The 72089-nt window shown below is 35.6% G+C and overlaps 5 protein-coding genes and 1 long non-coding RNA gene across 7 annotated transcripts; 3 read left to right on the top strand and 3 right to left on the bottom strand.

Moving 5' to 3' along the window:
* Positions 1-183: 183 nt before the first annotated feature.
* Positions 184-3135, bottom strand: LOC119189594. The gene is made up of 2 exons (XR_005112501.1): positions 864-3135; positions 184-774 (listed from the first exon to the last, which is right to left on the bottom strand). It is a non-coding gene; the product is annotated as an uncharacterized LOC119189594 (long non-coding RNA).
* Positions 3136-13167: 10032 nt separating this feature from the next.
* LOC115448179 lies at positions 13168-17342 on the top strand. Of its 2 annotated transcripts, XM_030175524.2 has the most exons (4): positions 13168-14421; positions 14533-14798; positions 14879-14978; positions 15098-17342. In XM_030175524.2, exons 2-4 carry the CDS (start codon positions 14778-14780, stop codon positions 16972-16974), a joined length of 1998 nt encoding a protein of 665 aa, XP_030031384.1. In that variant the 5' UTR covers positions 13168-14421; positions 14533-14777; the 3' UTR covers positions 16975-17342. The 2 variants fall into 2 exon arrangements, with proteins under 2 accessions (XP_030031384.1, XP_030031386.1); XM_030175526.2 differs by having other exon boundaries at positions 13171-14798; positions 15617-17342.
* A 2800-nt stretch (positions 17343-20142) lies between these two features.
* Positions 20143-22226, top strand: LOC115448180. The gene is made up of 2 exons (XM_030175527.2): positions 20143-20355; positions 21658-22226. The coding sequence occupies exons 1-2, from the start codon at positions 20173-20175 to the stop codon at positions 21811-21813; spliced, it is 339 nt and encodes a 112-aa protein (XP_030031387.2). The 5' UTR covers positions 20143-20172; the 3' UTR covers positions 21814-22226.
* On the bottom strand, positions 22045-40903 carry LOC115448184 (nipped-B-like protein). The gene is given in 32 exon segments (XM_037439530.1): positions 22045-23135; positions 23218-23392; positions 23635-23840; positions 24670-24816; positions 24905-25028; positions 25151-25347; positions 25725-25915; positions 26069-26333; positions 26439-26593; positions 26707-26839; positions 26841-26942; positions 27073-27197; positions 27276-27414; positions 27523-27674; positions 27677-27845; positions 27928-28680; positions 28846-29028; positions 29334-29552; positions 29891-30130; positions 30552-30796; positions 31548-31785; positions 31868-32055; positions 32227-32388; positions 32645-32876; positions 36842-37044; positions 38146-38571; positions 38574-38645; positions 38648-38684; positions 38686-38746; positions 39410-39578; positions 40329-40438; positions 40796-40903. Coding segments are annotated over 31 exon segments (6096 nt in total). The 5' UTR covers positions 40396-40438; positions 40796-40903; the 3' UTR covers positions 22045-22814.
* Positions 40904-52776: 11873 nt separating this feature from the next.
* LOC119189565 (dehydrogenase/reductase SDR family protein 7-like) lies at positions 52777-56085 on the top strand. The gene is made up of 5 exons (XM_037439629.1): positions 52777-53328; positions 53446-53589; positions 54320-54539; positions 54738-54983; positions 55247-56085. The coding sequence occupies exons 1-5, from the start codon at positions 53197-53199 to the stop codon at positions 55432-55434; spliced, it is 930 nt and encodes a 309-aa protein (XP_037295526.1). The 5' UTR covers positions 52777-53196; the 3' UTR covers positions 55435-56085.
* A 1881-nt stretch (positions 56086-57966) lies between these two features.
* On the bottom strand, positions 57967-59803 carry LOC115448171 (transmembrane protein 11 homolog, mitochondrial). The gene is made up of 3 exons (XM_030175515.2): positions 59692-59803; positions 59328-59548; positions 57967-58947 (listed from the first exon to the last, which is right to left on the bottom strand). The coding sequence occupies exons 1-3, from the start codon at positions 59712-59714 to the stop codon at positions 58667-58669; spliced, it is 525 nt and encodes a 174-aa protein (XP_030031375.1). The 5' UTR covers positions 59715-59803; the 3' UTR covers positions 57967-58666.
* Positions 59804-72089: the final 12286 nt, after the last annotated feature.

Consider the following 72089-nt stretch of genomic DNA (forward strand, 5'->3'; position numbering starts at 1 on the left):
TATTATTCTTTCTATATGAACTCCTTTGTTTGCAAGCTCCCTATCTTTTATTACATTAAGACCAGGCAACTGAAATTTTTCTTTTTAAGAAACTGGGAATCCTAATGGTCACATTTTTGTCTGATGAAATATATATTGTATCATAAATCCTCTGTCAGTCAGTATACTACTACCACTTTCACATTTTGCTAAAAGGTCACTTTGTTCCACTGCCTACTGATCACTTATCAATCCTGCAAATGCTTGGGAACAATATAACAGCAAGCTACCAGGTATTGCACCAACTAATAAATTAGAATTAGAATCACTGCTAAGAATAATCACATTGCTGCCATAATATTTTATTTTGTGAACCACTGGACTAAGAGCTGAGTGACTAAATTAAATTTTTTATATGATTCAAAACCTGTGTAAAACTTAATAGTGGCATTATCATCTTTATATCTATTCATAAACCCATATTTGTGTTCTTGATCAACTTGAGTGCCCTTAGATATAAATTCATGCATAATATATGTACATCCTACTGCACTTTTTGTCTTCTGTTTTGACTGCTTCTTCATGATCAACTTCCAGTAAATTGTCTCTGTCACTTATTAGGTTAACTTTTGCTACTTGATGGTTGTGAATTATCTACATTTGTTACTCGACTGACTTCTTCGTTCAATACGTTGTTGATGTGCCACAGCAGCTGGATTTTCTGGTTTTATCTTCGTTAAGAAGAACACAGATAGCACAGCTGTCTTTTAAGAAATTTTGCAAGGAGCTCATAACCTGAAATCATAAAAACAAAAATAATTAGCACGAAGTAATTAAAATTAATGGAAATAGGTAAATCACATAGAAATTCTATAGTGACTCACCTGTATAATTGATTTTCCCGTAATAATCTTTTTCTGTAAAATGCGCAACACACAATCGTGCTGTGCTACTAGCTTCGAAGTTTTTTATACGTAACGCAGATTCCCATTGCTTTCTACGTTTACTTTCCTTTGGAAATAAATGTATTCCTCTGTTTTTACAATTTAACGCACTGCATTGAGGCATTTGGAACAAAAGTATATTATATTCATAAACACTCAGTGATACGTCATACGATTTGACGTTTGTTTTGTCAAGCCCAATGATAAAAGAAGTATAGAGGATGGGTAATATGGTCACGTGACATGCGGCACATTTCCTGAACAAAATGGCGCCGCCTCCGCCCCTTACAATAGTGATATGCTAGTAGCGAAAACTTTGCATCGACATCGATGAATTAAAGAGGGATAAATAAGCCAAAAAAGATTACATATGAATGTGCAGGCAAGTTTAAAAATTATCATTATATTCTTTTTTAATACTTTCTTTATTATACTGGGAAGTTTTGAAGTTGGGGCAGTAAAAGTACCTTATATCTTAAACGCTGTGACTATTAGATTTTTTTCTTAGGAGATTGACTATCATTTTTGAATATAGTCACAGATCAAATACAAAAACAACAGCTCTAAGAATAAAACAGGTAGATCGTTAAATATTTTTATTTTATATTGGAATGTATTTCATGGATAAACTTTATGATTGGATTGGGTTTGTGTCAAGTAATATACACGTAGATAAGACAAAATAAACGTTTATTTATAATTATTCATTTTTAAACAAAATCATCTTTGTCAAGTAATTTCTACATGACACTCTTTCTGTACTTTTCTTCCCGAAATATTTAAATCTTATATCAATATATTTATTTATTATTGCTTTAATTAAAAGCAGTTTGTGTGTACAATCGTGCTCTAAATCACTAGATACTAAAACATTCGCATATTCAAAATGATCTATTAAAAATTTAAAAATATATGTATAGTAATTTTCAACCTTAGCTCCAGCCTTTAATTGTGGCTTAATAATTTTTTCTGTGTCTCTTACAATTTTTAATACACAACGTGAGGGATATGTCAATCCACCCCTTGATTTTACTTTTATCAAACTATTCGAAAAATCATTCTCACAGCCCCGGATGAGTGACAAACACTCGTAACACTGCAGTTCTCGGCATAAGACTCTAGTAATAAAACCAGCTATATATACAATAACGTGCTCCGCATACTCGCTTGTAGTGTTATTTAAATAATTTAAGTAATTATCATAGAGAGTGCTGTCATCTTCGGGAATTTCGACAAAGCTACTCCTAGCAGTCAAATTATTTATATTTTTGTTGGAGATATTTTACTAGAACAATTTAATATATTAATTTGTTCAAGAGGTATACAATTACCTACGCCATTATCTCGGATTTCGGCTCTGATCAATATTTTTTTATAAGCCGCCTTAAATTGTACCGCATTTGGGTTATTGTTATAGCCACCTTTGGACCTAATGGCAGAAAAAAACATTTCCAGGTGATCTTGGGATATTTTATACAATGGCAAATATTTTAATATCTCCTCTTTTGTAACTAAAAATTTAAATAAATTTAGGGCACTGTTCATGTCTACCAAAAGACCTATAAATCCAGTTTTTCTACGTGATGTTATAACATATTGCCCAGAAGCTAGTTTTAAATTTCTTATATAATGTTCAGCCTCGCTAAATAAATTAGTTACTCTTTCGATATTCTGTGCACATATCGCCTTTTTCCAGCCAGGAGGCCGCATTGAATGACTATTTAACACGTCGAAGACGTCATTTATTATTTTAATGAAGTTAGCAGTAGAAGAACTATCTGAAAACTTTTCTATTTTTAAAATATTTTCACAAAAATGCAGAGCATCTGCAACCGAATTACTAAATAGTTGGGTAGCTAGTCGTACTTTCATTTTTTGTTTAAAAAAATATATATGCGATTTCGTTAATTTTGTGCCTAAATGTAAAGCTTCATTTTCTTGTAAATCAATTAAATATTGTATAAAATCAAATTTAATTTGCTTAGTTTCATATGTAAAAAAATTAAGTTCACCAAACGTGTTGCGGATTAGTTTTACCATATGGCACGGATCCAGAAATACATGAATTCTACTATTAAGATATTCAAACCACGTTTTTTTTTGGTTGTGCATAATGTCACACCCTAATTCTTTTAACATTGTGATGTTAGAAGATGGGCCATCACAAGTTAGTGCAACAACCTTAATACCGCTTTCATGAGCTAAGTTTAGGCACTTTTAACCAAATTACATTTTTGTTCACCAGTTAGGGACGCTACTAAAAATATCCCACAGGTATTTTCCAACTGCCATTAATGGCAGTTAGTACCATCACAAAACTTTCCTTTGCCTCTTCTAGCGAATCACAGTCTATATTTAGACCAGTGTCTATTCGAGTTTTAAGTTTTTATTTTTCAATGTTGTTAAAACTGATTGCAAATTAAAAATTTTATTTGATTGTCTTCTAACTTTTTCATATAGTCTCTTGATTTTTTATTGTTGAGTGTTGATTTAGTTTGTCATTTTTGAATGATAACTGTTGAGACCTGAAAGCAAAAGCTTGCGTCAACATTGTACATGATGACCATTATCTTTCTCCACCTATCCTTATTCTGTACATTAATGAATTTGTTTAGTTATGACCGCACGGCTGCGTAATTTAAAGCCATTGATAGGTATCCAATTTAGGACACATCTTATGTAACAGAATCGAATCAGATTCATTATCTTACGGGCCATTTTCCATATACGCCACTAGAAATGAATAAAGCCGGCATAATTGTGCCGACTGACGAGAGATAATAATTCCTCTTCAATGTACATATATAATCTGGACGCCACAATATTTACCATTAGATGCAATGGAGTCACTTTGCTGTGCCCGTATAAAAAAGAGTAACACCTGATAAATCCATTAATTGTAGCAACAATTAGATAATATTACAACATTTAATAATTAAGTCATTCAATCACTAAATCACCTGCTCTGTGCTCGATGACGCATATGTTTGATCCCATTGAATGGTATGTGTTGTTGAAGATAATTCTTTTCTTTGCTGAAAACCAAAACATAATATTATTATAAATATTGTACATTCGTTCCAAAAAATTAAATAAAAAATAATCATTGAATTTGTGTTATGAGGTGACACTCAACAAAATATTAGGATTTAATATGTAACAGAATAAAAAAAAAAAAATTTTAACAACAAGATTTATTTTAGGTCTATAAAAAAATCAATAGTTGTAACTATCAAAAAGCTTACCAATTGTAAAGAGTAGTCCTTAGATGTACTTGCTTGAGAATTTGATTCATCTGGTGCAATTACATGCTAGAAATAAAAATTAATTTTGTTTAGATTGTAATAATGTAAATATATATATTTATTATACTTACATTATAAAAATATAAAAATAATTTACATATTGCAATATTTTATTTAAGTGTAATATTTTCAGGAGTACATAATAAAAAACCACACAAATAATATAATGAATACAAAATATTATATATCTAACCATTAATATCATTGGAAGTGCAATCGACACTTAAAAAAATATTAATATTATAATGTAGATAAACAAGTTATACTAATAAAAATATACTAAAGCTTTTCAATTATCATTATTATTTTAAACACTAAAATAAAGTTAGGTTCTACCATAATACAAATATAAAAAAACTGATTTATAAGGAACAATTGATAAAGAAGGCAGTACCTGTTGTGATAAACATCCAGTTGTGTTTATTTCATTTTGTAAATTTATATGTCGCATTATTCCTTGCTAAAAATGTAAGTTACAGATTAGGATATTTAATACATGATAAATGGAATGAGATAGCGTAGCCAGAAATTATTTGGTTGGTATTATTATTTTATAATGTTACTAGATGACCCGGTGAACTTCGTATCACCTACATACATTTATTATTATTATTTATTGTGAAACACAATTTTGCCATACAATACGTATGTTATCATTATCTGTCTCTCGCTAGTCGAGAGTACGGTTTACGCGTGCGGTAGCTTGTCGCACATTTGATTAACTTCGACGATCTAAGTCATCTTCTCCGTGGCATTTTGCGACAATAACATTAAATAAAGTTTTCGCGCACTGACAAATTGATGATAGATTTTAATAATAGTCTTGAAATTTATTTATTTATTTTCTATTTTTGAGAACCTCAGACACTTTTACACTTTGTTTATTTCTGAAATGTTTTGTATTTGAACAAAATAAACCAAAGAAATCGGACCTCATAGTACAACTATGAAACAGACTTATTTCTGAATACATCTATATATATGTTACAGTTCTTTATTTCTAAAAAGAGAAAAGACATGAAATGTTTGACAGGTAGGAACATTTTGTATTGAAAACTTATATTGTCGTTTTTATGATTTTCCGTTATTTATTATTTATGTTCGTCACCGTTTAATCCATCCCTGGACTTCTAAAAATAATTCAAAACCAAAATTAGCCAAATCGGTTCAGCCGTTCTCGAGTTTTAGCGAGACTAACGAACAGCAATTGATTTTTATATATATAGATTATGCTCTTTGATCGAGATACATAACTATGTCTCAGGAAAACTAAAAATCAATGAGTGTGAAGATGGTGGTTAAGATAATGAATTATAATAATTATTGGCAATAACAACAATATAATTATGTATCTATTTCCGTGCATGCAAAGGTTGCTAGAAACATTAGACTGCCAATTGTAAAAATATATCTTACATTTCATCTTTGTTATTTCTTGTATGTTTTGTTGGTTATGCAATAACGATTCGATTATTATTTATAGCAATATATTATAGTAATACTACTATTAGGTGAAGTATAATAATCATTACTATTTTACTTACCGGGAATATTGTTGGAAAACAGTTATCTTTCACTCGCGGTACATTTAAAGTGCGATTTACGCAATTTTTTTCAAAATGTAAAGAACAAATATATGTATTTGGTGTAGGATTCCAATCACGTCGTCCAATATTTTCAATCCATTTTGCCCTGGTTTTTAAATTTTTTGGTAACCTAAAAAAATATTCGAATTTCACTTAGTTTGTCGTTCTGGATAATACGATATTGATGTGTGCTCTAACTTTCTTTCAAAGACAAAAACCGTAACTGATAAACTGATAAACTCTGTTAAAATATCGATACCAATAATTTCTAAACAAATCCACCCACCCATCCCTAAGCTTGTGTGTAAACAAACATAATGATTTTAATGTGTATAAATCACGCCTAAAAGGGTCCAAAGCTTAACAAACCAGATCCACATATCATTTTAATTGATAAAAACACATCCAAAAGTAAATATACAAAGATATTTGCTAATTTTCGGTAAAAACAGTTACTAACCTATGAAAAGATATTTCGGGGTCTTTCTTGCGTGAATTCGATTTACATCCTTTCACACAACACTGAATCATTTTCGAAACTTAACAAATACACTAATAAACACACTGAACAATTGAGAATATGATTATATTACTTTAAATTCAATATTTATGAAGATTTGTTTACATCGTCTGACACTACATGTACCTGCCGACTGCCCAGCATAAAATGGCGTTTCTGCCGCAAGGCGGTCCCAGTGTGTTGAAGTAAACGAAATAGTGCCATATGCGAAGAAAGCAATTTTTTTTTTTTTTTTTTGTTGCGTTCCAAATAAGCTTTGAGTAAAAGAGATAGACATATATATTGACAATTCTGCGTCGATTTCCCTAACATAAATATAACTTATTCATATAGCTAACTTTTGAGGCCTGTCCTCTTTATATTTAGTCATTGGCCGTCACTCACACTAACAATACGTACTTGTCAAATTTGATGAAATTTTAAAGGCCGAAATATCCATGATTATTAATTATTTTTACGTTTTTCTTTCAACTGCGAGAACTAATCACTAACTAGACGTGAATTTAAATTCTTTACTTGCCAATACTTGTTTAGTTACCCAGATTAAAGCCGAAACAAAATGTATGAAAATGGACCTTGAGGTATCGCCTTAACATTGAATTTCTTAACATTTTCGCTTATAACTTTTTTATTTATAGTTCTACGACAAAAAGTTACTGGACCAAAGTTGTAGAGAATTTAATTTGCAACAAAAAAAAATTATATTTTTTTTTTGACAGATAAATAGTTTAAGAGATACATCGTAAAAACCATTTCAATCCCTATTTTCAAGATGACGTCCGTGGGACAAGGGTGGCGACCCCACAAACTTGGTTTTAGCTTTAGACTGATCCCCCTACACTTCAAAAAAATAAAATTGCGTCCTCTAAAAAACGCAAGCTAAGGCCTAAAAAATGTAACATTTCAGTGGACTATTTATCATTGTGAGAAACGGACTTGTTATCACAGCAATGCTGCGTCCTTAGACAAATAACGTCTATGAATAAAGGGGTAAATGTATCACTACATATTATTACCCGACGTGTCTGTCTGAACGCGATAACTTAAAAAATACCTAGTCGATTTATCGATCATATGGTTTTAAGCAATGAACGTAGAAGTGTTCTGGCAGGAAGGTTTATGTGTAGATATAATTAATTCATTAACATTTATGGTGTAAATTGGTTGGCATATTACCTTTGAGGATGAGGATTGTTGGGGATGTCTGTAAAAATCAATCCGACTAGGCCGGCTACTCATTCAAAATCCTACCTAATCTTTTCAAGATATAACAAAACATATCTATATGGTGAAATTGTTCTTTTTTTAAAGCTTTACAGAATAGTCCGTGATTTGAGCCTTCCTTCGTGTTATTCTCTTAACCTCCGATACATTTTATCGTTTTATTTATCTTTTTTTCTAGTGATATTTCTAAATTTCTAAAATAATACTTAAATAAGTAGAAAAGTGAATCATATTCATGGAAAATATTTAATTCCTTCGACGTGCAGCAAGATGTGTTATCACGAGAAATAAACACGAGGTCTCTGAGTTACTTTATACTATAATAAGATAACGAAGTTCCAACCTAGCCTAAATGAATAGAGTATTACTGTCTATAACATTGGAAATTAAATGATGAGGTGACATTAGATGACCATGGGACTTTGGGTGACTAAATTTGATCACCCGTGAAAGCGAACAGACAGAAAAAATAATTCTAGAAATCGGTATTTACTGTTGTTTAAGAGCGTTTACGTGCCGCGCGTGAAGTCAACTATAGGTAATTCTTCGCAAAATTCACTCACACAGAACCGTTGCGTAGCTGTGTGCGTAGAGTTAGCGCGTCGGCTATCTTTATAGTCAGACCAACCAATTTTGATCTTTTCGCTTTAATTATCTAATTGGAATGTAACTTATGATTTATGAATTTATGATAAATGAAGAATTCTATTATTAAATATATAAGAATTCATCATGAAATAGTTTATATGTATCATTTTGTAATTATAAAAAATAAACATTTTTAACAAATTTTAACGGCAATTTTACAAATTGTTATTTTCACTTTTTAAATGCAAATGCTTAAAAAATTTAAGCATTTGCATTTAGAAAGTACCCTTTAGTAAAGTGGAGCTCATCATGAAGCCGAAAGATAGGCACCAGAACTCCGTAATCAGACAATAAATCAGGAAAATTACTGTGCTACGATGTTTATAATGGACCACATAATTACTCCATAGATCTGCAGTTTTTAATATTTAGCGCATTGAAAGTTTAAATTAAGTCATTAGAAATTACATATTGGAATTTATATTTTGAGTCAGAAGGTGTGTGTAATGAGATGTCATTTTTAGATGTATAACTAAAAAGTGAGAAATAAAAGACTTCTTTTTTCGGAAGTTGGTTATTGAAATTAAACTAATTTTCGGATTCTATCGCGGTGCTGGTATTTTATTTTCTCCCGACGTTTCGAAGACTTTGCAGCCTTCATGGTCACGGGGGGGACTGAGGTGTTGTTCATCCGTAAAGTCAAAGTTACAATATCTACCTACATTTTACAATTATACAACTTATTTAAATTTTATAAAATTTTAGCTCTTGGTGGTCCGATCTACGCAGAATGAGCTCACAGTGTCTTGAAGTTGGTTATATATATTTCGATAGATTTTATATCAGTGACATCGATCATCAATCGATCGATTGTACATCCATGTATAACAATTTACCAGTTTTGTATCCATAGTTTTGCATAATATTTGCGACACACGACGAAGCAAAATAGTTGGTTCTGTACTTTTTTTTGACCAACAGCAGTCAGCTTTGACTGTAAGTATGGGAATACCGTCTTTACATCGCTACAGGCAACATCTTTATCAGTTTCTTCTCTAGCGGCCTCTTGCATCCTGTCCTCTGCAGCTAATTTCAATCATTTAGCTAACTCGTCGTAACATTTAACGTCTTACAAAAATTTTGTAAAGCCATAATTTGTAGCAAATTGTTTTGCCTGCAAATATGTTTTTTTCTCCTTGATCCCCAAATGGTAACTCATACCTTTTCTACCTGCATAACATTCGATAAGTTAAATTTGGTGAGTTCTATGGCAAAGAAAAGAGTTAGGATTAATAAGTAAAGTTGTACGAATTTAACAAAAATTGTAATAATATATTTACAATAAAAAAAAAATCAAAAAAATAAGTTAAACATTTTGTTTCGACCGGATTCTCATCAGCATTGACGAACCCGGTAAACTTTGGAGCGCCGTAACAGCGTTTTAAATAAATGAAATAAAAGAAAATTATAGGGAACAATTTTCCTCAAAAGATCATTTACAAGTTAGTTTGAGGTAATTTTTTTGTAAAAGGTAAAAAAGTTATAGAGCAAAAAGAAAACTTTTAAACATTTTCTCACATTTTTGCTTATAACTTATTTAATTTTTAATTTAGGGCAAAAAGTTATATAAACATATTTGTAGGCAAAACAATTTGCTACAAATTATGACTTTACAAAATTTATGTAAGACGCATAGTTTCCGAGATATCGCGAAAAAGTGTTTGCACCCCTTTTTCCATGATGGCGGCCAGGGGACAAGGGGGCGACCTCACAAACTTGAGATTAAGCTTCTATTGACCCCCACACATGTTCTAAAAAATAAAATTGGGTCCTCTAAAAAATACAAAGCTCATGTAACATTTCAATGGGCTAATTGTTTTTAGCTTAAGGTTCCATTTTTTTCCTTCGAGTAACTGTTGCTCAAGTGTTTAATGAGTAAAAAAAGAAACAAAGTTTCAGCGTTGTTGCGTTTCCTTTTCTTGCCTAGAAATAGCTTTACTTCCCATTGTGTCTGAAACATAATAATATAATAATAATTTATAGTAACTACTAAAATTATTGTCACTCATTAAAGAAAAAAATATTTTACTTACTAAAGTACTAAGATGTGGCAATCACTGTATACACGTGACTATTTTTTCTACGCGTACGTATTTTTTCTTTCTTTTTCTCCCTTGCGTTTTGTTTACTTTAATTTATTGAAATACACACCGGTTTTTACTGTTTTATTAAAGAATTGTGTATAAATTATAAATGGTCATAACGTTTTGCCCGATATTCTATATATTATGGTAAAGAAAAACGTCGAATAATAAATAAAAAAAAAAAATAAAAAAAGGTACAGGAAAATTAAATTTATCCGTAAGATTTGTTACAAAAATATTAAATTCGACAGTTGAAATTCCACCACTGGCCGATCATTAGTATCCTATAAAAAAATTTACATTTAGGTATATTATTTTTCATGTAAGTGTCGTATAATTTCGATATATTTTTAAGGATCTCATGAAGAAAATACAATTTTAATTCAATATGTAATTTGGTAAATAAATATTCCATATCAAAAAATGCCTATAGCTCATTTATAAACAGCGGGTTAAAATTCAATCACCAAATCGGCAGTGAGTATCTTCATTCAACATTTTTACTTTACGTATGAAAACTTTATTTGAGAAGAACAGAACAATCTATCTATTGTGAAAAGGAAATAATTTTCATGAGTTGTTTATTTAAAGAGCATTTTATAAATAACTTTCACACGTATTATGGCTATCGTTACTTTTAGGACGCTAGTCGATACACAGTACATACTAAGGAGGGCGCACTGGACTAATATGCATAGGCCCAACTTTATTGGATTCACCCTGACTGGAAGGTAAATTTGTCATCAATGACCGCCATCGACATTAAATGCTTTGCCAACAAAAGTACTAGGAGTAAATACTGGTTCTAAAAGATTTGTCACGCAGGATGTCCAGATAAAGACCAACTTTTTGACAATATTACATATTTATTATATTACATGATTAAAGTACCTATTTACTCGTGAATTATTTGTCTTAGCTATTAAAAAAGGTACCGTATCTACAGCTTTAATGAACGATTGAATTTATTGGACTCACCAGCAGATAGGTACCTATTATTGGCGCAACATTATTGCCACAAAGCGGCTCAGTTTCTTACTATCCGCGTCTCACCGTATAACATCGTACGATTTTTCCGTGACGCTTTCGGTGACGGTCTGTATGATTCTTTAAACTGGTGATATCGGTAATTGACAATAGAGTCAATACTTAGCACCAATACTCTATTTATTAGTTTATTAATATGATATTTTAGAACCTGTGGCGTCAAATGTAAGAAATGCTGGAAATTAAAAAATCATTTCCTTTTTTTATTTGGCCTTCATATCAGTAGTAACTGAGCCCCATAGCAATTATATTAATTTTTATTTAGTTCCTCGAATAATGCGAATGGATGTGGAACTTCTCGTACAATCAGCGAGGTTATTTTAGGTTTTGACTCTAATCTATAATATTATATAAAGCTGAAGAGTTTGTTTGTTTGTTCGAACGCGCTAATCTCAGGAACTACCGGTCAGAACTGAAAAATTCTTTTTGCGTCGGATAGCCCTTTGTTCGTGGAGTGCTATAGGCTATATATCATCACGCTATACCCAATAGGAGCGGAGCAGTAATGGCTAATCTCAGAAACTACCGGTCCAAACTGAAAACTTATTTTTGCGTTGGATAGCCCTTTTTTCGTGAAGTGCTATATGCTATATATCATCACGCTATACCTAATAGGAGCGGAGCAGTAATGGCTAATCTCAGGAACTACCGATTCGAACTGAAAAATTCTTTTTGTGTTGAATAGTCCTTTATTTGTGGAGTGTTCAAAGTTATATATCATCACGCTATGACCAATAGGAGCGGAGCAGTAATGGCTAATCTCAGGAACTACCGGTTTTAACTGAAAAATTCGTTTTGTGTTGGATAGACCTTTATTTGTGGAGCGCTATAGGCTATATATCATCATGCTATGACCAATAGGAGCGAAGCAGTAATGGCTAATCTCAGGAACTACCGGTTTGAACTAAAAAAATATTTTTGTGTTGGATAGCCCTTTGTTCCTGGAGTGCTATAGGCTATATATCATCACGCTATGACCAATAGGAGCGGAGCAGTAATGAAATATGTTGTAAAAACGGGGAAAAATTATTAGTTTTGAGAGATTCCGTTGCCTGCGCTGCGTAAACGGTTAAAGTTATGCAACAATGATAACTTGACGTGTATGACGGGATTGTTCCTCTTAAAAAGTTCTAAAAAATATACTTATTATAAAACAAAGTCCTCCGCTGCATCTGTCTGCCTGAACGTGTTAAACTCAAAAACTACCCAACGTATTATGATGAAATTTGGTATGGAGACAGTTTGAGACCCTGGGAAGAACATAGGCTCCCGGGAAACTACTACTTTTATAACAGAAAACTTTAGCCTGAAAAACTTTATAACGCGGGCGGAGCCGCGGGCAAAGGCTAGTTACTTATATAAGGTCTTAGACCAATTTCAAAATTATTACCACCGTGGGTACCCTGCGAACGGTGTACACGGGATCCCCCGGCTTAGCAACTACGGCAGTCCCTGTGAGGATTTGGTAGGCCCTACCGTTATCACCGAGGGTGCTAGTGGACGGTACGCTGGCGAACCACGGCTATCCGGTCTCAGGGCCTGGGAGGAAGAAGGGAGGGGATAAGGTGAAGGGAGAGAAGAGGAAGGAGATGGAGCCATCTCAGGGTAGTTGGAAGAGAGAGGGAGGGGAAATGTTCACGAACCCTTTTAGGCCTCAATGTGTATTTCGCAACCTCATGGTTGCTCATATATACCTCATGGTATACACATACGCACTGAACTACTGCCTAAGGTCGCGGCAAATGTGCTCCCATGCTTGGGAGTGCATTTGGTGTGGAGACCAAGCGCATAAGATTTGCTTCAGGAGGGGGGGGGGGGAGCACCGTGCTTATGTTAAACCGACAAAGCATAATATATAATTGGGATCAATTAAAAAAGCATTTTGAGCACAAGATACTAGGCTTGCTGGCTTATGATTTGTCGATGCCCATGCACAGGGCACATATTATAGAGGAGCCCTCAGTAGCGGCCCTAGGCGGGGCGAGGTGGAGTATGGAGTGAGAAACTGACAACTGCCCAAGGCTTCAGGATATATAAGAGGTGTCGCGGTGCTTAGCCCAAGGACGTTATTTTGGGAATCCCTACCTCAAAAAGAACTGTATAGGATCACTTTGTTGTCCATCTGTCTGTAATTTTAATATTTTTCTTAGGAACGCGTAAAGGTGTTACGTTAAAATTCATATCAAGTAGCCTGGGCTACGGTTCTTTTCGGCTTTGAAAAAAAAGAACTACTATCACCGGGATCAAAAGATATGACTGTTAATGTCGTATATTGTGCGAGTTTACAGGGGCATCAAAACGTATAGGGTGCTTCCCGTTGACCTAAAATCATGAAATTTGATAAGGAGCAATGTGCAGTAAAAGTAGCTCATGTAAAGTAAAAGTCGGAAAAGCGTCAATATGTAATTAAAAAAAAAACAAAACTTATTATTTGCGGTTGGTGCAATTATCGAGTCTAGGGATCGAATGGGAAGTTAAATTTGTAAAGTTTGAACTTATATACTCAGATGCTATACCTATAAGTTTGGACCCCTGGGTGCGCGAATCTAACTAGCAATTGTCCGTTTTTTTTTGTCTTGAACCTGTAAATAAATAAAGCATGTTGAAATCAGGGACCTACTTTTTATTCCCGGAGCTACAGGCCGCGTCGCTGACTCTTCGAGTTTATAGTTGAGTAGGAAATAGGAACTTCATAGATTTATTTCCATGATTTATGATTTGAATCTATGAATCTGATTTCAAATAGAGAACATGATTTTCTACACCGATCAACAATTTATTACTTACTATCTTGAGGTTACCTACATAATATTTTATTCATTATTGAATTTACATTTAATACTGTGTAGGTATAATAAATATATGTACTTATAATAGTCTTTTGTCATTTCATATTAAGCATAACAATGTCGAACATAGGTACTGATCGACCGTACCGTTCTATTACTGTCAAAGATAAGAATTATGGTGAATCATTACCTATAAAAACGAAGCATGTAATTAGAAAACAAAAGAAAAACACTACATATTTAATTTGCTATCGCCCCGTGGTCAAAGTTTTCTAAAGACCACTTGAACTAGTAGGTAAGTAGGAACAGTATTAGTTTATTAAACAATGCAAAATACTTTAACAAAGTTAATAGAACGACGTTATAATTTGCTGCACAAACTACATGATGTATGTTTATACTGCAGATGTTGACCCCAACATTGGGTCGTCGGATGAAGTAAGCGGACATTGTCCAGCAAGACACGCTTGAGTGGTGCGCGCGCTCTGTTGCACCGATCTTTCACCTTCGCAATAATGACGCCTATAAAACCTTGTCATTTCAATAATGTGACGTTACTTTCATCCCGCCACGAACTAAGACTACAACATAATACGACAAGGAGCAGTTTTAAATTTAATAAGGGTATTTGGGTTTATACCCACAACAAAAATGTGTAAATTAGGATGTTTGGTACAATATATTTAGTAAATTTTCTTAAATGTAATATATGCATAAAAATGTAAAACTAATTCATAATAATCCTTTTGCAGTTATTTGTTTGGGCCGTATGTGAAGGAGTGTTTTCTAGTGAAGAAAAAGGGTTTGTACAGCCATTGGATTTTGGAGACATCTTCGATTCCGGTGACACTGGTTAGTAATGTAGTGCAACACTATTTCTAAAACACACTGAATGCTTTATGCTCGCACGCTCATAAGTATCGACTATCGATGAATGATAATTGTTCATATCACAGTTATCATCTTTTCAGGCATTCCGTCGCTGGCTTCGAATCCTATTGCCGCAGCAGTGCTTAAAGTAGATAAGAGCCAATATCCTCAGTTGTTTGATACCGTCGTCAGTAGTTCCATCGATTCCTTGCGTCGAATAACACCTAGAGATAATGCATTTGCTGCTGAAAACTTTGGGTTTAATCCGATTGCAAGTCAAAGCTTCCACGCGCCAGTGAAATCTGCAAAAATAGTTGCACAATCAAGACAACCGCAACCGCAATCTCAAATCACTTCCCTGCCTAATGGGCAACAGCTTGGCGCTTTAAGATACGATATCCGCACTGTGCATGATGCTGATTACAAAGTATATAAGCCTGATGAAAACGAACAGGGAGAAGATATTTTAGCTGCTTTAAAAAAGAATCCTACTGTTGCTGCATATTTTCAACCTGCAGTAACTAATGTTGAAGTTGCTCATCCATTAAACTATCGTAAGGAAGAATTGAATGAAAACCCCGATATTGAACAGAACTACAAGGCAAATGCTTATATTACAGGACCAGCACGTATACGGAGATACACGAGCGGAAGACGAAGTGAAAACTTGAGAAAAAGCAATGATGAAGAAGATGATCCCTATGGTTATAAAGCTGAATATATTTCAAGACCCAAAGCTTTCGATAGTGACCTGTACAGCAGTGCGTACAAACAAGAAAAGAACCCGAAGAAAGACTATGAATACCCTTACAGCTACGACTTCGGATATGACCATAAGGAATACGAAAGGATAAAGGAATTATCTGAAAAGCAGGCTGCTGAAATTAAACAAAACCCAGGGAATTGTAAAGAGGTTAAAAAAGATGGAATGACGTGCAGTGTTTGTAAAGATCCTAAGACCGGAGGAAACTATGAATCATGTTCATATGTTGCTGAACCAAAGAACAACCAATACGCCTATTCCAAAGAAAGGAAATTTGATAGCAATGATGAACCCGATGAAGTTGAAGTTGACCAAAAAGCTGAACAACCTAAAAAAGCAGCTAAATATACCGAAGGAGAAAAAAATAATGAACAAAAATATGCCAAGTTGACCGCAGCTGAATCAGAAAAACCATACAGTAATTACGAGCAAGCAACAAATGATGCCAAAGATGCCGGTGATAAATACAAAGCTTATTACATTCATACTTCTAACCCTAATCCTAGCGAAGCATTAAGAGCTGCGGAAAATGATGGTTCCAAAGAACAAACAGAGTCAGTAGCTAAACCTTACGATTATAAAAAGGCTTTGCCGGGATTTTATACCGAAAATGAACCTAAAAAAGACGTAGAGCACGTTTTAGCAGAATTTAAGAAAAAAGATAGGTCTTCTTGCAAAAGAGTACAAAAAAATGGAATGACATGTTTCCAATGCATTGATAAAGCGGGCTTGAAAAATGAAGAGTGCATGTTTATTTCTGAATCTGCTCCGAAACGTAGCCACTTAGCATACCAGGAAGTGAAAGAATTTACATCTAAGCCAGCCACTCTTGATAAAGAAAACGAAGGCTCGCAAAGTCAAATTGTTACTACCAGCGCCCCTGCTGTTGAAAAGTCTGCTGCGTATGTAGTTGATAACAACACTTATGGAAAAAAATTAAAGCGTAAAAAGGCACCAACGGCAGTTGCCAGCACTGCTACCGGCGCAGGTAAAACTAAGAGAAGTATAGATTTACAAGCAGAATCGCATGCAGACATTGTGGATCAATCTAATATAGCACCACCGGAAGAATTCGCTGGGGCCAATTCCAAGGGAGCTTTTTGGGCGGAAACTATGCCCAAATATAGCGCAAGTCTGGGTGTTACGCTGCCTGAATATATGTTATCTAGGTCAGACCACGAAGCCGCATTCGACGAAGTTGTTGCTAACGTGTAAAATCAATATGTTTACTTTTGCTTATTAGTCAAAGAACAAGTATTAATAGAGCGTATCCGTTATACAATAGCGTTAATAAAACCTAAACAGAAGGTAACGGGAAAGATATTTGTTACGTAATTATAAGATTTCGCAGTTAAACGTGCTACGAATCAGTCGATATAAATTTCGTAGTAACCCAAAAAAAAATAAGCGGTCGTGTTCCGTTGTCGGTCATTGGCTAACCTAGTGAAACTGTACCTACTTGTAGAAATGTGCAGTACCTACGAGACTAACATTGTTGTTTACTTTATACCATTACTCGTTTGTTGTTAACTAGTTGTATATAATTTTAATGATATGGTTATTATTAAAGTTGTTTGTTATGATTCAGTCTTTTATTTAAAAAAAAATATGTTACCGTAACTATCAAAAAAGACAATTTGCTTAACAAACCTTTACATTAACTAAGTCATAATATAAATTGTGTATACTTTTAGATATATGGCATTCCAGTATTCATACTATATTTATTGTTATAGGTAGGTATTCTCTAGTTTCAAAATACGAATAAATCTTTACTGCAGTAGCTAATGAAAGGGCTACAAACGAGAAAGTTTATATTCCTTAGGTTGGTATACTAAGATAATTCGCAGTTATTTACCTATTTATTTAACTTGTGGGTGTTGTAAGTTTAAAAGTAGGTGTAATATTTTAAACCTAACACCCACTAACTAACTTGTTAAAGGCCCTTGAGGCATATAAGCGATTATGCTACCCTGACACATAAATCGGTAATTACAAACTGAATATTGCTTATCAAGATCATCACGTACTTGCGATTAGGTTTCCAACTGCTGCTGATGATTAGTGCATGTATTTTAAAATTGTATATACCGGACTAGGTAACGTTATTTCTTTGAAAGCATTGAATTAAATTCGCAAGTCCCATTCCATTACGTATGTAGGCTAGAGGTTACGAGGACCAATTTATATAGGATACAAGTTGAAAAAGTGACCAGCTGTAAGCAGCAAATTACAACTGGTGGTGAACAAAAGGTGTGACAATTTGACTTTTGCCTTCATTCAACCGCGTTAAATGGATACGGCCGCGTTCTGTTTCGACCGACCCAGAGGACGTTATAACTCAGGTCATTCGCCGTTAAAAGGAGTTGCTAAAACTCACACAATCCACAAGACTACAGTTCTGTCCCCCCGACCCTTTTGATTTTCCACAATAATGTTGAGACGCTGTTGCCATAGTTCTGATATTGGCCTGATTAAATTCATTGGCTCATTAAACGACATGCGCAACCCAAAAAAAAATATATTAACAATAGCATATTTCTTAAATTTCCTATGGGTGGAGATGTCCAATAAATAAGGTATTACGAAAATAATTACATACTTATCTACTTCAGGGTAGCTGGGACGAGTGTTTCTTGAGGTTATGTAAAGTATTTTTTTTAAACCAGCTAAGAATTTTATTCTGTAAAAGTAAATCTCAATGAATTGCAACCATTGGCATAGTATTCGGTCAACGTCCTACATGTCAATACAGTTTTTAATGTGCCTATTTTTACTGGTAATTGTCCAACATACGTCAGTAAGGAATACCTACTAGTGCGATAGTGGGCAAGCAGACTCGGAAGAAAATAATTAATTTCAGTCGTAAACTGTGCGTGCAACGGTTCACTGTTCTGTGAATATAAATAAAGTTGCAATAGATTAGAAGCCAATAAGATAGGTAGGTACGTATTATACAGCAGATATTCTGTTTCGTGTGGTGTCGTGAAAGCGTTATTGCTTGGTGTTTCAAATTCTGTGACACGTTAGGTAATTTTTAGTTGCTATTTAAAAATTAGGCTGTTCTATTACTATAATTCTTTACTTCAATGAATTGATTTACTATTGCTAAAATTAGCTGTTGTGAAACAATCGACGTTTTAATGTGCGAAAAATGGGTCAAACTTCTCAGTCGGTAACTGCAATACTGCATGTCCCAGGCGTTAGGTAAATATTGGTACAATAAATTAGGGAAAGCGAACAAACTCTTTAGTTACTTTTTGTACTTATTTTATGGAAATAACAACGCTTAATCTTGGATAAAAGCAAATGAGGTGGTAGGTATTTAGGCATTACAATACAATGTTTATTTTATTTTCTTCCTTAATATTTTAATGTATTAATCGATGTTATATTCTGGTACTTAATTTACACAACGGACTGATTATTCTATAATATTTGCACCTATGTGTGTATATATTGTGGTATGGATGTACCTACCTACGTAAAATCGTAACAATTAAGTATTAAAAAATAAAAATAGTTTTAACCTTTATTCAGGGAATTGAAATTATACTTATAAAAAATATACGAAGTGTCGTACATATATGTAATGTTGATATACCTCCGAAAAATACAAGACGTTACATTATTTTTTAAAACATGACAATCGTGAATACTATGGAAATTTAAGGTTTGCAGATAGATGTGATTTTCCCGTATACCTTATGCTTGTAAAAATTAATAATACATTTTTACCTTGATAAAAGATGTTTAAAAACATACTCCGTAGAAAAGACGAAAATTTTAATAATAAAGTTCAATCATCCGTCAAAACATGAAGCGAATTAAATTATAGAACCTACCTACCGACTTTTTTCAAACTGTAAATATAAGTACTTAATTTTAATTAAAATATAGTTTTTTTTACCCGATTGCAAAAAAGAAATAAAAATTCAATCATGTTTCTATGTATATAGTTGGGAAGATAGGTATGTCGCGTCGTTAGCATCGTTGGTAACGCCGAAAAACATGATTTCTTGTCATTTTGCCAAGAAACGATTGAATAAAAAACGAGGTTGTTTTATTGCGCAGTGGTTTTCTACAGAGGCTGATATTGCTGATTGCACGATGTTTATTTTCGCCGTGTTATTTTTAGATAGATAGTGATTTACCTACTCCCACATTGTAAGATTGGCAAAGGCTTAACATTTTACCGACATACTTAATACTAGGATATACTACTGAGAATACTGAGATATTCTTTCGAGTTTTAAGTATTTATACTATTTCGCCGATATTTGAAATAATGATAAAATGTTTCCAATCAAGTTTTAAAGACACGCAATACTGCTTTCGGGTGCTTGATAATATGACGTAATGTGTACTTAATATAATTTACAGGCTGACATATTAATATAGAGCAATTTGACAATGAGCAAGGAAATGATAGAATATGATGACGAAGAATATGTGGATGTGAACTCACTTCCACTAAAACCACCGCAGCCGCTGTTGCCCCCCGAGCGGCCGACCCGTCGTCCTTGGCATCCAGTCATGTGGGACAGCTCGATAATTGGCATTCCGCCACCAGATCACTCCCAGAAGGAGGATGAGGTACGTCATAAATTATATGAACATCATTGTTACTGGCGCCTTTCGGTATTTCTTTAATGCTATATTTAACATAAACAAAAGAGGATGGGGTTGTAGGTACTTAAATTTAGATGAAAATAATGTATAAAAGATATCTAGGTACTACTAGTTATTATTTGAAATTTATTACATATATTTTAGATGTAAGTGATTTAAAGTATACTAATATCTACAGTTATGTTATTACATATATATCTTATCTTATGGCTTTGTCTGTTGGGTCCATTGGATGCCATTGTTTCATCCACGAAAGTTTCTTTTAGGGCTCCAAACTGCAAAGCTGGAGCCCGGATTTGGTTACGTTAACAGTACTTTTATACAAAAAATATATTCGTCACATTCCTTCCTGTAAGTACCTAGATAAAAAATGTTTCGAGTGTTATTTTCTGTCCTCCACGGCCCCCCACGTTTTTTAATAATAGGTAGCCGATTTTTTTACGTATATAATTTATAAAGTCTAATGAATTTTATATGTAATATAAAGTAACAACTTTATATTACATATCAAATTCATTAGACTTTGTAGCGTATCTATTTTAGCTGTGCATTGTGAGGTTCTGGGTTCAATTCCCAACTCGGGCGACAACATTGTTTTTTCTATTTTAAAATACACAACCATGGATCGGTAATAGACATCAGCTCGATATTGTAAAAGATTCGTTTCTTGTCACATCATCGAACAGATAAGCTCGAGCAAGAGTGGGTGCGCTACGTGTGCCTTTGCCTTATACCTTCGAGGGGGAAAAAGGCAAAAGTGAATGTAATTTTGCGTGCGTTAGTGCTTTACGTTCTATGTAGAATCGTATTTCCACATACTACATTACTGCGCTACCTTGAACACCCTCCCACCAGCCTAAATAAATATTTCCATTAAAATCTCATTCTTTATAATACTTATAGTAAGTTATCAAGTCATGGCGCTGAAGACTGGGCATGACAGGTTAGCTTATTCATATATCAATTAAACTCAAATGCTAGTACCGTGTGTTGTTTTTTTACAAATTGAAAATTTGCCCCCACTGCATCTGATGGTAAGTTTATTGCGATCCAATAGAATTTCGACTGACGAGAGATGATTACCTCTCAGCAGTCTACACAATTATGCCGGCCTGTTGGGACCAGATAAACACAGGTTGATCCCGAAACGCGACACATTTCTGTGGGCCACTATGGCGGGTTTTAACACCTTGTGTACGGTGGTCGCTAAAGAATATATCCTACCGCTAACAAACTTTTCTTACTTGTTTGTTTTTATTATTTCAGCCAGTCTCGAAGTCACGGGAATACCCTCATAAACAACGCATACGCAACTTGCGACGACTCATCGCGCAAGGGAAAGTGAAACCTACACCCGAGACACTCATCTTCTTCCTGTGTAATAAATTCGCCATTTCCGAAGAACGACAAAAAAACCTATAAAAATGTAAAATTTATATTATTATATCGTATTATTCTATTTTTATATATTATGGTTTAATCTTTATTAGCTTCATATGACTTATTGTCCATTGACGTTATAGCCTATAGACATTAGACACCTAGTGCCCGATATTTCTCTTCACATTAATTTTACCAATTATAACCTACATGAGTTATAAGGAAGCGGGTAGCTCTATTACGATTAGTTTTGCGCACTTCATTAGGTTTACGTAGCCATAGAAACACTACACTGTCTAACACTGTGTAATGCTAACGGAAAGTGTAAAATGTACTTCAGTCAGATAGAACAATAAGACGTCAACGGGGTAAATATATCAAATGTGTTATGACTAGTATAAGATGAATTCCGTAATGTTTATAATATTATGAATAAACCAAATTATTACATGTAATGTAAAGCAATTTTTCTCAAATCCCAGAGTCTGCCTGTATTTACCACACCACTGTTTTGTACAAGGCGTTGCTAATGCGTGAGTGTTTACGGCTCACAGTTGTGGTCGCAATTGTTTTGGAAATATTGAACGGCAGACTATGATTGAGTTATGCTAAAGGTACTTTCAAAAATCAATCCCCTGTTGTTTTGTCTAAAGGCTGTATTGTCGATGTTTCTGCCTGTCACTAAGCGCAATGATTATATTTTTTAAAGCATATTAAGGATTTATCTATATCTATTACTTTTTATGGATTTATCATGTAAAATATAATATTATATAGAAGGTAAAAAACTCAAGTGGATTAGGTACATATATTTTATATTTTCATAAAAATTATCTACACACAAGACTTTTAATAAAAAACAAAATCCAAGTTTCTCCATATAACTTATATAAAGTAATTTTATTCGCCGGAAATGCGCAATATTCGCGCCCCGGGGACGGAGCGGCGAGGCCGTGGATACAATATTATACAGGGAGACGGACGGCGCCGCCGCTACCGCCCCGCGCCCGCACCTGCGCACCCAAGGCCTCACGTAAAATAAATTAACCAATCGAGAGAAATAAGAATCGGTCCTCCTCACGGACCGGCGAACGTCCGCGGCCGGCCCGCGACACACGCGCACTGCACACTGCACACACCGGGGCGCCGCGTCTACCGCACGGCGCGTTCGGTCCGTGGCGCGGCGAGCTCGGGCGCGCGCGGCGGGCGGCGCTAGGTGTCGGCGCCGGCCGCGCCTGCGCTGCTCTCCGCGCCCGCCGCGCCGCCCGCCGCCGCCGCACCGCCGCCCGCTCCCCCGCGCCCGCTGCGCCCGACTCCTCTTCCTCCTCCTCTTCGGGGTCGAACTTCAGCATGAGCTGCTTGAACTGGAAACCGCATGGAAATGGATTCATTATAATATATTATTTGTGCGAATAGATAATATTTACATACCACGCGAGCACTTACTTCGAGGTAGTCGTCGACGAGCCGGCGACGACCCCGCTCGTCCAGCTCGTCATCGCACTCATCCTCGTGCAGTTGCGCGATTGTAGCTTTCGGTTCGAAAATGGGCGCGTGCCGTCGCGACACTGCTTTCTCATACACTTTTACGCTTTCTGAGGGGGAGTATTGGTTTATTTTCCTGTAGAAAATGAACAAATATTGTGACATAATATTTAGAATTATAGAAAACAAAGGTAGTCAGAAACATAAGAATACATATTTAAAATATTTTTACATTATGGCACAAATGGAATAATATACTTTAATTTTAAAAAGCTTTTAAATGGATATTTGCCACATAACAAAATAAAAATGATGATTAGAGTATATTTGATAGATGGAGAAGGGCAAGAGTATTGTAATGTAGACGTGAGTACTGACGCGTCGGTGAAGCCGTAGAGCTGCTTGAGGTGCTGCTTGAGCACGAGCAGCAGCAGACAGCCGCGCGCCTGGCGCATGGCGTCGCGCAGCGCGCGCGTGCGCTCCGGCAGCCGCGCCACCAGCGCCTCCGCCTCCTCGTCGTCCTCCTCCTCGTCCTCCACGGACCCCGGCAGCTCCTTCTCCTCCGTGTTCGTTTTGTTCAACCCCTGCGTGTACAACACGTAACTCTTTGTAGTAATATCACAAACGACACCAGTTCCAACTTATTTTTAAAATAATACATTTAAATTTTATCCAACAGGCTAAACCGTTGTAGTATAAACCAGGGATGTTATGGATATGAAATTTCGGACATGGATACGGATATGTAACTATGTCGGATTATCATATAGTTTCGGTTACGGATATTCGATTAAAGTAAAATAATAATACAGTAGGGCGACGATAGTAATCGTCGCCCTACTGTATTATAAGTAATTATCGATGAACGATTTGCGGGTGATGGGTGTTCGGAAAACCTCGTGTGTTTTAATTCGAGATGAAGTTTCAGTGAAGTAGTGCCACCTATTAGTGAAAAGTTTTTATCACAGTGTTTACATTTTGCAAAATTACCTTCAACTTGATAAAAAATATCCAAATTGAAGTACATACTTTGGACGCATTTTGTCCTTATAAATACGTAACACACCACTATCCCTTCCTAAATAAGTACCTACTCCTAAATAAAAAAAATACTATTTATGAATGAGGTTATGTTATGACTAAAAATTATAAACTAACTACATATACAAGATGGCGTGTGAGCGGTGAAACAAAAACCTGTCGGAACATATTATCCGTGACATATCCGAAACTTTTGTAACGGATACGGTTACGGTTATGGATATATTTTTATTTCGGATATCCGATAGTTTCGGTTACGATTACGGAGCTCCATAACATCCCTGGTATAAACCTAAAAAATAACTTAATGGAAGAGACAAAGCTTAAAGTGTAATATATAGAAATAAACAATATGTTCTGAATTATAATTACCTCACGAAAATGCTGTAGTAAGTTTGATCCCGAGGTTGAAATAATTATATCGATATGGTGTATAATAAAAAGTGGTTCGTCTTGTACTTGATACGGAAAGTAGCTTAAATTATCAGCCAGGTACAACATTTGATCCAAAGGTGCAGTCTGCGAAAACAAAACACATGATAACTTATAAGCAATTCGATGGAAATGACGTTTAAATTATAATTACAACACATTTTTATGCACTTACAGAAACATCATCAAATTGTTTTAATAATGATAACACTAGCGCTCTTCGTTGTGGCCGTGTGTTACGCAATAACGAATACAGAAAACCATTGAGGGCAGTCGGTAAATCGTCCTGATCCTTTTTTCTGCAAAGGAAAAAAATATTAACCTGATACCTTAGCATAATCAAAATACACGTATGTGTTTCGCAGTTAGCTTGTTAGATATTGCGTACGCCAAAAAGTCAACACTAAATTACATCACAAACCTGAATCCTCGTATAACACCTCTTTCCATGTTCGATTGTAATATTTTCTGCAGTTGATACGACAGCTTGATTCCGAGTTGTGCTTTCATGTGAATAAATCCAGGATACTTCTTGTCAATTTCTTGAAGGTTTTTATCAGCTGTGTGTGACACCGTCACCTCCAAGTCAGTACTCATACTTATCAAATATGGAACAATCTACAATCAAAAATACAAACTGTGTAAATTATCTAGCCATGCACATTTAGGTATAATAATTGTAAGAATTTTGTAAAATGCATTATAAGTTAACATAAACATATTGAATTCCACACTAAATTAGACATAGAACTGAGTGTAGACAATAATCAAATAACGTAAAATGCGAGTGGGTGTGGGTTTAAGGCACTGATTGACTACAGCAAAATCGAAGCATGTGTAATTGAATAGTGTAATGTTTGATTTCGCTCGGTGCATCACGGCGCACATTAATGGACGCAGTTCCATCATTCATGGTAAATATATAGCAGGTGAATTAATACGACTTGATTCTATTCAACATGATGTAAACGTATAAGGACAGTCCCCGTTAGTACCTGCACGGGATGCACGAGACCCTGCGCCAGCACGAGCTGCACCACCTTCATGGCGGCAGACCGCACCACCGTGCTGGGGTGCAGAGACGAGCCTAGGATCTCCTTCAAGTACAGCTGGATCACCGTCGACGCCATGCCGGAGGACACGTCTCCCATCTCTTTCAGATTCTCATGCTTGGACCGCTTCGACCCTGCAATACAATAGTCATTAAATTACTGTTGTGCAGTGGTGTTGTCACTCCACATATACATTTCAAAATGCCTTGAAATCTTGTTTATGTAACGGTACACCTTTTATTAGTTTAAGATAAAGAGAAATATCCGAAAAAAATTGAATGCCTTACATTCTTTATCCTGTCTGATCATTCTCTGCTCCTCCTCTTGTAAGTACATTTCTATGTTCCTGAGCACGTCCGCTTTCATTTCGATCGGCGCCAAGTCCGACGTAAGGAGCTGGTGGTAAAACTCTTTAAGTTCAGGCCGCAACATAAACTCGTAATGTCTCACACACACCGAACCGAGCGCTTTCAGCGTGTTTGACACAAAGTCTTCATCCTCAAGCCCCACAAAAAACATTAACGTTGAGTAAACCTGCTCTTTTATATCATGCTGTAACAATTTAAACATTCACGAGTTAACAAATTTTCACAAATTTCTTCAAATTGTAGCAATAATACTTTACAGCATTTATTAAATATAGTTTGTTACACTTACTGGAAGACCTTCTACGACTTTTGCTTCTGTAAAGTCGAAGTACCGCAAAAGCAGTCCTACGATAAACAATGCCCGCCGGAAATAAGGCCTCGAGTGCAACGCCCGCGTCATATCAGGGTTCCTCTGCCAACTTTGCTTCCATTGGAGCAGGATACCTAAAAATATTATATACCCTAGGATCACATAATCGTAACCGGCAACAAAATTTAAAGATTTTAGTAATTTCGTTAACAAAATGATAGTTTGTAAATGGATGTGATTGACTCACCGTGGTATTTGTTGAACACATCCCGTATGAGTTTGTAGTTATGCGTGAGGTTGTTGACGATGGCGGCTAGGCACGCTATACAGGACGCGATGACCAGCTGGCCGCGCTGCAGTATCAGCGTCACTGCGGCTTCCCTCCAGCTGAGCCAAGAATACTTCGCTAGGGTGCTCCATCAGTGGAACAACTAGTTCTAGAGTTGACGCCACCGTCGACATTATTTGCTGTTCGTATTGGTTCTGTAACAAAGTTACACTGTTCAATATTTTTTTTAAATGACTACCTACAAATTAATAGGTGTCGAGCGGTACCCTTAAAGTAACGATAATACGAATATTATTTGAAATTCTTATAAAACCTTTAGCTTACCTGCCCCTTTAAGCTAAGATATGGTTGAAGTGTTAATGCGTGATTAACTAGTAATTGAGGCCTTATTTTAGCAAATAAATGCAGAGTGGAAAGGCACGCCAAAATACGTTGAGAGGAACCCGTTCCTGAGGAAGAAAACACAGGTAAATTTTTCTCAATCTTGTTCAAGGTTTATTTATTGGGTTCATTTATATTTTTCTCACCATCTGTGCTTGTTTCCTCCAAGTGAAGTAAACTCTCAACAAGACAATCTACGATTTGTTGACAAGCAACTAATAGGGATTTAGGCGGTTGATATATTATTTTTGTTGAGTCATCTTTATCTTCCTTGGGTTTAAACAACTGTAAAAGAATAACAATTACCAATAATCATTCTTCACTTTGGGTTTTAAATTGTTCATAAATGAGATGAATGTAGTATTACGTAAGACCAGTAGGGATGTAACTTACGCTCATGAGCAACTGCTGGAACCACTCGAGGCCGATGTCGCGCGAGGAGATGACGACGTCGGTGATGTTGAGCACCTTGCGCGTGAGCGGGTCGGCGGCGGCGGCGGCGGCCGTCATGTCCAGCGCGCCGGGCCGCGCCGCCGCGCACGGCTGAACCACATGTTCTGGAATACCTCCATCACCAACTTGCGGATGCCCTCCTCGTCGTTCACCCGGCGGATCATTTTCACGCATATCTCCGGGATCTTTGGGAACTCCGGACACTCTATACATATATCTTTAAGAATCTTTATTACACGCTTTCGTACAGATACACCGGTATCCTGAAAAAAAAAATAATTGTTTATTGAACTTATGCACAGATTATTAATGTTAGAATAGTAATAAATTAATTCTAAGACTCACTAATATCCTGTTGGAGAGCATTCCGTAATACTTGTCGATGAGATCGTGTCGACTGAGCACGAACTTGCCGACGAGGTCCACGGCGGCCTCGCGCACAGCCGTGGACTGGTCCAGGAAGGAGCGGTTGACGCCGATCTGCATGTCGGGCCGCGCCAGCACCGAGGGGTCCGCCTCCACTATCATCGCTAGACACTTCATGGCCTTCGTACGAATCGCGATCGTGTTCTCGCACAATATCACGAGTATCTTCCTTAAATACCTGTCGAAGCTCTGCGAGAAGGATCTCTTCGAGGCCAGGTACTGCGAGATCAACTCGGCCCCGCCGTAGTCTATGTACGACTGCATCACCTGGACCTGCGTGCCGCCCTGGTACCTGAACGGTCTTATTTTCTCGAGAAAGAAATGCTTACGTCTTTCTATTGTTTTATATTTTTCGGCGGAAACGATCGCGCTGGTGCAATTTTTCTTGTCAGACTTGGATTCCTTTATTCCACCGTCACTATCTTCGTCAATTTCAGATTCTTCATCTGTAGAATCGTCCTTGTGCCGCTTTTTCGTTTTATTTTTCGGTCTTTTTGTCGGCGAACTGCTTTTCGGTTGGACAACCATGTCCCTATACCACTGTGTAATATAAAAATGTCGAGCGCAGTTCCAGGCTTGGTCTTTCTGTCCGTTTATTGCTAGATAATCTAATAAAACGCGTTGGAGAAATTCCGTTCTTTCTTCGTCTTCATCGAGGCCGAAAGTTACACCCTGCAAGTACATTTCAAAATGAGGAAAAAAATATTTTTACAAATCTGTCAACATTATGTAATCGATATGTGTGAAATGAGATGTCAGATGACAACGGAGGTCAGTAATGGTCAATAAAAGTACGACGGTTTCAAAATACGAACAGACACCACAAATAATTCTTACCTGTGCTTGGTTGCCGTCCTTCTCCTCCTCGGCGCGGATGTCGCGTATGACGTGGTCCATGGTGGCGAGCTTGGCGCGCGAGTGCACGCTGTCGCGCCGCAGCCGCGCCGCCACCAGCCCGAGGTACTCCAGCGACGCCACGCGCACCGACATCTCCATCGACTTGTCCGACATGTACTTCACCTGCGAGTGTCAACACTGATTAACGATCCGCGTCCCTCGAATGTGCCACGATAAACGAATCTAATCTAATCCCCGTGTTTTTTAATTGTGAAGATTGTGATTGGTCGAGACGAGTACATGTCAGTCACACATTCAGAAACTTAAATGACACGGTCACATTCTAGAAGCTTTGATTTGGTTAATAGCGCCGTCGAAATGCCACGTTCTAAACTATCATGTTGTGTCAATTGTTAAGCATAAAAAGTTGATCGAAACTAAGTATTTTTCGTTTCATTATATGCTTGAAGTACATAAATAATACTTACAAGCATTGTACCAAGTAAGCTAAGCAGCAGTTCAGTCGCAGGCCACTCGGGTTTGTTGACTGTGGTCAGGAGGTCATGCACGAAGTTCTCGAACAGAGGCCTGAAGTCCACTTCTTCCGATCGACTTCGGCATTTGTTTAGGAATGATGTTAGGAATGTACCACCCACACTGATTGCCGCTTCGTACTTAGATATTATCATTAGATCTTTATCTATGTGCTGCAAGTAATTCATTTACCTTCAACTATACGAAATATTTAATCTTTTTATTAATAACAACAAAACATTAATTATACCATATGAACTATACCCGTTAATAATAATGATATTATGTTTCTTAGAGGATGACGGATTTATTCTGACAGTTATTTTACGAAAACGAACATCAATAAAAGTAAATTTTATAGGAAATTTTAATATAAATTTTCAAAACTTGGTTTATAAAATATATTAAATAAAAATTTTGAAGACATTTACTTGATTTAATGAAACAACAAAAACGATTTTAATGCGAATAAATTGGGTAAAATGATTTTGTATGATTTTTAAGCTCTTACTTTTTTGCTCTCGGAAGTGTCGGCGTGCTCTTTATCCTTATCCTGGGACTTGCACAGCGTCTCCGGCAGCGTGACGACGCACTGCACCAGCTGCAGCACCAGCGCCGTGAGCATCTGTATGTGCTGGTCCGTGCTCAGCTGGAACGAGCGCAGGTTGTGCTTCGAGCTCGGGATCCGCGCTATCGACGCCAGGATGTCTTCCAGCAGCAGTCGCCGGTGTTGTTCGTATTTTGTGAATATCTGTAACAAATGACAATCATTGCGATAGGGCTCTGTCTACTTCCGCAATGTATTTGCAGGAGAAGTGAATTCATTATCCCACAGAAAATCTATGTTACATGACATAGATAGTCTATGTCATGTGACATAGATTTTCTTGCATTTAGTTGCAAAAGCGACATTGTAGAGGGCCTAAGAAAAACATTGCGTTCCTAATTTCCTTATTTTTCCTTAAAGGACACTCACTTGTTTTCTCGCAATGTCATGTCTTGTAAAAATATAATAAATATCTAGACTGCAACAGAAGTACGTCCAATAGATTTCGCATTAGAAGTGTATGTATTATTTAGAGTTATCTCTCATTGCAAAATGTTGCATGTATTAAAAACAATTGACACTGTAAGTTGAATAACACAGTAAGTATAATGTAGCCGGCACATACCGTGGTGACGAGCTTGAGCGCGGCGAGTTGGAGCTCGCTGACATTCTCGACGAAGAAGGGCGACACGCCCACGGTGGAGGCGTGCAGCACCGTGGTGTCCGTGAGGTGGTGCGCCGCGAACAGCTCGGCCAGCAGCGCCACGCTCTCGTGCGCGTGCGTGTACAGCTCCTTCACGGCGCGCGTGGAGCCGCCGCAGCGCCGCGTGGCGTGCGTCGAGCCGCCGCCGCGCCGCTTGCGCCCGTCCACTGCACGCGTCACACACAACACACGTATAACGCCTACACACTATTTACCACAATATTTTACTACTTTTTAATCATTTCATTATTCAGGGTCACACTAAAGGTTTACTCTGGCAAATTGCGAGTGAATTCACAACGGAGCGGAGGCGCTACAAACACGCCGCGTGCGGAACGTCTTTGCTTCACTGACGTTATTTTGTATACTCTCGTACAACAATCCTTATCTTCAATCGAAATTAATTATTTATATGTGTATAAGGTGCGTATGTTTATATCGTAAGGATTTTTATATTGTAACCGTTCTGTCCCAATCGATTCGTTAAAAATTAATTCTCCCAATTTGGCCGCTGTGCCAGCTTTCGTGATCGTTTTCTGTGTTTTTGAATTAACAAAGCTAACAGTAATGGTTCCTTGTTGAAATCCATTCGGTTACTAATTATCCAAAACACGTTGCGAGTTCGCTACGCGTCCGCCGGGCTATGAAAATGCTCATCATCCCCCAGTGTGATAGGTCTTTTAATTATTTCATGTAAGCACGTAAGTGAAAAAACTACATATTAAGTAAAAAAAAACGAAACTATGTTGATAAAGTTTTAGGGTTATTAAATATAATTTTGTTTAATGGCAAGGGTAGCACCACAGATATTTTATGTAATAACTCAAGCCTAAATAATCTCTTTTCAAATATCAGTCTCCAAACAAATTATAGTCATTCTCAAAGCATAAATTTTAAAATATTGTATTTAATACATACCTTTCTTTTTAGATGTTGTCTGAATACTATACACTGGGTCGTAAACACAGTAAATAGTATTGTTGAGTTGGAATTTTATGAACATAATAATTCTATCTATAACATCTTCTAAAAATATGCGCTTGGGCATACTGGGGGACGTCATTATGTACAATGATGTGAGGCAGGCATCGGACGCGCACATAACTCGCTCTAATGCCGACTCTATCCATATCTGTCTCATTTCTTCACTATCTTCCTAAATAAACAAATAATTAAGGTTGAAAACTAATTACATTTTTATACACAAAAAAAAAAAAAAATAGTAGCTAAATACTTACAGGATCACCCACAAGCGACATTTTCTCTGCTGCTCTAATATTTTTCTCCAATATATTTAACAATCTGACTAATCTGTCTGAAGGTATCGCTTCCATAGCACCAAGGTTCTTTAATTTAGCTGCTTCCGCACTCAACTCCTGCAGTTGGTAACGCGGTAGTAATAATTCCTCGGGTATGTCTGTCCCTTCTGAAAATGTGTATATTTTATATACATGTCGAATAACTCTTTCGGCTTCATCAAATATTCCTATTACACAATATTGTAAATTACTATGGGTTGAGAAAAAAAAATCCATTGTATCGCCTATTTATTTCAATGACACAATAAAATGTTTCGTAAAATTCCATATTCACTTACCCATTTCATCCGTTATTAATATATCGTCGTCAATAGCTTCGAATACTGATTCAATTAATTTGTTGAAACGTTGGTAGGTGTTTGTTTCCATCAGTTCGTCTACTGATAACATTTCTAAAACCGGTACCAAACGCCGCTCCACTTTGCGAAGTTTCGGTCGCACTGTAATTTATTTTTGTATTTTAATATTCAAATTCAGTAACTACAATTTATCATCGCGAGATCAAAGATTTATTGAGAGCATAATAACGCCATCTTGCAGTCTAGAACACAGTGTAACCGAAAACAGTAATGGTAAATAAAATTTAGCCCCTTTAGACAGCTTTTAAAAAGTGTTTTATAAAAAAAGTATTGTGTGATAAGACAGTAATAGAATAGTAAAAGTAACCGTTATAAGTGCGGGTATAAAAATAGATACCGATTGCGGCTTCGGCCTCCACTTTTTTGCTGGCTTCTTCATGTTTTCTCTTGACTGCTTCCCAATTTTTCTCTCTAGCTATGTCTATTGCTTCTCTCTCTTTATCTACATTCGGCGTAAAGTTACTGGGTTTCGCTTTCAAGGGCATGTTATCGTCGGAATCTGACTCAAGTGTACTGTTTTTCCTAGGTCTGTCTTCATGGGAAAACTCGTGCTTCTTCAATAGACCCTCCTGAGAATAATTAATATTATGATAATTATATAAAGCTGAAGAGTTTGTTTGTTTGTTTGTTTGAACGCGCTAATCTCAGGAAGTACCGGTCCAAACTGAAAAATTATTTTTGCGTTGGATAGCCCTTTGTTCGTGGAGTGCTATAGACTATATATCATCACGCTATACCCAATGGGAGCGGAGCAGTAATGGCTAATCTCAGGAACTACCGATTCGAACTGAAAAAATATTGTTGTGTTGAATAGCCCTTTGTTTGTGGAGTGCTCAAAGTTATATATCATCACGCTATGACCAATAGGAGCGGAGCAGTAATGGCTAATCTCAGGAACTACCGGTTTGAACTGAAAAAATTGTTTTGTGTTGGATAGCCCTTTATTTGTGGAGCGCTATAGGCTATATATCATCACGCTATGACTAATAGGAGCGGAGCAGTAATGAAACGTGTTGCAAAAACGGGGAAAAAATATTGAAATTAAACTAATTTTCCGGATTCTATCGCGGTTTTTTGTTTTTTATTTTTCTCCCGACGTTTCGAAGACTTTGCAGCCTTCATGGTCACGGGGGACTGAGGTGTTGTTCATCCGCAAAGTCAAAGTTACAATATCTACCTACATTTTACAATTATACAACTTTTTTAAAATTTTAGTTGTTGGTGGTCCGATCTACACAGAATGAGCTCACAAAAATTTAAATAAATTTTGCTGTTTCACCACGAAGGATACCGTATGAAGACATTACTTGCAATGTTGAGAATAGTCTCTTCAAAAATAACTTGAAACACGAAGATTCGAAGGCGATACGCCAGGACATTTCGTCAATTTTGCGTCAAAAGAAAGTGCCGAAACCAAATCTTCCAAAACACGAATATATCGCTTTAAAGAACTTGCGATCGATGAAGGACCTTACCATTCTTCGTGCAGATAAAGGAAATGCGACAGTAGTAATGGATACGTCAGACTACGATAATAAAATGGAACAACTTTTATCGGATGTAAGTACCTATAAAATAGTCAAAACAGACGTCCCATTGTGAGTCAGATCGACACACCAACCTACAGATTGGTACCAACCACCAACCACCAACCTCAGCACGTAGCAAAAGTGCTTTCACCACTTAGAGGAAACACTAGAGCGTCTGTGAAGGATTCATACCAATTTGTCAGCGATATTAAAGACCTAAAATTTGCTGACAATGAAACTATGGTCAGTTTTGATGTTCAGTCTCTCTTTACGAGCTTACCAGTACAAGATTGCATCAGAATTGTATCTAAGAAGTTGGCAGAGAATAACATGCCTGTAGAATATGCAGAACTACTCCAACATTGCCTTACATCTGGCTATATGTTGTGGAATAATCAGTTCTATGTACAAGTTGAGGGGGTAGCGATGGGCTCCCCTGTATCTCCGGTAGTCGCCGATATATTTATGGAGGACTCCGAGGAGACAGCCCTGAGTACAGGCCCGGTCACTCCAAGGTTTTATAAACGGTACCTAGACGATACTTTCACTATTTTACCATCTGATAAAGTAACTGCATTTTTAATCACCTCAACTCCATTAACAATAAAATCCAATTTACTATGGAGTTAGAACACAATAAATCTCTTGATTTCTTAGATGTTTTAATCATCCGTAATACTAATCAGACCTTAAGTCATACTGTGTATCGGAAACAGACCCATACTGATAAATATATGAACGGTGAATCTCATCACCATCCAAAACAGTTAGCTACCGTGGGCAAATCTTTGTTTCAGAGAGCACAAGGAATCTGTGACGAGAAACACCTGGTCGCTGAGTTGCAACATGTCAAGCAAGTACTGCGAGACAACAAGCTCCAAATCCCACGCCGCCGTCACAGAAACCGAGTGAAACCAGCCACAGCTGAACGTGTTCCGGTTGTATTACCATATGTAAGAGGAGTCACCGACAAGATTGGCTACATCCTGAAGCGTGCTTCCATAAAAATTTATTTTAAGCCGCCTAAGAAGATTAGTAAATTTTTACCACCTGTCAAGTGTCATATACCTCTACAAGAACCGGGAGTATACAAAATAGATTGCAACTGTGGCCTCTTTTATATCGGGCAAACAAAAAGAAATATAGGGACCCGCGTAAAAGAACATATAGCTGACGTGAAACACCGACGCTCGACGAAGTCTGCAGTCGCTGAACACTCTGAAGGAGGCGCCAATCATTATCTGCGACTAGACAAGCCACAAATCCTCGCCAAAGAACACCGATTCCTGCTCAGGATGATTCGCGAGGCTATTGAAATTAAAAAACATCCTAATTTCAATAGGGAAGATGGTTGGAAGCTTGCACAAGCCTGGGATCCAGTTCTACATTTAATTAAATCGGAACCCAAAAGACCGGCTGCCAGACTTCAAGACACTGTGAGCTCATTCTGTGTAGATCGGACCACCAACAACTAAAATTTTAAAAAAGTTGTATAATTGTAAAATGTAGGTAGATATTGTAACTTTGACTTTGCGGATGAACAACACCTCAGTCCCCCCCGTGACCATGAAGGCTGCAAAGTCTTCGAAACGTCGGGAGAAAAATAAAAAACAGAAAACCACGATAGAATCCGGAAAATTTGTTTAATTTCAATGTCTACCATTCGGTTAAAGTTATGCAACAATGATGTATGACGGGATTGTTCCTCTTAAAAAGTTCTAAAAAATATATTATAAAACAAAGTCCCCCGCTGCATCTGTCTGCCTGAACGTGTTAAACTCAAAAACTACCCAACGTATTAAGATGAAATTTGGTATGGAGACAGTTCGAGACCCTGGGAAGAACATAGGCTCCCGGGAAACTGCTACTTTTATAACGGAAAACTTTAGCCTGAAAAACTTTATAACGCGGGCGGAGCCGCGGGCAAAAGCTAGTATTATGATAATATTTGTCATATCGACTGTTAAACAAGCGCGCTGCGAGATGATTTCCGTTCCGAGACCAAAAATTACCACCCGTAATTTATGTATATATATAAAAATGAACCCCTAATTCCCTTGGTCACGCCATCACGCGTGAACGGCTGAACCGATTTCACTATTTGTTTGTTGACGTTGTTTTTGTTATTGTCAGGAGAAGGTTCTTATGAAAGAAAAAATTCAAAAAATTGCGTGGAGAATTAGAAAATTTAAGAAAACTTATCAAAAATATTAATTTTATATAACTGTCAATTGTTTGAAATAACTGTCAGCGATTGACAGAATCCACGCTGCAAATTCATAGTTAAGACGGAACAACGTCTGTCGGGTCAGCTAGTTAGGGGGCGTCGAGTCAAATCTCATCTAATCTTATGTTGGGAGAGGGGGGTCTCGGCAAATATCACGCAATTTTTTTCTGATTGAAACAAAAAAAAAATTATACTATTTTGGTCCATTTAATCAAGATTGTACATGCGTAAGATTTAATCTTAAGCGTAATCGTAATACGGCTTAGAGTGGCTAGATCAGAACGAAGTTGAAGGAATAGATGATTTTACTGAAAATCATATGGACATGTTGGTTCCAATAGTCTCTCTTGAGACCGCGCATGATTCTTCATGGACTGAACTAGAGTAGATATTCTTTTTTTAATCGCAGTAGTGACGATTTAAGTATTCTATTGTTAAATTTTTATTACACTTATAACTCTCAGCAATATTGATTACTAGTCTTAACTAACCGTAAAAAAAGCACGAAGCAATTTCTCTTTTTTACAATAACAATCCAACGCGTTTACATAAGAAACCCAGATTTTGGAAAATCTCACGTGAGATTGGGGGATGGGGGAGGGGTTGAATAAAATCTCACATCTCACCGGGGGGGGGGGGGGGTTTAAGAAAATTTAAAAAAACACCTCACGTAATTTATGGACGCCCCCTTACTTCATAAAACTATTTGATATTCACAACGTGACATTCCACATATCTAAGTGTGAATATATTGTATTTGAAATTAAGCGAAACATACCGATAAACGTCCAAGCTTGACCACAGGATATTTGCTATTGGTATTAACAGGTTTGTGAAGGTCTTGCTTCTCGTGCGTGCTGTGAGAGAGCGGAGGTGCGTAGGGCGCTCCCATCGACGGCTGAGGCACTTGCGGTTCCTGTCGGAGCGGCGACGGCGCTACACTGGCTTGCGCCGGCGATTGACCTGTCACCACATTACCATCTACAATTACAATATTTCATTTGATCATCTTGTTCATAATATTTTGTAGTTTCATTTTACCTTAAATGTTTTTGTACGCTGCTATAATATGGATCTCTAATTTTAGTTTAGGTCTAAGATTTTGATTGCCTTAATTTATCGAAAATTATGCACGACCAATTTAGACCAATACAATATTATGTCGCGAAAGGCCGAGATGTGACCTATCACATAATGGAAAAAAATTAAACTGCATTATCATTCTTTTGACGATCAAACAGAATTATGAATTAATATAAAAAGTGCAGACATGTGAGCCGACTGAAACTCCTGTTTTGATATCGAATCTGATCACCGTTGCGTATTGACACAGTTGTTTGTTCAGAGCCACATTTATGGCAGTTTGATTAGAGCTATAACAGGTTGTTTACAGCATGAAAACATACATGATCAGAATTTCCTATACACAAAAAAAATATATTTTTATGTCTATACAATGTAAATCTATACTATTATATAAAGCTGAAGAGTTTGTTTGTTGGAACACACTAATAAAAACTACTAGTTCGAATTGTAAAATTCTTTTAGTTTTGGGTAGCCCTTTCAATGGGGAAGGCTGCAGGCTATATAACATCACGTTATCACAAACATGAGCGGTACATCGATGAAAAATGTTGCAAAAATAGGGTTAAATTTATTCCTTTTGAGAGCTTCCGTTACGTGCGCTGCGTAAACGGTTGAAATTACGCAACAATAATGTATAATGGATATGTTTTTTAAGAAAAAACTTCTAAAAAAATATTATAAAAGAGACACGTGCTGGGGTAGTCCCCCGGCACATGTCTGCCTGTCTGAACTAAACTTGAAAACTATGATTACATTTAGTATGTATAATTTGATACTCTGACATGGACATAAGCTGCTTTCTATCCTGGGAAATTATATAATTTACTATATACATGTATCCATTATTTTATATGTGATAATAAATTTTAATCAGTTAAAATGCATACTAAAACAGATTTATCTTCAATTATAATTAGATCTATATCTACCATGGTTATCCTTGTAGAGCATTCCACATATATAGAAAATAATATAATATTAATAATTCATACATACCTTGCTCAAATGCTTTATCCTGAGATTGCAAATGTAATCTTTGTTGATCACACTGATTCCTCGGTGACATTGACAATGGATCTTTGTCTTCGCTTATACTGGTCGCGAAATTTTGGGTGTCTTGAACTAAACTATTGTAGAAACCACCATTTTGTGGAGTAGAACATGAAGTATTGGATAGTGGACTTGTATATATATTGGAAGAATTTGCGCTGTTCCAAATGGGGGAAATATTATTTTGGGCAGTTATGTTCACCTGGCTCCCTGGCCTTGCTTGTGAGGGAGGTGATCCCATGTTCACATGGGGTGAAGATTGACATGGCGGAGCTAATAATTGTTGATTTGGAATGGTTGCAGAATGAATTGGTGTCCCATGAGTTGACGGACTTGAAGGCACAGCATTATGTGATGTATAGTTGTATGAACCGAGGGCGACATTCCATTAAACTTTGATGAATGTAGGTTGTTACCCCAATGGTTCTGTTGTTGTTGATCAAAACATTGGGATTGATGCTTAAAATGGCCTTTAGCAACTCAGGGCGTAGGCTGTTGTTGGGGTGGTGGACTGACTGCATTTGGTATACTATCATCTTTCAGGTCTCTGAAAATGTCACAATAAGATTCACAACTTTTAAAAATTATATATGCACATTACCATTTGCAACATATTATAATGACCATTCTTAACATAATAGTGTAAGACTAAAATATTTTCTCAATATTTATCCTACACTCTTGTTTCCTATTTTGTTAACACAGATATTAACTAGTTTGTTGGATAATTTGTCTATACAACTATTTATTCTACAAAGAGTGAAGATAGATATGGCTAATTGAGTCCATGCTGCACACCATTAATTAGCCATGCAGTTTTGAAATTAAAAAATGTTTTTTATATATAACTGAATAATTACCACCATAAAAGACAGTGCCACCTTCCAGAATATAGAATTAAAAAGGCTCTATGTGGCACTGCCCTTCCCATTCTGAGATATAAATTATATCTCTTTAAATGCTAAATAATTAAACTGGGTACAATTAACAATGTCTTTCAAACTGGAACATACCAATGCATACTACTGCACTGTGGAGGATATAGAAATGAATGCAATCTATTTATTTCATGAACCCTTGAAAATGGTACACCTATCACATAATATATTACTTTTCTTATGCAGGTTTGACTTCAACTCTAAACATAACACCTAAAATTAGTTCTCTGAAAAAATAAACCAGGTAATGTAACAATGCAATGATTTCTTACATATTCCGGACAGATGTTTGCATAAGAGAATCAAGCAGCTGTGAGACTAAATCCTTGTCACGAGTTGCCAGTAACTTTGCTGCTTCCTCAGCCACTAGGGGATGAAACAGTTGTGACTTGTTGTTAAGTGTTGATGGTAATGGTGTTGGGAGTGGTAACACCGGTAATACTGAAAGAGAACAATACTTATGGTTAATCAGTGAACAGTCTCCAAGTTGAAGTTAAGGTAAATTTAACTACTATGATTTCTAAAGGTAATTATATATAATTATACAGTAAAGACCAAACAGCATTCATGATTAACAATTTATCAAATAGTTTTATAATACATACTTGAATCTTGTCATCTAATATTTAAGGTTATATTTCTCATTTTTATATTTTCAATAAGACTTTACAAGTTATTTTCAGTTACAATATAATTTTAATTCCAAACAAACAAAATACAATAAGGCCAAAAACATAACCTCTGTCAGTCAACTGTTGCAAAACTCATGAGAAAATGTAAATCCAAAGTTAAAGAAGTTTTATATGATTTTATGTTTCACCAAAATACAGCAACTGTCTTATTATTTTATTCACCTAAATCTTATGTACACTGAAATGTGATACCTACTAATTTCCACCATGATATGACATTAAAATTATTGAGAAATCATATTATATACATACATACATATTCATAAATATATTTGTTTTCTAAAAAAATTATAGGAATAATAAGATAATGAAAAACATAAAACATAATATAAAAGTAAGTAGATATATCTATAATTTCAATACACATATAAATATTTTAACTATGTGTACAAACAAAACATAGTAATATGCGTGATATAATTGTTTTGAACATAATTCTAAAGTATTGTGCAGCGTTACTGGCGATACGCACACAAGTAGAATGTTGATAGCTACTTACGGTCTGTTAGGCTGGCTACTCCTGCTAATGTTGTAATGGGAACACTTGGAATATCCCTCTCGTTCATCTTGATACGAACTTTTTATTTTCTTAAGATCAGTAATACTCTCCTAGAAGTCAAAAGAAAGTTTGTGTCGCTGAACTGCAAAACACACCGTACAAAATTGTTTGCGTAGTCGCCGATTCCATTATCATTTTACTTTCCACTCACGTAACACTTGGCACAATTGAAAACCCAGTTTGACATTCTAGGATTCATAATACCAAAAGCTTTTCACAAATATTTAACTAATAACAAAACCAAAGATTGTTGTGAAAATGGAGCAGCCGTCAATTTGATGCTTTGTTGTGAGTTGTGCATCAAAACGAAGGTCAGCGCATCTGTACGACACTCCCATCGATATAGAAGAAATGTAGATGGGACTTCAGACAATGAAATTCTGTGATAATTTACAGAAAATACTCACTGAAACATTATGATAGCTATTATTATTTTATCTTTCCAGGACAAATCAAACATAATCCCAACATTTAGATAATCAAGGAATTATGACTTAGTGTTGCCAATTAACTTAAAAAGTTCACCAGTGACGCTAGAAATATTACAAAGCACAAATCATAGACTAATTTCAACAAAATTTGAATAATCGGCGTATTTAGATATTTTATAACATAGAATATTTATACATTATAAAGTAAATTTAAGAAACGTAATATGAATACGATTATCAGAATATGCTGGGCTTATACATCCGGAATGGTAAGCTGAATTCAGATGTTTCGTATTTCATAAAATTTGGCATGGTGAATTTGTTCGGAGGAGAATGCAGAAACAATCTGAATTATAGTACCGTTTTGTAAAGTAAACTATTCTCTCTAGGATTCATTTCTTAGATAATTAATAACATATCTGAATTCAGAATGCCATTCCGAATGTATAAGCTCGGCCTATACTGTAATGGTGTTTCAGAACACCTTTGCGCTTTATCCTTCTTTCCGGGCGAAATAGCCTAATATTGTAAAGGTCAAGGGATTTTTTTGCTATTCTTAGGGGTTTCCGGCAAATTAGGATAAAATAGAATATGGAATTTAAGACGGCTGTTATAGTTAGGGATAAATATTTTTAGAGAAGATAATACTGACGTTTATTGACGTATATTCTTCATACCGTAAGTAATATACCTCCTCAGAACAAGAACAAGCATAGAAGTAACACTATGACATTTGAGTGTACTCTGTCTTTGACAGCAAGAAATTTAATTGTGTTGCGATCCCTTCTGGGGCCTTATTCTCTATCTCGCACGTTATTTTGACAGTGTGTAACAAGCACGTAACACAACGCATCATGTTTAGGACTATAGAAATTTGGCTTACAGAATACCATTCCACGCACATTTCTCGAAGATAACATGACACGGCCGCGTTACGCGTTTACACTATCATACAGAATAAGGGCCCTGACATCTTTTCGATATCGATAGATACTTTGTCTATCGGCTATAGTAAATTCACAGACCTGCTAAAATAAACACTTTTCGGTCAGTCAACTACAAACCGTTGCAAATTGCTATTTTAGATAAAGGCTAAAAAAAAGATATCAATATCCTGATTTGGTATTCAAGTACTAAAAGAAGTCTGGATATATAAAAGCACTCGTTAAGAAGCTGTTAAATTACAATAAACTATAAGTAGAACTACAGGCTTTCTCCGAGCTAAATTTTGTCCAATTTTCATTTGCTATTTACAGCAGTTTTATGCCTTCCGAAACGTCATTCAAACAAAAATGGTCAAGCATTTAGATTATTAAATTAAGAAAATGTTAGAAATGTCGGAAGGAATGGAAACCGCTGTAAGTAACAAACAAGAAATCGGCCGGAATTTCGTTTAGGAGAAAGCCAGTACGCCTTCTGTTCTTTTCTGACTTTCTTAGGGATTAAAAGATACCCAAGAGGTGTGATTTGACAGAAGCTACTAAAATGGGACAGTAAAATTAAAACACAGCGGTATCATTCATGGCACATATGTTTGATAACTTATTTCAATGTTAATAAAACTTTGTCGAAATGCTTAGAGCAAACACGGTGCTGTTTTTTCCAATGCCAATTGGGACGAGCTATGGCAACGATTAATTTTTGCCTCATAGCATCATCTGTGGGGAATCTGCAATGAAACACATTGTATGAAACACACTATGAAAATCAGATAGTTTCCTCGACCTCAGCCTTCGCGTACGGTTTCCAGGTGGCTTTTACCACTACACCACCGTGTATTGAAAGTAAAAGGCAATTTATGCAAAATAGTAAACTACAATATACTAACATCTATGTTATCGATGAAATATACAGCGCAACACTATTGAACACGACTACGTAAATTGGAAAAATACTTAATAATGATTGTATCGAATGGCCAACAGCAGATTATAATATGACTACAGCATAATAAAGATTAATTAATAAGCAAATATATTAGGCTTTTTGTTTATTCACCGATGGAAGCTGATGACTTTTGTTTCATTTTCTTTACTAGAAGAATGTCATTTACACCCCACAATAACGCAGGCCATAGCTTTTTTTTTTTTTTTTTTTTTTTTTTATGGCTACAAGCACTGTGTTGCTGTGCTACGCCAATGTCAATAAAGCTAGGGAAACATATTACAGGAAGGAAATTGGTTTCGGAATTAGGATTAAGTCAGGAAAGTTAGTCATGATATAATATATTAATAATAATAATATTCGCCAATACAATATATTATTAAGTATATACAAACTATATTTTTATGTTATTATGTACAATAAATGAGGAAATAGCTTTATAAATATTTACATTAAATAAGAGGAGGGAAGAAATACAACAAGGAAAAGGAACACCAAAGGAAATGAGTTGACTTATAAAATGAGCATTATCATAAAGCGGACAAGCGAAGAAGATATGATTGAGGTCACCCTCCTCTTCACCGCATTCACAAGTTCTACTAGCAATAATACCAAGTCTAGCCAGGTGAGCTGGCGAACACACATGACCCAAGCGCATTCTCATGATTATACTAGTACATCGCTTACCAAGTTTCAATTTACAAAACCATGGTTTCTCCGGTATACCCAATTGGACTTTCGAATATATTTTTCCCTTTATCTGACTGCTTTCTTCCCAGCACTTTTCCCAGGAGTCCCTGAGAAAAGTGCTTGGAAGTGCAGCCAGATCGTTGCAATAATTTATATAGGGATATATATCACCACTTGTGATCGCCTCATTAGCCAAACGGTCGGCTTTTACATTTCCTTTTATATTAACGTGACCAGGGACCCAACATAAAACTACAGTTACGTTTTTGGAAAGGCATTCTACGAGCTTTTTTCTGATATTCAGTATCACAATTGAGTGAGATTTTGATTTGAAAGGAAATTTTTCAACGGCCTGAAGGGCACTATATGAATCTGAAAAATAACAGTTTTACTAAGTCTAGCAATAAGAATAAATTCTAACGCTTTATATATTCCATAACATTCCCTGTAAAGACTGAAGTTTCTGGAGGAAGCTTTATTTTTGTATAATGTTATACTGAGTATGGTAAACGCCCACGCCCGTATAATCTGACAAAGAGTGTTTTGATGCGTCAGTGAATATGTGGTGAGAATCAGGCCATTTAATGCTTACTAATTCATTAAACTGAGTATTAGTGTTAGGGGTGGTCTCTATCAACGCCAAAGAATAACATATCACCGGCGAAAGCAAAAGTGATTTAAACCCAACCATAAAAATTGGGAGAGAAACTGATCTATAAGTGGGCGCTTGAAAACTTATAAATTTACGAAAACTTATAACTAAACAAGGAAGTGATTTTTCTTTCCACGATGAAGACGTTGCAATATATTGAGAAAGAGATTGAAGAATTGAAAAAGAGCGTGATTAGAAAATTGCAAGGCTTTAAACAAAAATCTGTCTGACAAGTACTGTCTTCGCAATTTAAGAGGAGGTTCTACACACTCAAGTTCTAGGGCGTTAATTGGACTGGATTTCATCGCACCAGCAATTATTCTAAGAGCCTTGTTCTGAATTAAATCAAGTTTTTTGAACGCTGCTGAATTAGCCGGTTCCAAGATAAATGTACCATAGTCTAAAAGACTTCTAATTAATGCATTATATATAAGTCGTAAAGAAAACGGATGCGCCCCCCACCAAACACCTGTAAGACAACGTAAAATATTCAAGTTCCGTTCACATTTAGTAACTAAGTAATCACTATGTTGAGAACCTGTAAGTTTTGAGTCTAATAAAACACCAAGAAATTTCACTTCGGTCTTTACCGGAATCATAACATGTTTATATTTTACTTCTATTAAAGGACATTGGCGTTTTCTGGTAAACAAAACTAAACAGCTTTTAGAGGTTGAAAGATCTAATCCATTTAGAGTCATCCAGGACTCTAAATATCTCATAACTGATGACATAGAGGAACAAGAACTAGAAGTAATTTTTTCTGATGTATAAAGAAGGAGGTCATCTGCATATTGTAGGATTTTTACGGAACTTTTAAAGCTGATTCCAGGTCATATGTGTAAATATTGTATAGTAAGGGACTTAGCACTGACCCCTGGGGTAGACCCCTACATACGGTTCTAGATAATTTGGTAGCATCATCTGGACAAATATGAATACATCGTTCTCTTATTAAATTTGTAATAAAATTAGATAGCATACCGGGGATGTTAAGATCATGCATTTTTTTGCTTAGAATGGAGGGAACGACATTGTCGTATGCTGATTTAATATCTAAAAATGTGGCAACCACTGATTTGCTCTCAGAAAAAGCTAGGCGGATATCGGACACAAAAATACTAATACTATCTATCGTGCTTTTGCCTTTTCGGAATCCATATTGGCTATCTGACAGAAGGCGGTTACCCTCGATATACCATTCCAATCGGTTTTAACCATATGTTCAGCGAGTTTTAACAGTACGGAGGATAAAACTATTGGACGATAAGATGAGGCCTGGCACGCAATTTTACCAGGTTTCAGAATAGGTAATACAATTTGTGATCGCCATGAGGCAGGTATGTTACCAGTTATCATAATAGAATTAACAATGTTTAAAAATAAAGTAATGCTGTTTCACTAAGATTACAAAAAAGAGTAGGGAATACCATCTTCACCTGGGGAAGAATCTTTGACGCTAGTTAAAACACCTTTGAGCTCTGATAGTGAAAATGGGGAGTTTAAGTCATCATCTATTTTCAGGACTGCGGATGGACAAAGTTGTTGTGGAACAGTAGGAGGAGCCAAATGATCTAAAATATCTTCTGTTAGGGAAGGCGAGAGTGAACAGACGGAATTATCACTAAAAGCTGATCGAAATCTTCGAATATTTCGCCAAACCATAGATGGACGAGTATCTGGGGAAATAGAATGACAAAATGATTTCCAACCTTCAGATTTTTCTTTTGAAATAAATTTTTCGTCTGTTTAGAAATCAGTATGTAGTAATCAAAATTATCGGAAGTCATGTTTTGACAGTAAGCCCTTTCGGCTTCTTTCCTTTTCTTTGCAGCTTCTGTACACTCTCGGTCCCACCATGGTGGAGAAGGAATTCTACTGTTCTTGGTGCTTTTAATGGGAAATATCTCATCCGCAACCTCCGTCATTACTTTAGCGAGAGCCACAGAACACACTGTTTCGTTATTATTTTCTATGTCAGGAAGATTTGAAATTTTTTTATCAAGTCGTTTTTATATTCATTCCAATCTACATCTTTTAATATATATTTTAAACGTGGTGACCGCGAAACAGAAGGCTTTTGCTATGAGGAAAGCTAATCAGAATTGGTAGGTGATCGCTCCCATAAGAATAAGAGAGAGTTTCCCAAGTAAGAGAAGAAGCTAGGCTCGGTGAACTAATGGCTAAATCTACGGCACTTTGACCTTCATCAGGGTTGGTACGGCGGGTAGGAGAACCTGAGTTTATAATACAAAGATTATGAGAATCGATAATATCAACAAGGTCTCTTCCACAAGTTTTAGTTGTAGAACAACCCCATGACTCATGATGAGAATTAAAATCTCCTAACATTAAAAAATGGTTTGGGTAAAAATAGAAATAATGTTGTTTATTTCTCTAAATATAGAAGGACACGGACGCGGGATATAAATAGATACAAAACAAATATTATTAACAATGGATGCTATTATGGAAAAATCATTATGGTGAGATGGTAAGTCAAACTGGGAAAAAATTAAGGGACTTTTTGATGAGTATGGCAACACCGCCATACCCATCGGCTCTATCTTCCTGAGACAGGAATAACCAGGAATTTTAAAACAAAATTCCGGTTTTAACCACGTCTCACATAGAGCTATAACACAAGGGTTAAATTTGTTAATAAGATAAATTAAATCAGATTTGTTCTTCACTACGCTTCTGCAGTTCCATTGTAGTACTTTGCCTAAGTGAGCCATTGTTAAATATGTCAGTTATTATTTTCAATAAAGGGGCAACGTTGGACGGTAAAATTGTTTGTGACAGTGATGAAACTAAAGCTATAATAATATCAGCCACCGATTGTGGTTCTGGCAGGGTACCAGTTTTAGGAAGTGCACACCCATCAGCATAAGTGGGAGAGTTGAAATCACCCACAAGAGCTTGGTGGGCTGCACGATCATAACCTTGTATCGATTTAGGCGGAGAACGGGGCTTCAGAAAAACAGTTTTTTTTATAAGAGTTACTGTGCAATGGTTGAGTGGCTGGAGTTTTGATATCTTGGCTGTTGGCTACAAAAGAAGATGGGGGTGTAAACTTTAATGTGTCAGCATATGATTTTGTCACCGGGAGGATGTATCTTTGATGCTTCTGAGTATGAAACGCAATTTTGGGCCATATACTTTTTTATATTTGTCTCGCCTACTGGCTTCTGGACAAACCTTGCTAATTGCAATATGGGGGCACGCCCACAAAAGACAACAATAACTATTATCTTGGTCGCAATCACAAGATGTACCAGTATGCCCTTGCCACATTTATAGCACCTTGGTTTAGATCTGCATGTATCTTTAGTGTGTCCATACCCGGCAACAATTGTAGCATTGAATTGACGGATAAATGTATAGTTCTACTTTGAGGGAATTAAAACACATAAATACTCTTGTGGGAAGGACCTGACCATCTAAAGTAAGCACTATAGTCTGGGATGGTTTCCAAGTAGCAGAGCCATCCACTATTGTTTTAAAATTTAAGCGTCTTACTTTTATTATGTCACCACAACCTAATGGAACCCTAATATTTTCTTTTATTTCTTCTACAGACATGTACACCCGGTACACCTCTTACGAGCCCCATCCTGGTAACATTAAAAGATGGAATAAAAGCTTCATAACCTTTTTCCAATAAGGCATGATGTTTTAAGAAAGAATTTGCAGCTGAGTGACTTGTGAATGCCATTGAAATTTTGTTGCGACCGATACGCTTCAAACTGCCTTGTACTATGTTTGGCACCTGGTTTTTATACAAAAATCTGCCAAAGCATATTGGATGCTGTTGGAGATTGTAACCTTCGTCGTGACTTATTATTTTTTATATGTTCTATTTTTAGAACTAATTGTATTTTGTTTGCCATAGTTACTTCTCTTTAGTCCGAAATAAACACTCATGTCAATAACATCTTTTTACTAACTTTATTTAATTACTAAGAACATATACCATATTTACAACACGTTATCAGCACGAACGCTTAGTTCTTAGTTTTTTTTTTTACGTTATTTGGTAAAATAAAGTTGAATATATTTTTTGTGTGACTAGGAAATAGTAATAGTCTGAAAATGTCACATGAATCTGGAGATGTTTCGAGTGTGAAAAATTCCCCTGCGTCGATCACATCTTTTCCATTTCCTTGTTTGAGGATAAAAGATGGATATCCAACTTGGAAGTTCAAGATGCGAAATTACCTTATCCATGAGGATTTATGGGAAACAATTAGTGGATACCGAGATGGAGACACAACCCCTGCCTCTACAAAGGTACGCAAAGACGCAAAGGCATTAGCAAAGATATGCTTATCAGTAGAAGGTGCAGCGATAACCCATATAAGATGTGCGAAAACTGCATCTGAGGCATGGACTTGTTTGCAAAAAGCCTTTGACGATAAGGGAATAGGACGAAGATTATTTTTGGAGCGTAGACTGTACAGGTTGAGTCTATCAGAGTTCCAAAATATTGAACTATATATTAACGCAGTTATGTCAACCGCACAGGATCTTGCGGATATTGATGTAGTCATAGAGGACAAGTCTATTGCTGCAATACTTTTGGGAGGTCTAACTCCAAGGTATGAACCTCTCATTATGGCTTTAGAAAATTGCAATGTAGACGTGACTACAGAGTTGGTGAAAACAAAACTGCTTAATGAAATGTCCAAAGATGTGGCTACGTCATTAGACTCTGTTTTTCATGCGAAGAAGAAGCCTAAGTCAATGAAGAAGAATATAGTTTGTTATGAGTGCAAGACACCTGGACATAAGAGACCAGACTGTCCACTGAGAAATAAGAAGGAGAAAGGCAATGCGGTAAATACCAATGATACGATATTTACAAGTCTTAATACTTCTGGAAACCCAAGAAAGGACATAATTTATGTAGATTCAGGTTGTACTAGACACATGACTTCTAGACGGGACTGGTTTCAGAATATCTCGATACAGAATCAAGGTACTGTTACTGTCGCAAATGGAGAACAGATTAAGTGCTGCGGAATTGGAAATATTTCAATAAACACGCCCGAGAACGTGGTCAACAATATTAGTGATGTTGCTTATATACCAGATTTGAAAGCTAGTTTGTTATCTGTATATAAAACTGTTGAAAAGGGTTTTATTTGTGTTTTTGATAAAAATGGATGTAACTTTTATAAATCTGATACTTTTAATTTTACAGGTGAATCTGTTGCTCATGCCTCGCCCTGTGGTGGACTGTACGTTTTAGATGGTACTGTAAATGTTTCCGAGAATGTGGCGGATAATTTTTGACACAAGATGTGCACTCTGGTTGTCATGATAGTTATCAAATTTGGCATAAGAGGTTAGGACATTTGTGTCGTATAGGCATGAACCAACTGAAAAATCACAAGGTAGGTATAAAGTATACAGGAGTAGATAAAACTAGTTGTATCGCTTGCGTAGAAGGTAAACAAGCAAGAAAACCTTTCAAAAGGTTAGCGTTTAATAGGGCTACTTCCCTTGGAACTGATCCATATGGATTTGATGGGACCGGTGTCTACAACTTCTTTTCAAGGAAATAGATATATGTTGACAATAGTAGACGATTATACGCGAAAAGTGTTTGCTTATTTTATTTCTTCTAAAACAGAAGTCAAAGATATATTTTGTGTGTTTCAATGTTTTGTTGAAAATCAGTTAGATAAAACAATAAAAGCAATTAGGACTGATGGAGGTAAGGAGTTCGTGAATAAAGAGTTTGTTGATTATCTTGCTTCAAAAGGTATTGAACATCAAACAACGACGCCTTATAGTCCTCAGCAAGTTGGAGTAGCGGAACGCACCCATCGTTCGGTTACAGAAAAGGCAAGAACGTTGCTAGCTGAAAGTTCACTACCGAAAGCATTCTGGGAAGATGCATTCAAAGTTGCCATTTACCTTAAGAATAGGTCTCCTCATCGAGCCTTAGGTGGACAAATTCCTTATGACAAATGGTATGGACGAAAAGGTGGTCTTAGCCATCTAAAAGTATTTGGTTGTAGAGCTCTAGTCCATATACCTTCTTGTCACAGGAAGAAATTAGATGTCAAGGCACAGGAAGCAATTTTCGTCGGTTATTCTGAAAATCCAGGCACTTATATTTTTAGGGATCCTGCTAACCCACGAAAAGTTATTATATCCAGAGATGCAACCTTTTTAGAAAATTGCTTTACAGCGCTAAAGCAGAAGCAATCTGTCGCACAGTCAGAATCTATATTGTTATTTGATGAGCAAAAGAGATTGAGTCTGAGTTTGATCATGACTGTCAATTCTATGACTGTGATGAGAATATCAGCCCGGCGGCTGAAGCAATTTTACCAGTAAATCTAGAAAGTGCAAAAGAGTCAGTGACTCTGGAAGAGCGAGAGTCTCTCAGTGACTTAAGGCTGCCTAGTGTGGAAGAAGTGACAGCGAATTTGGAACAGGAATCGCACCCTGAGCGCAGATACCCTTCCAGAGATAGAAAAGCAACAAATTTTTATAAAGCTTACAATACGTCAATGGTAGATTCTAATGAACCTACGACATATTACGAAGCTACTCATGCCGATGATGCTGATAAGTGGCACCATAATATGGCTGGTGAGTATAGTTCTTTAATGAAACTCCATACATGGAATTTAGTAGATATGCCTAAAAAAAGGTTATGCCATGTAAATGGATTTACAAAATTAAACTACCAAACTCTATGGTAAAGAACTTATGATATTGGGAATTTTGTTGATGACATAATAGTCTTCTTTAATTCTGATTTGACATTTGACACTGTCAAGAATGATTTGTCGAAATATTTTTCATTAAAGATCTCGGAATACTGAAATGTTATTTGGGACTACAAGTTGAAAGTGATTCCGAGAGTATAAGGTTGAACCAGCGAAATTATATTCTTTCTATATTAGAAAAATTTAATATGAAGGATTGTAAGGCCGTGGATACTCCATTAATTAAAAAGAATATGGAAAAAAGAATGGATGGTCAAGTCGGTGAGTCTTATCCTTATCAAAACTTAATAGGATGCCTCATGTATCTAGCGGTAAACACACGACCAGACATCGCTTACGCCACGAGCTATTTAAGTCAATTTAATACGTGTTTTACTAAAGAACACTGGAATGCTGCTAAAAGGATTCTGCAATACCTAAAAGGTACCCTAAACTATTCATTGGTTTACAGGAAGAATAGAGAACCGTTTAAAGGGTTTTAGTGACGCAGACTGGGCAAACTGTCCAATCGACAGAAGGTCATACACCGGTTATGTTTACAAGTTAAGTGGAGGTCCAGTATCATGGGAATCCAAGAAGCAACCTACTGTTGCGTTAAGTTCGGCCGAGTCAGAATATATGGCATTAGCGTCTGCCACGAAGGAAGCGTGTTACTTACGTCGGTTTATATACGAGATAACAGGTATACTTTGTTCAGTTAACTTAGCTTCTGACAGCCAAAGTGCCATTAATCTTGTTCGAAATCCTGTACACCACAGCAGGACAAAGCATATAGATACTAGGTTTCACTTTATTAGGAAAAGGTATCTAATAATATTGTTAAGTTAGAATATATAAAAGTAACGATATGCCTGCTGATGTACTAACGAAGGCCCTCGGACCTCTAGCACACAAACGATGTGTAGTTAACTTAGGTTTAGAAACTTAATTATTTTATTTGTTTTGTTTCTGTCACAACTGCGATTAAGGGCGGCTGTTGGAGATTGTAACCTTCGTCGTGACTTATTATTTTTTATATGTTCTATTTTTAGAACTAATTGTATTTTGTTTGCCATAGTTACTTCTCTTTAGTCCGAAATAAACACTCATGTCAATAACATCTTTTTACTAACTTTATTTAATTACTAAGAACATATACCATATTTACAACAGATGCAAATTAAGATCCTGTGTTACCTCTCCTGTACTAGACCTAGCAACATGAATAATAAATGGTGAAGCATCCAATGCAGTATATTCTTTTCTAATACTATCAGATATATTGGGAGGTAACTGGGAGGCCTGAGATGGAAGAACTTGTGTATGCGGTGCTATAAGAGGTGATGGATTTTCAGTGATTTTTCGTCACTGTCTTCACAACGACATCCACTTCTACCTGAATCTACAGCCATTGCATTTTGCGTTTTTTATTACATGTTTTGCACACCTTATTTAATCGTATGCGCTTTCTTTTATTTGTATTGGAAATTGAACAATCTGTGTCTATGCTTGAAGCAGTTTCTATTGTTACAAAATGTGATGGTTGGGGAACATCACCCCAGGATCTGGGGCTCGTCCATCCCAACCCCCAACTAAATATTAATAAAATATACACTTACCAATAGTTGTTTTCTATATACACTACACTACAATTAAATAAATAATGAAAAAATATATACAATTTACAACTTAACTGACTAAATTTCTGAATAAAAATAATTATTTTCAATTTAAGATGAAAAAAGACACCCGCCAAATTCAAAGGTTTCCCGCGCTTCTCGTGGGCGCGTTTGTGACATTGTTTTGAGGTTGGCAAGTTGGAACATTTGACATTTTATTTGCTTTTTAATTCGGCATCGTAAAGAGGACCAAAGGTAACCATTTGATTATTTTAAAGTGTACGCAAGCCGACCTTAGCAACATAATATTTGTTTCGTTCTTTTCAACGGTTTTGACCTATTAGAAAAAATAGGATAAGTATATGAAGGTAATTTAGATTCCTTCCATGCTTGTTCTTGTTCTGAGGCAACGGCAACATACTTCCAAGATTTTTAGGTCACCTATGTTGGTACTAGATTTAACTTAAAGTTACGTCAAGTAAAACCAAACTCTATTCAACGGCATTAAGATTTTTAATCATTCTTCGAAAACTGTAACTCGTACATCATCACACAAAATGTTCTAAGTGTCCACCCTGTATTCTTTGACGAACGATAATGATCAATGGTTTATTCGTCATAAATGGAATAATAAATTATTGCCTAAATGGACTTTGAATGTTTGCAATGTAATTAAGTACCTACACGATATTTTCATACCCACATATTGAATATAGATAGGGATTCTATCGTTTCTTCTTCACTGTCATATTAACGTACACTGTTCGGTGCATTTATTCTAAATAATACGACTAATTCTTCAAAATGAACGATTATCTTGTTGCTTTTACCAAGTATCTCAAACATGTTGGTTTACCGTTAGCGGTGGGAATCGTGGTCTGGAAGTTAAGTTCTTGTTTATCTCGCCGGAAACGTCGGGATGCTTTGCAAGGAAAGGTAAGTAAAAATAGGTAATATATATTTGAAGTGTCCATTTTTTTTTATAACAATATATATTTTGTGCAAAATTTATTGAAATAGTATATTTATATATTACTATACTTAATTTTTCAGGTTGTTGTAATCACTGGCGCAAGCTCAGGAATAGGCGAGGCCCTGGCGCACGCGTTCTACGAACAGGGAAGCAAAGTTGTTCTTGCATCTCGGCGAATATCTGAATTGGAGAGAGTAAAACAAGAACTTGTAGCCAAGACTATTGTAAGTGAACACTATGGTGTTTAATTAAAATATCTAGTGTGCCCATTATGTCTTGGCAGGTTGCAGTTAGTCTCCACACCTGCTGTCTATCTCTCGTTACCCAGTAATCCCCAGTAATTATGGCCTTATAACCACTCATGAATAATTTCACTCCAGCCATAATTAGCCAACCTGTTAGTTCAATAGAAAACAATATTTTACTAGTATTTATTTATAACTGGTGGCTCCAACAGACAACCTGCCCTAAAAAGGATTTAAAATTTTTGAACCTGCATGAATCTCATCAAATGTGCAATATATACAAACATGTCAAGTTAAAATAGTCACGAAGTTTTCTAAAATTTTTAAATTTTCTCAATTAATTATTTCTTATGTTTATGTGATGATATTAGACAATGTAATAAAACAAGTTTTCATATTTTGATTAAGGTTTTTTATGTTTTAATTTTTCCCTGCAGAACAAAGACTACAATTTGTAAACTTAATTTTTCTTTTGCAGATATTTTCGTAATCTATCTTTCTGTAAGAATTTTCTCCAATGCATAAGAAAACTTTAAAAAAAGATCAAATTGAGATTAATTTTTATATATATAGATTTTAAGGAAAGTGTCAATATAATATTTATATACAGTTCTGTTACAGATTTTGGTGAGCATAATAATTGTGCGCTAACCCAGAACTCACTGAAGTGATGATGAGTGAGAATAGCATTTGCTTTATATGATTACAGGTTGAACCAACACTTGAACCAGTTGTTTTACCATTAGACCTTGCTGACTTTGACCAGATTGAGCCCTTTGTGCAAAAGGTCTATGAACTCTGTGGTGACATTCATATTCTTATTAATAATGGTGGTGTGTCACACAGGGGTTCCATATTGCACACAAAGACTGAAGTTCACAAACAAATTATGTCTATTAACTATTTTGGGGCAGTGGCTTTGACATCAGGTAAAATTTTTATACTTGCAGTACCTCTTGTCTTTGTTATAATTTAAATTCTGTGTATTTTATCAATGTAAATGATTTTATTTTATCTTAAAAATAAAAATTCTATTATATGAGAGCTCTTCTCAAAACTCAATAGTCTGACAGACAGTTGCTGCGTATTGTGAGTCAGTTATTAAAATATGGTCATAATTTTTCCAGCGGTGTTACCTAAAATGGTGATAAACAAGTCTGGTCATATTGCATTTATCAGCTCTGTCCAAGGACTTATTGCTATTCCGGATCGATCAGCATATGCTGCTAGTAAACATGCCATGCAAGCATTTGGTGACTGCTTGCGTGCTGAGATGCACCAACATAATATTAATGTGACAATGATCAGTCCAGGATATGTTAGGACTGCTGTATCTTTAAATGCATTTACTGGATCTGGGGAAGCTCATGCAGGTTTGTGTTAAATTTATTTTATATCAAGTATTACATGTGCATCCAAATGCAGGCTTAATTTATTAAGGGTACTACATTTTTTTATAGAAATTATCACAAATTACAAGGTGATTTCAGTACTAAGACACCTAATGCTGTATATTGATAGACCATTGAGTCTCAATGGGGATTGAACTTGTGGGTTTTTATGTTGGAATCGCTCATTACTCATTCCACTCTAATCGAATAATTGTAACTAATAAATGGTGTCACTTTTGTTCCAGTGATGGATCCGAGCACTGATGCAGGATTTACTCCAGAATACACTGCAAGTAGAATACTAGACTCTATTGTCAGTAAACAGAATGAGCTGATAGTTAGCCAGTTTATGCCTCGATTTGCTATATTTTTGAGACATACCATGCCAGCAATATACTTTAGAATTATGGCAAAGAGGACAAATAGAACTTAGAATACAAGGAGAAATTATTTATCACTTTTGCTACCACTTTTGCTATCATAAGAAATGGGGATCTGTAACCTGATATGTCACTCTATAACAAAAGGGATATAACCACTAAATTACGCTATGTTATTACATAAAAGCCTTATTAAAGGCACTTTAAAATCTTCACAAATATATATTTGCCTATATCCTCAGGTTTTCAAACAATCTCCGTACTAAATTTCATCAACATCTATTGGGTAGTTTTTGAGTTTTTGAGTTCAGACTGGCAGACAGATGTGGCGGGGGACTTTATTCTACAATATACTTTTAGAACTTTTTAAGTGGAACAATTAAGTTATACATTATAGTTGCGTAATTTTAACCGCTAACGCAGCGCACGCAACTGAAGCTCTGAAAAGGAATATTTTTTTTCTTATTTTTGCAACATTTTTCATTGATTTTTCGCTTCTTATAGCCTTCCTCGACAAATGGACTATCCAACACTAGAGAATTTTTCAATTTGAACCAGTAGTTCCTGAGATTAACGCATTTAAACAAACAAACTTCAGCTTTATAATTTAATAGTATAGATTTGCGGCTCCGCCCGCGTGAGTTTTTCAGGGATAAAAGTAACCGTTAGCACTAGGGAGTAATCTGCTTTCGATTAGTAAAAAAGCAAAATCAGCTTAATAGTTCCTGAGATTAGCGCTTAATTGGATTTTAGCCAAAGATATTGTCCATTAATTTGTTTGTCTTGGTATCCTGTGTGATGCTCTTCAGTATTACAAAGGCTTCAGTTTCTTAGCTGGCACGGTTAAGCTTTGGGCACGCTGTTCTAGGATGTCCAATTCGATTCGTAGTTCGTTTCTGGACACGGGTTTTAATATAGTGGGGACGTAGCCAGTGCCACGGAAAGTGACCTACCTTACACTAGTGGGCACTTCGCGAGAGGTGGTTTCTGTATTTATGGGAGCGATTTTTTTTTATGGGTAAAGGACTTTGTAGTCCACATCGGAGGAAACCCGCGAATAGGATACTGGACTCCCTCGGCTTGACTGTAGGGTCCTGGAGGAAAGTTGGGCGGGGAAAGCTGGGAAGGAAGTGTGGGGAAAGGATAAGGAAACCCCTTAGGATGGCAGGAGGGGAGAAGGCTAGGAACTGTTCGCGAGCCCGTATAGGCCTCAAAGTGAATTGGCAACCATGAGGTATACGCACTTAACTGTGCCGCAATAAATGTCCTCCCGTGCATGGGCGTGCTCTCGGTGTGGAGACCGAGCGCACAAATGCCTCGAGGGAGAGAGAGAGGGGGGGGGGGGGGGGTTGCGAAGATTACCGCTGGCTTGTTAACTGGTATGCGTCTATGTGGCGCTGTGTAGGTCTTCTTTGATGTTAGTGGATTGCGGTGACCGCGGCGTAGGTTTTTTCACTATTGCCGGTGTCTAGTTTACACTTAGCCACATCTTCCCTGATTGTATGCTTGATGTCTTAATTTATAGCATATCTTGGTGTCACTCAGGGCAGCGATTTATCTTGTTATAGCGCCGATTCCAGTGGCGAGTTGTATGGTTGTTTTTTGTTTTCAGATGTGACGCTTTGGCCGGTGTTAATAGTGGTTATGACTTTGCTAGTTAGTTTTTGTATTACCAGCAGGTATTCGGAGATTGTTGTTTTCTTTGGTGCGATCGCGGGGGAGGCGTCCCTGTGCAATTCCATGAACTCGTCATTGAGTACTTCGCTAGGAGTGGGTTGCGTAGACATTGTGTAATAGGGTGTTGCCAGTACATTTTTCAAGGGTGCGCGAGCGCCTAAAGCGCTCACCCAAAAGTTGTGTTTGTATAAGTGGAGCTTTGTCGGGCTAACCAATATAAGACAGGTTAAAAAAATAGTATATATATACTACATTGCTACATAATACTTTTTTTTTATTCGAACCATATTCATATTATAAAATCGGTGATATGGGATCCAAAGGGAGTAGTAGTAGTCTATTTGTAAAGAATTATAATAATAATCAGAGATCATTTACCAGAGAGTAAAGCAGACTCGAGATCGAGGTCAAGTTCGATTCCATTCCGATGCACGCACCTTTTGACTTCGAAGTTCTCGTTCGCTTTATTGGTCACGAATGATTTTGTGAAGAATTTTGTTCACTTCATAATATTGACTGAAAGTGGTAACTCGCACTAAATCAGTATGATATAATTTAATGGGATGTTACTTCGTGGAAAAGTTATGGTCTCGCGGTTATACCGCCATCGACATGTTAACCAATCTCAACGGCAAAGTATATATATTATAACATAGAACTGTTAGTGTTTTTGTTAATAAATAATATAAATCACTGGTTATAATATGGCAAATATAACATATTCATATCATTCGGCATAATTGTATGATAGTCTTAAGATATAAATTCCAATATATTATAAGACAAAGTATTAGTTTGTAGATAATGTTTTCCATTTGTAATAATTTATTTTACCTACTAATTGGCTGAATATTAATAATTGAAAGAAATTATGTAAATATTTGTGACAATAAATGAATAAACCAGAATCAATGCATTTGGTTACTTTTATTATGCAGTAACAGTGGCTGTAATCGTAAATTACTCATGTCACTGCTAGCACAACACTGTAACAGAATTGTCTACAAATTACAGTCAAATTTAACTAAAAGCTCTTACATAAGACATTTTTGTACACTTCTAAATCTACTGTCAATAACATAATTACATTTTATACATTGCCTTCTACCTACAACAAATTATTTTATTAAATCTTTAAAATTTTAATATAAAACAATATATTAGAAGCATTAAGAATCTCTCTATGGGTGGCATGTTTAAGAGGGTCTTATGTGACAGCTACTTTAATTAGGTGCCATTTATTAGGTGCAATTCCACACTCTAGGCAGTAGACAATCCCTTCGTTAACACTGTCCAACCAGGGGAATACACCCAAGATCTGAGCATGAGAGTCATATTACATGTGCAAATAAATTTAATTTATATCTTCCCTCTGAGCAGTAGATTATAATATTTAACTCAGATGCTTCTTCATAATTTATTTTTGACAGAAAAAGTATTCCTGACTTATTGAAGTCAATTCTAATAAGTTTGAAATACTGATGATTCTCAGAGGATATTTTTCACTATCTTCACAGGTTAAGGCAACTCTCACAAATAACCCTGCTAATAAATCCACCTAATATTCTGTTGGAAATAGTATGTCTAGTTCTAACAATTTTTTTATATTCATTTAAATGTGTTATACAGTCTCCATAAGCAAACAGTGGCAGCTGCTATGGAAATAGTGTTATGTAATATAATTTTCTTTTTATTGTCAGTATGTACAAGTACAACAGGTGATGCAGATGTGAGATTACTCAGCATTGGCAGTGTTGATAAATGTCGACGATCCTTTTCTTCTTGGTATTTGCAGCAAGGATCCCATTGCCATGATAGTGTATAACAACCAGAACATAATATTGACACTATTCCAAATGGGGCGCACACCAATGAGCTCCACATTAAACCTGAAATAAAAGAAAGCATTTTATAGCGATAATTTTGTAAACATAACTTGGCACCTGATCCTGGACATTAATTTTGTATTAACTGAAATTCCATTGTCATGTATTCTGAATTACTTTATTAGACACATATGTGAAGTTATCACTTAACATATTTTGCAACTGCTTATATGATAATTATACTTAAATCACAGTAATGTAATTAATTTATACAGTTAAAATTTCAAACACGAAATGTGATTGAAATCTATCTCTGATTTCTAATAAGGATGAGCAAGACAAATATATATATATATATATATATATATATAAAAGAATTTGATCGGTACCTACATAGAATATGCGCATTGGAAACTAGTATTTCAAATATATTGAAGACGTACCTGATGCAATACCGCAAAGTCCGCTATAAACAGAAACCTTATGCAAGAGGTTCCCCACATATATCCATCGAGCTGTCTCTTCTCCGAGAGGCTCTGGTTCTATCACAATAACGCTCACGCCGGCCTCAAGTGCTCTTTCCAATTCCATTTCAAACTTAATGTGGGCATTTTCACTATCGTACACTTCTCTTATGATCGCTACACTGGATGGCTTTAGATCACTAAAACAAGACTAGTCATTGTAATTTACGCTTTTCCGACATTCACTACGGATGTCAAAATTCGGATTTAAATAGAGACATTTCGAGGCATAGTAAAGAAATAGTTAATTCGTAAAATTTCGTAATATTTACAAATTACAAACCTGTCACTTTCATCACCCGCCATCTTATCTATAGACAAAATATAGACTATAAACTGTCACTGGCTCAGAACAATGACAAGCATAGAAGTAGCACTATGACATTTGACAGCAAGAAATTCAATTGTTGCGATCCCTTCTGACATCTTATCCATATCGATAGATGGTTTGTCTATCGGCTATGGTAAATCCACAGATCTGCTAAAATAAACACTTTTCGGTCAGTCAACTACAAACCGTTGCAAATTGCTATTTTAGATAAAGGCTAAAAAAAGGTATCAAAACCATGATTTGGTATTCAAGTACCAAATGAAGTCTGGGTATATAAAAACACTCGTTAAGACGCTGTTAAATTACAATAAACTATGGAACTACCAGCTTTCTTCGAACTAAATTTTGTCTAATTTTCATTTGCTATTTACAGTAGTTTCCATGCTTTCCGAAATGTCATTCACACAAAAATGGTTTAGCATTTAGATTATTAAATTAAGAAAATGTTAGAAATTTCGGTAGGAATGGAAACCGCTGTAAGTAACAAACAAGAAATCGGCCGGAATTTCGTCTAGGAGAAAGCCAGTACGCGTTGTTATTTTCTGACTTTCTTAGGGATTAAAAGATATCCAAGACGTGTGATTTGACAGAAGCTACTAAAATGGGACAGTAAAATTAAAACACAGAGGTATCATTCATGTCACATATGTTTGATAACTTATTTCAATGTTAATAAAACTTTGTCGAAATGCTTAGAGCAAACACGGTGCTGTTTTTTCCAATGCCAATTGGGACGAGCTATGGCAACGATTCATTTTTGCCTCATAGCATCATCTGTGGGGAATCTGCAATGAAACACATTGTATGAAACACACTATGAAAATCAGATAGTTTCCTCGACCTCAGCCTTCGCGTACGGTTTCCAGGTGGCTTTTACCACTACACCACCGTATATTGAAAGTAAAAGGCAATTTATGCAAAATAGTAAACTACAATATACTAACATCTATGTTATCGACGGAATATGCAGCACAACACTATTGAACACGACTACGTAAATTGGTAAAAATGAAAAAAACTTAATAATGACTGGATCGAATGGCCAACAGCAGATTGTAATATGACTACAGCATAATAAAGTATAATTAATAACACTTTTTGTACTTATGTACAGGGTTTAAGCAAATATATGAGTTTTTTGTTTACTCACCGATGGAAGCTGATGATTTCAGTTTCATTTTCTTTACGAGAAGAATGAGATTTACACCCCATAATAACGCATGCCATTGCTTGTTCCTAGGGCTATATTTTACTTAAACAGCATTGTGTATTTATTAAAATTAACAACAAAAATATTACACAACATGTAAGTAGCTACCTTTTGAAAAGCACGCGCTGAAGTATAACGTAACTAAATTGTGAGGGCGCATTTGTGACATTGTTTTGAGATTGGCAAGTTGGAACATTTGACATTTTATATGCTTTTTAATTCGGCATCATAAAGATAACCAAAGGTAACCATTTGATTATTTTAAAGTGTACGCAAGCCGACCTTAGCAACATATTTGTCTCGTTCTTTTCAACGGTTTTGGCCTATTTGAAAAAATAGGATAAGAATATGAGGTTAATTTAGATTCCTTCTATGCTTGTTCTTGTTCTGAGATTTTGTGCGTCATTGCCTCAAAACAATAACTAAAGTTATAGAAGTCTTGTTAAAATAGCTATCTACTTAGTTTTAATAATTATATTGATTCTATTTTACCTTATAGCTTGGAAAACGTGATAGAAAGAGAAGCATACTCATTCATTCAAAATTTACAAGGTTGTCACAAGTTTTCACCTTTTTTATGCTAGTAATGTGACAGTGTTGATTTTGAAAATATTGATAAATAAAAACGATATTTCAGATACAGTTCGTAACTTATTAAACTACGCTTTACATAATTGAATTTTTAACAAAAACTGTCAACAAAATAATCATGGTGTGGGTTAGAATAATAAGACGCTTTTAATGATAAAACATTTTAATAGTATTTTTATTACGATAGAGGTATAAAAACCAACATAACATTTAAACAATAATCACATCAGCTATACCAGGAATTCCCCGATCAAAACCACATAGTAGATTGGGGTGCATGTAAGAAATGTATTTTTTCTGCTTATAGAATATATTTCTTACTTGAATATTTGGCACAATGTATACAAGAATAATACACATCGTATATCAATTCTTAGGTTAAGTTTCTATGAGTAAACTATTTACTTATATTTAGAGCGTAATAAAACTTTATTTGCTAAGGCTTAATTACATTTATATAGTGCTGCCAGAAGAAATTTACTTTATTTTAAATGTATAATCCATACTAAAGATAAACAAATGGTAAAGATAGGATCTGAGGAAGTTAAATGGCAAACATTTTACTAGCTTTTTATTTTTACGTAGTAATTACATTATGTTTATAAAGCATAGATTACATAATAATTACTTTTGGTTAGAGTTTTAAGTCTTTCAAAGCGTATATTTATCGTGTGGTAATAGTTATGTGTAGTAATAATAAGTAATAAATTGAATAATATTTATTAAAATATATCTTAATAATAATTTTAATTGTATTGAAATTCTACTTAAATAAATGCTGTTCCACACTTTTAACTAGTGAGTACTTAGACTCGTCAACAACGTCGACAATTAAATTTAGCATGTATTATGTTAACTGTTGGTGTACCATTAAACAAATAAATAATTAAACAAAGCGACAGACTACATATTTTAAAGATAGATTACGTTATGTAGATACATAATATAATTATCTATCTTCTATATCTATACTTATAATAAATCTGTAGAGAGGTCAATTCTGTACATGAAATATATTTCCAAAATAACTATCAGGGGGTGATTAGGGATCGATACTGATGCCAAAAATGCAATTAGTAAAATTTTTGTCTGTCTGTCTGTCTGTCTGTCTGTATAACCGTTATAGAAACAAAAACTACTCGACGGATTTTAACGAAACTTGGTACAATTATTTGTCATACTCCTGTGCTGGTTATAGTATACTTTTCATCACGCTACAATTAATAGGAGCAGAGCAGTGAAGGGAAATGTTGGGAAAACGGGAGAAGTTACTCCATTTTTTAAGCTTCCATCGCGTGTGCAATCTTAATGGTTAAAGCTACACAGAAATCATGTATGACGGAAATGTTCTCCTTAAAATTATGTAAAAAATATCCCACGACAGCATATGTCTATCTTTTATGGTTGACTCACAATAACACGTGTAACTCCCGATAGCTTAGCAGTTCGAAGCTTTCTTATTATATTTGTCTACTCTTACGGTTTATAACACTTTCAGTCATCCCTAATTAAAAAAGTTAACATTATTAAATATTCCATAAAAAAGAATCATAGAAATCGGTATAGAAACACCAAAGTTATACATAATATGCTAATAATAAGCCATCACGCATGAATACTGAATCCCATCATCAGACCCTGATCGGACAATCGGACCACCTGCATACCACCATACATTAAAAAAACATCCCGACAAATTGAGCACCTCCTCCATTTTTGAAGTCCGAAATCCACGCGGGCGAAGCTGCGAGCGGAAGCTAGTTGTAAATAAAAGGACAAGTACGTTTATTATTGCAGTTTATTATTTGTACGACTGCCTCGGTGGCGTAGTTGTATTGCATGTCCGGTACAATAGCGCTCTGAGGTCCTGGGTTCGAATCCCGGGTCGGGCAAAGTGATATTTGGGTTTTTCTGCTCAGTATCAGCCCGGAGTCTGGAATTTGTGCCCGATATGGCGATAGGCTCGCCCCCTATCACATCATGGGACGGAACATACTTGGCGAAAAGTGGGTGCCCTAGTTGCGCCTCTGCATACCCCTTCGGGGATAAAATGCGTGATGTTATGTATGTACGTTTATTATTGTATAAAATTTGTTAGGTTTCTATCCCACTCTATTAAGAAAGTTAGCAAGCCATTTGCAGGATAATAGGCGCTTGTTAATATCATCACAGTACCGATAATATAATATTTTCCCCCCTCCCTTTATCCCACTCTATGCTACAGTAAACTGAATAGACTTTTTATTCATGGTTCATTATAAAAATATATAAAACGAATGTCGCCATTCCACGTCGGTCCATGATCAAGGATTAGCATATAGACTACTTTTTCACTTTTATTCTAAGGAAGTTCACACTGCGCCGGGGGACTTCATACCAGTATAATATATCTTTTAACGGAGAGTCCAGCTTCGAGCGAAAAGATAATACTTATATAATATTATATCATCAAGAATAAACCTCTTTGTAAGGGGTCATTCATTTCATTAATTCTACGTACGTCTAGATTATGTAAAGACATTTTTAATATTCATTTGGTTCAGAGAAATCAAGGAGTGTATGTTACGTATCTATTGTTTGAAAGATGCTAAGCATATAAGCTTAACTAAGTAAATTAGTAAAAGCAGTAACTGCTATCACTCGTAATTTTTAAATGACTGTTATAATACTATTGTCCTCATTCAATTATTTTATTATTGAACGCATGACGTAAAACGCCGAAAGTTAATTGCCATGGAGAAAGTAATATCTTTCTCCTTTGTGTAATTGGTCTTCTTAAAATAATTTTACACTTTTTAACTGTGACCTTTACATAGGTACCCACATAGCATGCGCCGAATAACTTTTTATATAACTTTTCCTCTGTTATCAGTTATTGGTATTTTTTCACTTTATCATTTTAAAGCTTTTTTTGTGTGGTTAAATTAATAAAAAGTTCTATGAAAAACTTATAAAAGCATTATGCTGGTACTGCGGACAAAAGCTGGGGTATATTAAATTATATAAATAAATATTCGAGATTACGCTCTCACATAGTTTAAAATCGACTTATTCTCTCCTATTTTATTTGATTTGAGCTGTGAAAATGTGTTAAAGGTTCAACATTCGCATTATCTTGGGATGACGTAGTCCGTGCATAAATTGGTTGTGGACAATTTACACCTCTCCGTGGAAGTCTTCGGCTAAATATTATTTGTTTAAATATTTAAACGAGTAAAAACCGTAGATCTGATATTGTATATATGAGACAAAATTTTAGAATACCTATGAAACAAGTTAATTAATGATAATAAAATAAGAAATTGTGTATTCGATAGTTTAAAATAAGAGAGGTTAGGTACTTATATTAATCCTTGAAGAATTTTATTTTCTTGCCGAACATTGTACATATACATGATGGTAAGTGGAGTAGGGTCTAATAGAATGTCGACTGACGAGAGATGATTACTCCTCGACAGTCGACATCTCTATGCCGGCCTGTTGAAACCTGATGTACACAGGTTGACCCCGGAACGCGACACATTTACGTGGGCCACTATGGTGGGTTTTAACACCTCGTGTACGGTGGTCGCTATTCGGACGGATATAAAATATATCATACCCCTAGTAGTATTCTTTAGGTTTTAACTAAATTTAAGTAACTGGTTCAATTTGGGTTTTAAAAAATGTATCATATTGGGATAGTGAAAATAAAAGAATATCATACATTTACAAGAGCGATCGCCCACCATTGCCGTTCTAAAATCCGCTTGCCTGTTTAGGCAAAGGTGAATGTCGCAAACCGGATTCAGAACGAGTAAAATAAAATGAAAAATGGAAGCCTATTATTTATTGATTTTATATCTTAAGCGAAGGGTATAAAGTTTCTTATCCGATAATAATATTTTGTCGCTTGAGCCTTGTAAATTATAATAAGAACTGATTTAGTGTTAAGTCGAGATACCTACTATAAAAGGTGTGTGTGGGTGCAAGGCTGACCTTATAGGTGCAACCCACAGACTGCTAACATTTGTATGATTTCCCGATATTCATCCTACACTCTATATTAACACCTTATATGATGTATAACCACCTACTCTTACAAATTATTTTCACTTAAAATAAATACTGTGATATTAATCGTTGAAACGAAAAGTTCAGCATAATATCACCATGTGGTGAATTACGAAATTATTTAAAAATTACCACAATTATAAAATATTGGAGAAAAATGTAGTTTTTATATTGGTCATAAAGCCGCAAGCAGTAGTTTTATTTAAACATTTTTGTAGGTTAATTTTCACTTATATTTTCTAATTGGACTTCAAAATTAAAAACGTGGAAACGATTCGTCTTTGTTATTATATTCACAAAAGACGTTCGTAAAACAAAAGCTTTTGCTAAGTGAGTCACGAACAATGACAGTATTTTCACTTACCAGTATGTATTTATAAATGTGTTTTTTTAAGGAACATTAAGATTTTATAATATTTCCACGTCATGTTGAGAACTATAATATAATCCTTACAAAGTATTATAACATTAAATCATTGAAAGTAATACACTATTATGACTTATACGTTTGCATTTACAGCGATGGTAATTCTTTAGAAGCCTACCACTATGTAACTAAACCTCAAATAAAGTAAATATTATATCTTTATTCACATCTATTAAACTACAAATATGCTGAATATGAAGCAATAACAAAGTCCTACCATTGTAGAGGCTATTATTAATAAATAATGTATCAAATTTTAGTGCTTTAGTATAAATCCTTATATTAGAATGCCTGTGATATAGGGACGGAAAAATTTATTGCGAATCAGTGAAAACTATATCAAATTTAATGAGTTTTGCGTGATGCGTGTACAAAGAAACAGGCAAAATTATTATATTATGTATAGATGTAAATCATTTACTGGAATGTTACCACTACCTTTATTGCCTTTCAACTACATGATAATACATCTGACAACCCTTATTTCCAATATTTTAAAATATTGGCAGCGCTGCAGCATTACGGCCTTATTTGAACACCTGCCATTGGTGAACACTGATACAAATTTGTTGGTACAAGTGGACAGCAATTTAATATATAGACTGAGTACATAGAAAAACAGCCGTTCCATTTTCATATATTACACAGTTAATATTTTCTATTTGCACATTTCCTTGTTTACTTTATAAGAAAGAAATTGAGGTGAATGCTCGACATACTAACACGAGCTGTAACTACATGTACTGCGAGCTCAGCCGGAATGCAAATATTAGCTGCGATGTACTCAATTTCGTAATGTAGGAAGGAGCTACCCAAAAATTATGTAACGTAGTTCGAGGGACCAGACGGAGTTCTTTTATTAGATATTACGATCTTAATGGTAAGGGAGGAAGGAGTAAAAATGAATAAAATTCTAAGCTAATGAGTTGTAGAATACTAAATCAAGTTTGTGATTAAATATAGCTCTAAGGTGAAATGTGCCTTCCTATATGTAAATGCAACCTTTTTAGAATTGGACCAATACTTCTTGATATTAGCGGGTTTAAATACATAATAACAATCTATTCAACTCTATTTTTTGTAGTATTGCTATGAAAACATATAAGTAAAGTCTGTGTTATCTTTTTCATGACAGATTACGAAAGATGATCGAATTTCTTGTGTACATAATAATTAGATTGTACAAAACATAAAATATATGAAATCTTAATATTACGAGGATACTACGATAGAAATACAGAATTTGTGCCCGAAAGATTATTTTTGCTAACTATAGAGTAGGCATTTATAATTTCTTTTTTTATTCCAGCCATCTTTGGACGTTAACCTAGTGAATATAAATATATTCTGTATAAGTGTTCTCTCTATATTTGTAAGATTTTTTTGCTGGATCGAAGTAATTATTAAGTGTATAAAACAATCGGCTTTCATTTTCGTTTTGTTTATTTACAACGGACGAGCACGAAGTGGGATGCCTCCCGTTGTGCATGCACTATGATCGAACGGGCACGGGTAATGAACCCGAGCATCGGCTCACGAGGGTTCCCGATCAAGAATTGCGCCCGCCGCCGCGTCGCTGCGCTGCCCGCCCGCCGTTTCCGCCGCACTTCGTATTTACTTACCCAACCTCACGAATTGAACATCTATAAGTCAAATAACAATGCCATTTTATACGTCCATTTTTTATATTGTCTACAATGTGGACGCATACACACAGTTACCGGGTATCATGTAAAAAATGAACCTCATAACGTGTATATTATACGTGTATACTAATGACGAATGTGGATAAATGCCTGCGAAGGTCTATTTACTAAAAATTGTTGCTTTGATTTGCGAAGTAACAGTGAAATCGCATTTGTTTACGTTAAAGCAACTACAGTAGTTGTTCTAGACTTACAGGATAAAATCATGCTGTTGTTTTGTCTTTTGCACCTTCGGACTGGGTCGAATGGTGAGGTAGTGTATTTTAGAAAAAGGATTTGAAGCAAACATTAGGTGCAATCGGTGTGACTGGTCGTAGGGAACGACTTATTATCAGAAATCTCGTCGAATTGTAACTAACTGGTCATGGTCAATAGAAAACAATACATGAGGATGTTATGTTAGGTGCAACGAAAAATTAGTCATGTACATATACAATAATGACTTGTTGCTGTGTGTGTGCTGCGTTGTTGCAGAATTTAAATAGCGTGGCAAATGCACGTTTCTGTCATCGGGCATGTGTGCTTCGTGTATAGTATGCGAGAGCTATCTTTACAAGCTTATGCATGCTGCTGGTATGTATCGTATGTTTGTAAATTTTTGTTTTATCTACTTATAGGTGCTTCTGGAACTATTTCCAGAAATTTCTATACATTTTTAAAGTACCCAATATCCGAATATACTGTTAAATTAAAAATAAAATTAAGTTTACTATCTTAGCAAGAATGAGCCGATTGATAATGGCTTTTGCAATTTTGTTTCTTTTACGATATTCTGCCAACGTTATCAAATTAGCTTGTCTTCATTGCTGAGCACATTGTATTTCATTACACCACCTTTCCAGTTCTGCGACGATTTAAAATTCACATTCAGTCTTGAATTCTAATCCCACCTATTTAATCGGATGTCGGGTTATATTATATTTATTTTAGCCTCTTCATCTCAAATTAATTCTTATATATTAATGAGTATGATTTTATGTAGTACGTATATCCAATGTATATCTACATAAGATCCTTATGTGAAATGGATCTACCAGCTGGGTAGGTACTTTTCATGAGAGTATTTTTTAAAACTTAAGTTGTATATTTAAAGTGTGTTTCTCTTCAAAATAACTTATGTTCCTTTATACCAATACTAAAGTTTTTAACATTTAAAGCTCAATTTAGACTTTCTGCTTATTTATTACAAGAGTAGCATAATCAGCATACATTTTCAATAATTGCCTGGTTTGGTATCTTCGAATAATGGTAATAAAAAAGGTTTTGTTTATTATGGTTTTTCTTGATTATGTTTCTCAATTTACTTTAAGTTATCATTAAATTAATTATGTAGTTTATTATCGGCCCAAAAATATATATTTGCATAGAGATAAAGAGGGATAGTGAGCCAATATTTCGCCTAGTTTTCATCTGTTCATATTAAACGTTAATTTTAGGATTGTATTTTTCTTGTTATTATTGGTTATAAATAACTTCTGTCCTTGTTACTTTAGTATGACCTACTACAACAAACTTTCGCTTAAGTTAAATGTCTTGTTGCCTACTGTGCCATAATAGTAAAAGCAACAGTTTTTAAACTTTAAATGGCATGCTGGCAATCAAAGTGGGCCTTGCTTGATGAGCGTTAAATGTAAAGGTTAGCGGGGAGTCTCGCTTTTATGCATCGAGCGCTAAAAATATAATAATGTTTTCTCTCAATGCACGGAATGCTAATAAACGAGAACGGAATCCCGGCAAACATCTACTAGCGAGTTCTGCCCATCTAGACATTACATAAAGCGGTGTGACCGGGTGGGCGAGACGATTAAACGTTTACACTTTACTTCATCTATTTTACATCCCTGATTCGTTTTCTGCATGCTAACATAGGTAAGATGTATATTCTTGTATAAAATGAGGTATCTTGCGCATAGCAATATTAGTAATGCAAAGAAAAAAGCTAGTTTCCAAGAGCATGTTTAATCTATCAAGTTATATTTATACTGTACATGAACTTTTTAGTTACTATCCTATTTGGAGCAACTTCCACCCCCCACATACTCTGGGCCATAATGAAGACTATTAAATCTGCTAGAAATGTGTTTTCATTCTGAAGAAATATATTCGTTAAATAATATTATGGTAGAGCAATAAAGGTCGTTACCGTTAGTGTGCTCGACTCGCGGGGAACGGAAGCAGCACATCCTGGCCAATGCCATGGTTTCTGCATATAATTAATGCCGTAAGTCATAATTGCTCCCTTGTGGCTTCAGATCTCGTTTTGCTGTTAACAACGGCATGTGTACAGTAATATAATTATAATTTGTGTCATTTAGAAATGCATTTTCATTGAAAAATGTGCTCATAATTTTTTGCTATTTCTATTCTTAGAATAAATGGATACATAAAAAAACTGCGAAAATGCCAAATATAGCGATAAAATACCCATTTGTTTGTGTTTCATTGATATGTTTCAAAAAGAGAATACATTTGCTTTATGTTACTTACAATAAAAACTATTATAATAGTTATTGTATTTGGTAGAAGAATTCTTTTACGCAATGTCGTAATGTTTTTAAGTGTGTACATTACGTACATAATTTTTTTATAGCTGACTAAAATATACTAATTATGTATGTATATATGTCCTTAGTTTTAGGATTACTAAATATCAAAATTTTAACTTAAAATTTTATAGAGATTTACAGCATAAGATTTATACACACACACATCATCACGTATTTATCCCCGAAGGGGTATGCAGAGGTGCAACCAAGGCACCCACTTTTCGCCGAGTGTGTTCCGTCCCAGGATGTGATAGGGGCGAGCCTATCGCCATATCGGGCACAAATTCCAGACTCCGGGCTAATATTGAGCAGAAAAACCCAAATATCACTTTGCCCGACCCGGGATTCGAACCCAGGACCTCAGAGCGCTGCCGTACCGCGCATGCAGTACAACTACGCCACCGAGGCAGGCATAAGATTTATATTGTACATAAATTCTGTAGGTACCTTAAAGCATAATTTAAAGGACATTGGACGTTATAATATGGCGGTTGTGATGATTCACGTCATCGTCGCTGGCGCTGGGACCCCCACCCCAACCTGTCCCTCCCCACGCGTCTCGCACGCCCTCCGCCATGCCATCTGCCCGCTACGGTCGCCGAGCACTGTGACCTTTCGCTGAATATCTTTTAGTAATATTACGTAATTCATACAGAGGCGTCACTGCGAACACTTGTTTTTGCATATGAGTATTGTTATATTTTAAATACAAGGATGTTTTTATTATATAAAATACTATATAAGTTCTAAGATGGATACTATCAAAAGTAATAGTATCTTTTATAAAAGTAGTGATTCAACTTCACGATTCTATACTCAGAGGAGTAACCACATTCCTCAGGGTTCATTTCATCCAAGTTTAAGGCCATCGCTATGTTAGACATATATTTCAGAGTGTATTGGTACAATATAGTATATTTTTTATCGATTACGATTTAAGACTTGAAAATTAACGCCTAAGAGAGATAAATAAATGATCATGGATATATACTATAAGATGGTTCGTATCAGAAAAAAATAAAATAATTATAATGACATGACGTACTCGCAGATTGTATCATTACTTCATTTGATTCTTATCCATGATTATAGCTTCACTTCATAAGTTATAATATAAAAACTTTAAAACTCCTGGAGACTTGAGAGCAAACTTTAACATAACTGCTTTGATAAATGTTGTTAACGATCCATTGTATGCGACGGATTTGGTATTTTCACTTATTCTTTTACAGTACGCTATTTTAGTGGCCCTCATTATAAGTAATTTAGAGCGTAGTGTTCCTACAAAAGACTTCAACGAGATTAAGGATCTGTCAGAACTTCTGAGTAAAATATGCTATTCGTCACACAAATGTATAAGTCGACCAAATTCAAAAGTCACGAATCTATGCTTTGGAATAAATTTTAATTTTATTTATTTCTACATCAGATTTATTATAATCATCCATGTCACATTATTATATTTCTTAGTAATTTCGTAAAACTATGTTAGTAACATTATAAATGTAAGTGCAAAAAGAACGTAAATAAGTACTATCTATATTAGCATTACTAGATAACTGTCAAATAAACTTAATTCAATCTTGTGAAACTTGGCTTAAGGAAAGGAAATTTTACAATGAGCTTTGAATAGTTTACTAGCTGACCTTATTTTATTTGGTTTTAGTATGTGTACCTTTCAATAACACATAATTAAAAAATCTTTTCTGCAATCAATTATAAATTTGGTTGTGACACATGTTATTGTATGTAGGTACTGACTGTAGGTGTAAAAAAATGTTTTACATTTTTAAATAAATACACTAATTCGCTGGCTG

The sequence above is a fragment of the Manduca sexta genome, chromosome 17, assembly GCF_014839805.1.
Source record: "Manduca sexta isolate Smith_Timp_Sample1 chromosome 17, JHU_Msex_v1.0, whole genome shotgun sequence".
Classification (NCBI taxonomy): Eukaryota; Metazoa; Arthropoda; class Insecta; order Lepidoptera; family Sphingidae; genus Manduca; species Manduca sexta.

Coding starts and splice junctions, on each gene's coding strand:
- LOC115448180 (XM_030175527.2), top strand. CDS start 20,173: ATGAGCAAGGAAATGATAGAATATGATGACGAAGAATATGTGGATGTG. Junction 20,356..21,657: donor ACTCCCAGAAGGAGGATGAG/GTACGTCATAAA, acceptor TTATTATTTCAG/CCAGTCTCGAAGTCACGGGA.
- LOC115448179 (XM_030175524.2), top strand. CDS start 14,778: ATGTGTAAATTAGGATGTTTG. Junction 14,799..14,878: donor TGTGTAAATTAGGATGTTTG/GTACAATATATT, acceptor ATCCTTTTGCAG/TTATTTGTTTGGGCCGTATG. Junction 14,979..15,097: donor CTTCGATTCCGGTGACACTG/GTTAGTAATGTA, acceptor TCATCTTTTCAG/GCATTCCGTCGCTGGCTTCG.
- LOC115448171 (XM_030175515.2), bottom strand. CDS start 59,714: ATGGCGGGTGATGAAAGTGACAG. Junction 59,549..59,691: donor GCGGGTGATGAAAGTGACAG/GTTTGTAATTTG, acceptor GTCTTGTTTTAG/TGATCTAAAGCCATCCAGTG. Junction 58,948..59,327: donor ACTTTGCGGTATTGCATCAG/GTACGTCTTCAA, acceptor CTTTTATTTCAG/GTTTAATGTGGAGCTCATTG.
- LOC119189565 (XM_037439629.1), top strand. CDS start 53,197: ATGAACGATTATCTTGTTGCTTTTACCAAGTATCTCAAACATGTTGGT. Junction 54,540..54,737: donor GGCAGTGGCTTTGACATCAG/GTAAAATTTTTA, acceptor TAATTTTTCCAG/CGGTGTTACCTAAAATGGTG. Junction 54,984..55,246: donor ATCTGGGGAAGCTCATGCAG/GTTTGTGTTAAA, acceptor CTTTTGTTCCAG/TGATGGATCCGAGCACTGAT.